Raw genomic sequence first — 69,047 nt, 5'->3', positions numbered from 1 at the left:
ACTGTGCAAACTACCAAACCTAAAGGCGTTTCTACACTATTTTTACCAGTTCAAAAATCTAACCCTGTTCTAGAACCTGGTCCACATCAGAAGAAAATCCGAGCACTCACCCACACATGCGATCGATGTTCCGAGCTGCTCTCTTGTTGGCCGATTGTTCCTCCTGCTTGTTGCTTGAGATGCCACCTGCGATCACCAGATGTTGTGGCTTGTAGATTCTGATCCCACCGCTGCCACCAGTTGTCGTGACGCTGGGGCTAAGTCGACCCGGCCTTCACTTGGTAGCGTGCAGAGACTCCGGGTTCATGAGGGATTGAATCTTCGAAGTTGGTAAAATATATACAAGCAGGTTTAATGGCACTTTGAGAAAACTTATTTACATGAAAAAGAAGGGTACATCAGCAAAATGGCAAGCATTAAGAGTTCATAGCGAGAAGCGTCTGGATGAGCCGTTTGCCCAGGGCTCAGAGCGTCTTTTCGTGCTCTGCAATGTCCTTAAAACCCCCTATGTCCAGAACCTCTCTAAGGATGCTGACCAACCAGTTCCAGGGCACGCCCCTCAGATATCGGCATCCAATCGAACACATCGCTGCACTGATGGTCTGATGCACTGACTGGTCCGGCATTGTTTCGTTGGGCGTGGTCACTTGTTGGCGGGAAGAGCTTGGGAACGGCGAGGAGGTACATTTCTATTCTTCAGCAAAGATTCGATACGTTGGTTCCGGTAAGTGGATTTCCTTCTCAGAAACCCAAGTGCACGTGCGCGCCGCATACTGCTCCCAGCATTGTCCCTTTCCAGCAATTGTAAATCTTTCCTGCATTCCCGCGAAATCCTCTAATGGCCGTAATCACCTTGCTCCTTTCTTGTCCTGTACGTCAGCGGACCTGTCACTCTGTCGTTTCCTTTGGACAGTAGGCATTCCTCACTGGACGATAGCGCTTCTCGACGGGAAGGGTGAACAATTGAACGAAAGCACTTCCGGCTATTTCCCGCAGGGGGACATTTCTTTGTATTTTTCTAGACGTTCCCTTGACAGGGCCAATTTGGCATTTGCAGGGTCTCCACAAAGCAAAACAGGCTTACACAAAAGGATTCATGGAAACAGGCTCACTTAGCGCCCTTGCACCAGCAGCACATATCCATGCCCACAGGCGAACAATAGAGCGCGCCAGTGCGAACGATGCAAGGTCATAACAGCCTCCTCCCCCGCCAGAAGAGTCACGGAGGGCAGCAGTCGCAGCTGCTGCATGAAGAGACAAATTAATGGCTTGCACATGAATGCTTGAAGCTCGATGTTGCTTGTCGCGTTGTCTTGATTGTCGTAGGCCAAATTGCTTGAGCTGTCTCTGAAACTCAACCACATGTCTAAGCAAGCACTCGGCTCCCGTCTGAAGAGACCAGGTGAAAAGAAAACTGCCATCGTTGTCCGAGAAAAGCCCACACTCAAGACGTTCAGGACCTACGTATGCCTAGAAAACCAAACGTGCTGCTTTACATAGTCACACATGTACAAGCGCACAAAAAAAAGAACCTGAGTATCAATTTGGATACATGGTGAGGAACACCTCGGACCGCTTAAAAACAGCGGCTAAGCGCGTCCGCATTCCCATTTAACTTCCCCTTTTTGTATCTTATTTCAAAATTGTACTGCTGTAAAATCAAGCTCCACCTCAGAAGGCGACTGTTCTTCGATGTCGCAGTTTGCAGCCAAGCCAGGGGACAATGGTCCGTCTCTACGGTGAATTTGGCCCCTCCAAGATAGCACTGCAATTTTTGAATGGCCCATACAATGCAAGCGCACTCTTTCTCAGACGCGCAATAGGCTCTCTCTCTAGAACTCAGTTTTCTGCTGAGGTAGAGCACGGGGTGCTCATTACCGTCGTCATCTCTCTGGCAGAGAACAGCACCTAGCCCTCGATCACTTGCATCACACTGGACCGTGAATTCTCGGTCATAGTTTCGAGCTCGCAATACCGGACGGCTAATCAGCACAGCCTTCAGGTTTACGAAGGAGGCTTCCTTTTGTTCGTCCCAGACTACATTTGTCGGTTCTGTCTTGCGGAGAGCGTCGGTCAGAGGGCTGGCCAAAGCTGAATAGTTAGGGATGTAGTGATTGTAGTATCCAGTCAGACCCAGGAATGCTCGAATTTCCGTCTTCGTGCTCGGCCGCGGGTAGTCTGCTACCGCAGAAATCTTAATCTCGCTGGGTTTCCTGAAACCTTGACCTACATTGTGACCCAAGTAGTCCACGGTCGCCCTTGCCAGGCAACATTTCTCGGCCTTTACGGTTAGTCCAGCTTGACGCAAAAGGCTCAGTACAGCTCTTAGATGTACCATATGGTCCGCCCATGAGTCGGGAAAAACCGCAATGTCATCTAAATAAGGCACCGCGAATGTTTCACAGCCCTATCCATGAGTCGGGAAAAACAAAATGGAGCATTTTTGAGCCCGAAACTCATCATTGTTGGCTGGTAGCTGCCCGTCGGAGTGACGAAAGCCGCGTATCTGCTGGCGCGTTCAGTGAGCGGTACTTGCCAGTATCCTCGAGTAAGGACCAGCGTAGTCACATATGCCGCTCTACTGACCTGATCTACTCTCTCCTCAATATTCGGAATAGAATACACTTGATCCCTGGTGAGAGAATTTAGCTTTCGGTAGTCTACCACACGCCTAGGGTCTTTACCGGGAGATTCTACTAAGATCACAGGCGAAGCATAATCGCTTTCCGAGGGTTTTATTACTCCCAATTCCAGCATGCGAGTTACTTCCCTATCCAGAATTTCTCTTTGCCTTGGAGAAAATCGGTAGCACCTTGATCGCACTGGCACGTCTGAAGTCAGCTCAATATCATGCCCAGCCAAATCAGTCCTGCCTGGCCTGTCCACGAAGCAGGCCTCAAACTCTGTTATTATCTCGCCCAGATCAGACAGCTGGGATTTCTTTAGTTCTCCTCTCTGCTCCGTCTTTTTGAGAAGCTCCTGAGCGTTGCTTCCTTTTCCGCTGAGGCAAATCAAGTTGTCCCCCATCTCCTCGGGAAGGTTTACCGTTAGATTTACCACGGCTTCCCTCTGCACATAAGGCTTCACAAGATTGCAATGATAAATGCGCACTTCTTTACGCCTACCGGGAATTGTCACTGCGTAGTTAGTGTTAGAAAGCTTTGCAACGACTTCAGCAGGTCCTTCCCACTGTACTTCGAGCTTATTCTGCCTTGAACCTCTCAGCAACATCACCTGGTCCCCGATACTAAACGTCCTTTGACGGGCTGACTTATCATAGTACACTTTGGAACGAGCCTGGGCTGACTTCATGCTGGCCTCAACGAGTTTCTTAGTGTTATGTAAGTGATTCAAGAGGTTCAGAATGAATTCTACTACTGTTGGGTCTTCTCCGCGCCCCTCCCAGGCTTCGCGCACCATTCGCAAAGGTGAGCGCAGTGACCTTCCATACACCAACTCGGCTGGGCTAAATCCAGTGGATTCGTGCGGCACTGACCGCAAAGCGAAAAGTGCTGCAGGCAGGCAGGTATCCCATTCGCGCTTGTTTTCATAGCACAGTCCCCTCAGGACTCGTTTGAGAACAGAATGCCATCTTTCTACGCTGTTGCTCTGCGGATGGTGGATCGAGCTATGCACTACCTTAATGCCGCATCGCTCGAGAAATGAGGTGGTGAGGACACTTGTGAAAACGCTACCCTGATCACTTTGGACCTCGGAAGGGAATCCAACTCGTGCAAACACTGACAGCAGCGAATCCACTACACTCTCGGACGTCACCTCGCGCAGCGGAACAGCTTCTGGAAACTTTGTGGCTGGGCATAACATAGTGAGGATATAACGGTACCCTGACTCTGTCACAGGAAGTGGCCCAACTACATCTATTACTAACCGGTGAAACGGCTCGGTAATGATTGGTACTAACACCATCGGAGCTTTGCACTTATCTTGCGCCTTTCCAACCCGCTGGCACGTGTCGCATGACCGTACAAAATTTTCCGTGTCCTTAAAACATCCAGGCCAATATTCTTGCAACAGTCTCTGCTTTGTTTTCCTTATTCCAAGGTGACATGACCACGAGCTCCTATGGGAAAGTCGCAGTAAGTCTTCGCGGTACTTTTGGGGAACGACTAATTTGTCCTGCTCTACTCCGCGCTTATCCTTGAATAAGCGATACAGCACTCCCTTTGTCAATCTCGAAAGAAATATTGTTTGCTGTCTTAGTGGCGCGGTGGCGCTCCCTTATCTCCTGTATATTGGGATCATTGGCTTGCTCCATAGCTAAGTCCTCTCGGGTTCCACTTAAAAGTCTCGTGAGATTACTAGACACTGGCGGCAAGATATTACTCTCAAGAACGTCCTCATTCCGCGTCTCATCAAGCTCACTTTCAAGTTGACTTACCTGAGATGCCTCGCTCTCAAAGTTTTCTGACCTGCTATCTTCCGCATCGACCACTGTTTTAACTGCCGTTTCCTCCGTTGTGGATTTTTCTGGAATGAGCAGTGTAGCTAGTTCTCGCGCCTTTGAACGTGTTAAGGCTTGCGCAACTCTGTCTCCGAAAAGGATGCCCCTCTTTCGCAGTAGCATGTCCGATTTGTTGGAGAACAAATACGGATAGCACTTAGGAAGCTTTCCTGAAACGGCAGCCTCGGTTGTTAACTTGCCGAAAGGGCCCTCGATGACCACGTTCGCGATTGGCAAGCACACACTCTGTTCCTCCACTACCTGGCGGATCCATGCACACTGTCCTGTATAGTCGGAAGGCGACACATACGCCGGATGGACAACATCCATCGTTGCGGCCGAATCGCGCAGTACCTTGCAAGGCTTCCCGTTGACTACTAGGTCATGCAGGTAGGGTTCCAAAAGCTGCATATTTTCATCGCAGTCACTGACATACGAGAAAGCAATCTTTTCTTTCCGGCAGTTGACGGCAATGTGACCCTGCTCATTACACCTAAAGCATGTGAGCGGCTTCCTAGCCTCAAACTTATTCTTTGTGTTCTGCGCGTTGGTCACTTCCCCACTTTTCTCACTGCCGTCCTTTCTAGTGAGTTTGCCTGAAGAAACCTTCCTTTCTTTGTTTCCAACTCTAGCAAAGTGCCTTTCCTGACGGTTATTCCCACTCAACTTGGGATTGCGGGGCCTGTCCACTGCTGGGTTGCTGAATTGTCGGCGCGAAGCATACTCTTCAATGAGTTCGGCAGCTTCAGTTGCCGACTTAATGTCGCCTCGGTCCTGTAACCAATTTCTTTCTTTTTCTGGGAGGCAGTTATAAAACTGCTCCAAAAGAATTCGCTCGACTACAGCGTCCCTATCACTGTAGGAATCTGTGCTCTTTAGCCACTCGCCCAAATTGACTCTTAAATTGTACAGGAATTCAGGGTAACTCTCGTCCCTGGACTTAGTAGCGTTCCGAAAACGTTGTCTGAACGCCTCGGCGCTAAGCCTATACTTTCTCAGAAGGCAAGCTTTGACCTGCTCGTAGTTGTCCGCGTCCTCCTTGCTTAGCCGCGCGACAACCTCCGCTGCCTCGCAGGGCAGAACCGTCAATAATCTCCGAGACCAAGTGTCTCGCTGGAAGGACAGTTTTTCGCAGGTTCGCTCAAAGTTAGCCGGATACAGACCGATATCCCCTGATATCACATATGGCTGCATGCACTTTGACATCTTGAAATCTGCCTCCTTGTTGAGAAGAGGTACCGCTAGCTGGGGACAATTGCCCGACCTCTTGCTCAACTCTAGTTCTAATTTCCGGAGCTCAATTTCTAGCTCCAGCCTTTTTGCTTCTATTTCAATTTCACGCTTCTTTTCCTCTTTTTCCCTCTCAAGTTCACGCTCCTTTTCCTTCTTTTCCCTCTCAGGTTCACGCTCACGCCTCTTTTCCTCTTTTTCCCGCTCTTTCTGCTGTCTGAGCTGCTCCTCCTTTTTTTGTCCGATGAGGTTCCATGCTTCACTGAGCTCCTCATCATCGGTTCCCAAATTCCCAAGTCAGTTATTGCCTTTATAATCTGGGGTTTTCGTGCCAAACCACTTGTATCAATTCCCAATTCCTCACACAATTGCAACAGTTCCGGTTTCTGCAGCTTTTGTAGGTCCATGATCGCTCCGAGTGTCGGCTACTTCCAAAACAACTGTGCAAACTACCAAACCTAAAGGCGTTTCTACACTCTTTTTACCAGTTCTAAAATCTAACCCTGTTCTAGAACCTGGTTCACATCAGAAGAAAATCCGAGCACTCACCCACACATGCGATCGATGTTCCGAGCTGCTCTCTTGTTGGCCGATTGTTCCTCCTGCTTGTTGCTTGAGATGCCACCTCCGATCACCAGATGTTGTGGCTTGTAGATTCTGATCCACCTCCAATCACCAGATGTTTTGGCTGTAGATTCAGATACCACCGCTGCCACCAGTTGTCGTGACGCTGGGGCTAAGTCGACCCGGCCTTCACTTGGTAGCGTGCAGAGACTCCGGGTTCATGAAGGATTGAATCTTCGAAGTTGGTAAAATATATACAAGCAGGTTTAATGGCAATTTGAGAAAACTTATTTACATGATTATTTACATGGAAAAGAAGGGTACATCAGCAAAATGGCAAGCGTTAAGAGTTCATAGCGAGAAGCGTCTGGATGAGCCGTTTGCCCAGGGCTCAGAGCGTCTTTTCGTGCTCTGCTATGTCCTTAAAACCCCCTATGTCCAGCCCCTCTCTGAAGATGCTGACCAACCAGTTCCAGGGCACGCCCCTCAAATATCGGCATCCAATCGAACACATCACTGCACTGATGGTCTGATGCACTGACTGGTCCGGCATTGTTTCGTTGGGCGTGGTCACTTGTTGGCGGGAAGAGCTTGGGAACGGCGAGGAGGTACATTTCTATTATTCAGCAAAGATTCGATATGCTGGTTCCGGTAAGTGGATTTCCTTCCCAGAAACCCAAGTGCACGTGCGCGCCGCATACTGCTCCCAGCATTGTCCCTTTCCAGCAATTGCAAATCTTTCCAGCATTCCCGGGAAATCCTCTAATGGCCGTAATCACCTTGCTCCTTTCTTGTCCTGTACGTCAGCGGACGTGTCACTCTGTCGTCTCCTTTGGACAGTAGGCATTCCTCACTGGACGATAGCGCTTCTCGACGGGAAGGGTGAACAATTGAACGAAAGCACTTCCGGCTATTTCCCGCAGGGGGACATTTCTTTGTATTTTTCTAGACGTTCCCTTGACATGGCCAATTTGGCATTTGCAGGGTCTCCACAAAGCAAAACAGGCTTACACAAAAGGATTCATGGAAACAGGCTCACTTAGCGCCCTTGCACCAGCAGCACATATTCATGCCCACAGGCGAAGAATAGAGCGCGCCAGTGCGAACGATGCAAGGTCATAACAGTCGTTAGTGTGACTGCGGTCTTCTCTTTCGCAAATCAACTCCGGAAATTGCACAAAATAGGGAAGAAGGGATGAAACTAACATGTGGCATAGCTTGCTGCTTCTTATGACCTGCGGGCACTTCATCACCTTGCTAACAAAGGTGATGCAGCCTCAACTGCAGCCCTTGCGTCAACTTAGTCGCTTCCGCCTTTGAATTGCCTTAGGCTGCTAAAAAGCGATACTATAGACCCGCTTTCAGAGCCTGCTTTAGGGCGTATCGGAAGCTGAAAATAAGATTCGGGTGAATGCAATGCACTAGTAAGGCACACACAAGACATTGTTGTAACATACTTGATGTGATCAAGAAGGTCCTTAATTTGCGCCACTGTGGATCTGGTTGTCATGTCACTTCGTACGTTTGTTTGGTTAGCCTTTGCTTCGACGTGCCTCCTTGGACCTGAATGTCTTCGATATGGCAAAGTCCAACTCAAACCAAGAGAGTCGCTCGTCATCTGAGAAATAGAGCGGCTCCTCTTGGTGTCTCCATGGCTTCACTTATGCGATGTTGGGCAAGGCATACCATTTTGATATCATCGTCATAAAAGTGATCGTGGCGCAGCTATCTTGAAACACGCATGCTTCAGGATGACACGGGGGGTTGTCCAGGAGGAAATGAAGTGTAGCTATAACAAGTGGGGAAAATAAAGCTATTGACCTGCGCACATTAATTTTTTCAAGGTTGTTTGGCTCAACATGAGCCCGCGTGAGTAACTTAACTTGTAAAGGGGGCAGTTCGGGAACACGAAGGGGACAGCTGAAGGAAGCAGGATCTTCAGTTGTGTGTTCTTCCTGTAATCATCATCTGTGAAGTGCAGTGAGTATACCAGTGACTTGTCACTCGGATCCCACCGGCTTCCTTTTCCATCCTAGCCCTCCCGAGATATGTTCTTCAGCCATGCTGCTCGATGTTGTGAATAGCACGGGAACTAATGGTAACCGATCTTTTCTTGCTTTCGTGGTGCACAGCGGCGCACAGCAGTTGCCTGGCATGGTGCTGCATACGCTTAGGACGCTGTTCCCACAGGCACCGATGACACGCATGCAGAACTATCAGAACCATGCGGTTATGCTGAGTAGTCAAAACGATAACACGCGCCAACCCAGCCAGCGCGCTCCTTCCGCGTCGTCTGCTCGTCCGTGCGCGGCGTGCCGGCGGCGCCTTGTCCTGGAGTGGTGGCGCCCTCGCGGAGAATGACGGCGGAAACTGTAACTTCTCCCAATACGCGCTTCCCAAGCCATTGAGGCGCGACGCGACGGGCCGCATCAAGTGCGCCTCCATTGAGCGGCCGTGGCCGTGCGGAGGGGTCTCCCAATACAAGCGTTTAAGGGTAGCTCGGCTGGAAACGCTGATTGGCCCAAAACTTGTGACGTCATATATGACGTCACAAACAACGTTATGGGTTACGTGATATTTTATGATGTCATGTCCGAATGTAGGCGCACGTGTTTTTCCTAGACCGTCCCTGGATTCCCCATGCTTTTCAGAGCGCCCGGGCGCGACCCGGCGGCATGGCCGGCGGTGTCGGCGGCGCGCCGCAAGCAAACGGCAGCTGCCCAGCCGATGGCCGTCGGCGGAGAGGCACGAGGCCTAGCTTGCATGCAGTGCGGACACCGCGGAAACGGCAACGATGTCAAATAACATATGCACGCTTCCAGCCGCGAAGAGGTTTCCGAACCAGCTTGTCACACCACACGAATTGCCGGGCAAATCACAGTTTAATTGCTTTTCCTTTATCTAGATCTGTGTGAGACCTTTCGGCGACAAAAACAATCGAGGTTCGCCAACGCAGTGTGACCTGTTCGTAGGCCGGCCGGGCGAATTTTCCAGTGACAACTGCACACCATGTTTGCGGTGATTCCGCTCTTCTGCACATTTCGTATATTTGCAAAACGTTTCCTTGCAAAATAGCTTTCTCGGTGCGACGTCTTTCAGGCGCGCAGGCTGCCGGCAACGGTCGTCCGTCCCGTTGTCCCGATATAATTCGGTCTTTTTCTAAGCAATAGTTCATTATGAATTGTTTTAACCAGAAATGGGCTTGGTGACCGCTTTTATAAGGGCCTAATTTCCTCACTCCAAACTAATGCGCCGGCGAATGCATATGATGCCGGCCGGCAACACCGCGGCGCCGGCGCTATTATAAGCACATCCTAGCTGCAATAGCTAGCTAGTCCATGACTGTAGGGGGCAAAATAAAAAAAAAAGCTTTGAGGACAAAGGGAATAGAGATACATACTAGGTCATTCGACTCTACAATTTTTTAGGTCAGAATTGTGATGCTGGGAGTGACATGTTGATTAGGAAAAATAAAAAAGCTAAATAAGCTGTAGTATTAAAGGATGACCTCTCACTGTTTTTGTTAGGGGCCTAACGAATTAGGTGCCTAATGAATATCCTATCTCATTTGGGCTATGATTATTATAAATCTATGTAAGTCATTTCACATTGATCAGGGCTTGTTTTAGATTACGTTTAATAAAGCAAATCCCCGTCTTGCACTTGGAGCATAATGCCTTCATACCTCAAATAAAGTTGATGGAGCATATCATAAAGTTGCAATTAATACAACCGAATTTCAGAACATTCAGCCTCAGGATTTCAGGCTAACAAGAAGAAATGTTGTACATTGTTACTAAGGTCATGTTATATATGGGTAACTATAGGAGCATTATAAGATGTGTACTTTTTAAGTAGTACAGAACTGTGCGTAGCCTTTAGAAAACATGAAAATATTGCAGCGTATATCACATGAAGAGTAATGGCATTTTATGTTTTGTAAGTGTCCTCATATGTTTGCTGTCAAATTGAGATCCATGTGATGCATGCATCTTTTAATGACTTAGTGCTTGTTCTAATGCAACGCATGGACCATTTCAGCTTGTCATGCCTTCGCATGTCTAATATGTAATAAACAGCATCTTACGTCTTCTGCATTTCTTTCACGGCAACAAGTTTTGCATCCGTCATATGTGTCAATTGCGATTTTTAACTGGACCTGTAGCCTGAAACCGACTGCTGACTGCCATCACAAATTTGTTTGTTATATATTCAAACACTGCATTTATTTTCGTTCATAAAAATATTGAAATGCTTTAATAACTTTCATTGCCTTGAGTAAATGTTTGTCATTCGTTACATTGATTGCTTGCAGTCCAGAAATTCTTCACATTCTTATTTAGCTATACCTTACACTTACAAACACATATAAAGTTATATATGTGCTACACTATTTTTCCTTCCATTTAGTATGTCTTTCACACAACCTCAAAGTTTAAAGACAATTATTTATCAAACAGCGCTTGTGAATATATCTAAGTAGACACTTTTTTAATTGCACAATGATGGCATAATACAATGAAGAATAAGTTAGTGTGGTCCACCACTTCAGTTTGCAAAAGACTTATGAAAGAGAAAGGTAGCATGCACTATAGCCATTTTTAACAAAATTGTCTGGGCATATGCCACCTTTTATGCAACTAATATGTCAACAGCAAAAAAAAAAATTCCTATACATTATTAAGGTGCAAAGATGAGTAAAACGAGTATTTGCTGAATTTCGGGCTGTCCAGATATTGTGGGATTGCTTTTCAGGATATAAAAAGGCATTTCTTTAGCATAAAGGAGGGGTTAGAAACCTTGCTGTCCCTATAGGGGTGTGAGGACTGCACTGGGTGCAGTGCTCAGGGAAGTGTGGCTGGGAATTGTGGGGGGGGGGGGGAGAGGGTGAGAATACAAAGAGAAATGAGTAGGCACGGATGCTTTTTTAGGAAGTGCAGTTAGAGAAATATATGCAAGACAATTCACATGCTGCAATACTGTGGGCCTTAAGTTCTTTTCCTCAAGAGAATGCTTCCTCTCTTTTGTTGCTGTAAGAGAAGGTTATTGTTAAAATGAGAGATACAAGTCAGTCCATCATGAAATCAAACCTGACAACCCCCACTATCACTCCGCTGCTGAAGACCACTTTGAGACTAAATGTATTCTGTTAGCAAGGCATCACTGCTCATTGGTACCTTTTTTATTTGCAAGGAGGCAACAGTAGTCTGTGCCATTGCTTTTCTATGTTGCTTGCACCTATAGCATGCAGTACCTGAAGTAGTAAATGCTGCACAATTTCATTTGCAGACAAAGCACCTATACCTTTACAAAGTGGCGGCAAAGATGGATGATTTAAAGCTCTTACTCAAAAATGATGTGTGGCCACAGTGTGTAAGACTATTGAGCAGAAAGTCATAAAATCAAATGAGCTCAGAATATCAGTAGACAGGCCCCAGAAGTTCAAAAAGAGTATGGTAGGGGAATGTGTCTGAGGTTCAGGGTTTTCATTGCAGGAAGAAAATAAAAGGGGTGATGCTTGACTGCACTGGCAGATTTTATGCCGAGCTCTGCATTAAATCAAAAGCGATTTTAGAAGCCGCAGAACATATCTGGTCCTCTTGAAGTGAAGAGATTTCTTTATTCTACTGAGGGACCTCTCAAGCCTTAAAGTATGTATTCCGAAGCTTACATCCTTCTACGACAAGCTGTCTGATAGAACACGTTTCATCGAAATGCCTTGGCTGAGGAGACACCTCAAATTAAAGTGGCAAGCATTGGACTCGAAGAGGCCAACAGTTGGGCAGCATTGGAGTTCCCCAGATTGAGATTTTCTAGAGCCTCTCCCCAGCCTGCAACTATTCCTAATATATGAGTGTCTGTTGTATCCTGTGAGAGGAGGAGCTTGTGTCCTGTGAGGAAGAGGACCTATGATGGGTCAGTGCATGCTTTCAGATCTTGCATTATCATCTCTCGCAGGTGAGCTGGCAAAAAACATTGATTTTGACAAACCGAGTAGCAGCTTTGAAGCCTTAAAGACCAGAAAATGAAAATGTTGGCATGTCGGATTTTTTTTTTGCTTTATGTTCTTTAGATCAATACCAGCTTTCAAAGCAAGATTTATAATAGTAGTATCTGAAATTAGTTGCTCAAAGCAAGATGACTTCAGTGTTTCCCACTTTTTGTACACAAGCGATTTCTATAATTGATCGAGGGGTATGCTTATTTCATTTGTGCGGCAGGATTAATTATGCGCTTGTCCCTCTGCAAAATTTGATTTTACAGCGTAGTTGTTGAAGGCCTCAATTATGACTGCTTGTTTGTTTTTGTAACTTCAGTTCTCTTCTGTGTGTTCGAGTTGTCCTTTCACTATTAGCATGCTTACTTCTCAAATGGCATTTCTACGCCCATATTTGCATGTGAACGCTCAGTCAAACATTCTAGCTGGTTCGTATTTACTTTATTCTTTGTCACTGTGGCCGATGTAATTGCAGTTGTCTTGTGCATGTTCAAAGCTTTCAACAGTCCTTATGAAGAGTTTGTGGAAGCATAAAAAATATGAACTGCAATACAGCACTTTGGCCAGTTCTCAAGGCTTTTGCTGGCACTGCGCTATGCCTGATGTAAACGAAATTGTTCACAATGGCACCGTGTTATAATCCTGGTCGCATCTGCCAGTTTGCCACTTTTTAGTTACTGTGCGTCTTACCAAGTATTTCTACATGCTCAAAGTTTGCAATTCTTGTGGTTTTTATATGCCCTTTTATTTGAGTGGTCCCAATCTAGAAATTCATCTGTCAAAAACCTCTACTTAGTTCTTCACAAATGCACCTTTCTTAAGAAAAGAAAAAATATGACATATGCCCCTCGTAATATAGCTTATTATCAGTTGTGGGGTATGCTTGTTACGTTAAGAAATGAATGAAGGAAAATGCCTCGGCTTGCACCATGTTGTGCGATACGAAAAACGAACTTTCCCAATCGAAGAAAGCCTTGACGACAAAGTAGTTGATGGTATTGCGCTCAGGTGTGTTCATGAAGAAGGGGGGGGGGGGGGGGGTTGCCCCACGTTATTGCACCGGATGTCGCAGACCTACGCCATTGGGGGTTAGAAATGGAGTGCTTTCATGGGATACAGAGGAACGAATACAACCGGTCATGGAGACTGCAAACATGTGCCTTATCTGCACTTGTGCCCTAGTTTTTGTGTTCTTTCCGAGTTGTAAACCATCAACAGGTAGCAAGGCTCGCATGCAACGGGTACCTTATACGCATGGACGTTGATCCCAGTTGAATTCCAGTCGCCGGGGTGGCGCAGTAGTTACGGCGCTCAACTACTGTTCCCAAGGACGTGGGATCGAATCCCGGCCTCGGCGGCCGCTTTTCGATGGAGGCGAAAAGCAAGGCGCCCGTGTGCTGTGCGATGTCAGTGCACGTTAAAGAACCCCAGGTGGTCAAAATTTCCGGAGTCCTCCACTACGGCGTCTCTCATAGCCTGAGTTGCTTTGGGACGTTAAACCCCACAAACCAAACCAAACCAACCAGTTGGGGATCCATTGTTATCCAACTGGTATGAACTGGAAGTTTGTTCCTTAAACCATTTACATCAGTTGGGATTTTTGTCTGGGTTGTTTCAAAGTAATGTAGAAATGTTGTCAGTGTTGTTCAAGTTACTGCCTATGAAGCAACACAGTTTTACAAAAAAACAATGGTTGTGAGCTGCCTCATGCATTTATTTTTTCGTTCTGAAAATGTTTCAAGCTACAATAATTGCCATGTCACTTTGCATAAAAGAAGCTATAGCTTTTTACAGGAATGGTTTTAGAGTGTGCTAAAGAAAGAAAGTGTAAAGAAAGATGGAATAGTGACATATGTGGCCTCTTTTATGCATGATGTTTGTGTGCCGCACATGAAGTGAAAAGATATCTCTGTTGGTTAACGGTTTTGCACTCAGTGGATTAGTCATGCAGTGTTGCATGACAGACCACCGAAGGCCCAATACATCCTACAAAAAATTAAAAATGAGAAAACATGACGATGAAGTTGAAGGCCCATGATCTGCCAGGAAACAATGGGGTGGCTCTGAGAAGGACTTTTATATTGGCAGTAGTAAGGATAGCAGTCCTCTGCTTTGTGGCTCTTCACTTCGCAGTGACAACACTGGTGTATATATTGCACTAACACCTACTGTAGTTTTGACCATGCTGTCAGTTATTCTGAGAGCTGCGGCGGTGAGCATCAGCCAGTGCTCTAAGTTTCAAGTGTTCATTTGTAAAAGATGTGTTCTAGATCCTGCTAAAGAGTCTTGTATTATCCAATTGAGTTTCCAGAATTTACACTTTCTCTAGAAGCTCTCATTCCATTTAGGCATCTTTCCATTCTTTCCGATTAGGATTTTCAGTTCTAATTGAATTTCCATAATCACATGTCTTCCAGTTTCCAGATGACCTCCCAGCTGGAATAAGTACTTAGTCCGAACTGCTTAGTTTTAACTCTCTGTAAAGAAGCAATTTATTTTTATTATGGGCTGCTAAGTTATGGTTATCTTACGGGTTAGAATTGATATTTCTAATGAACATCCAAACTGAATGGACAATTGTTATGCATGGTGAAACTGGAATTCAAACTATATTTCAATGATGCATTGTGTGTGTGCTGGCTAAGATGTTAAAGGAAGCTGGTGCATTTCGCTCCCTAGTAAAAATACACCCAAACATATTAGATTTCAATAGGCTTTGCAGTTAAAAATTTTGCAACTAATTTCAAAGTCCAATCTGGAGTCAATGATTTCAATTCGAGCATATTAGATAGTCTCGAGAGCTAAATTAAATGCTTCAGAGAGCAACTCATGCACTTAGGTCCTGGACCCAATTACAAAGGAGCAGCAGACGTTAGCTGCAGAGTAGGATAAAAAAAAATTATACATTATTTTAAAAAAAGTGCAAGAATTAGAGACCCTATGTCTAGAAGATATATTAATGCGAAAGTATTACTTCGCTATGTTTATTTATTTATTTATTGTAAGTACCTACAGCGCCCATGAGGCATTATTGTAGGGGGGATACAACTACATACAATAACACATGCAAAGAAGATATAAGGAAACTTGTTAGCAAGGTAACACAACACACTGATAGAACACTAAATGAATTCTCAAGTAGTATAAGTGATAACATAAAATACATTAACACAGCGCTGGCAAACGCACAGATTTCTGTCCGCAAACCGCGTCTGCACACCGCATCCGCAGAACGTGTCTGCAAAATCATGTCCGCAGCAGTTGTGAGTAATTGAGAAGTGGTGGAGGTTAATGAGTGGTATCAATCGATGGAGGGTGATGTAATGTTGCAGCAGCATCCGTTCTTTTGCATTGCTCCAATGCAGATTCTGCAGTGCTCTTTAACTTTGCAACATTTCTGATTTTACAACCCTAAAAAGTGTATTCATAGCTGTTTTCACAATTTCAGGAATACCTGTTTAAGTTCATTCAGTGAGACCATTAGATTGTGTTTTATTGATTACAGGTTGCACCAAGTGTGAAAGTGCGGGAGAAACCAGAGGTTGGAGTTAAAACGGAGTGGCTCTAAATTGCAGCAGTTCCATCGAGTAAAGAAAGCTTTTACTGTGCTGCCAAGAAAAATAGGAAACATGCAACAAGTGGCATTCATAGTTAAAGATAATTATACTGTATTCCGCACGGAGGTGTCATGTCGTAAACTGGCAGTCAATATCGGTTATGTAAGAAACACACATTTAATTTACTGAGAATTATCATTTTATTGATATTTGCTCTTGTGGTGCTTGCCCTGCCCACATAAAACTGCAATACCTTATCTGTGGGGACTTGCATAATTAAAGGCAAGGACAGTACCACATCAAGGTAAAGCTCACTCATTGAAGAAATCTTTTTTTTTTTATTTGCAGTGTTGTTTATATGAATTTCCTATCTCAAATGAAAAAAATTCACACTAAGACTTATGCGAGTTTCTAAAAGGTCAATATTTTTATTATAGATCGGTATCCATCTCTTACATCATTTTCTTATTTCAGACTTAAAATAAAATAGTTTTTATGTGTTTATTTCTTCATGAAATTGGACCAGGCAAACGATTTTTCAAGTAAATAATTTCAATGTAAAACAGTCTCATTGAGATCAAAGCCAGTAATAAACACACTATTATCAGCATATATGATGAGCTGAACACTGTTGTCAATATGAATTATGTCATTTATGTACAAATTCAGCAAAAGTGTGCCTAATACTCTTCATTGAGGTACTAAACAAAATATATAAAGTATCATTTGTTTTTGTTACTGTTCATCTGATTCCTTGAATGGGACTTGATTCAATTATTTCCAATACCTTTGCGAGTGCTGCTCCATGCTCTAGCAGATTTCATAGAGTTCCCGATAGAATATTGAGCTTTTATATTAGCATTGCATGACATGTTAATTGGATGTGAAGCATGTTTGATGTTCACAACTGCATGCCATTTCCATAATTTCGACTCCCTTAATTGTACGAAATGTTGGCACAGAGCTGAAGTGTTGCCATTGAATTGGACTCCAAATTGTTGACTGGGGGCCGATATCCAAGTTGGAAATGATCATTTCCGATTTTGATTTGGCCTCAACTGTTTTGTTAAACTTGGAACAAAGCCATACTGCCGCGGTGCAATCCATCGCTACGTACGTGGTTCGGCTAGAGCAGCTCTTTAGACACAGTGACAGACACAGAGACCAATGACAATTTTTATTTAAGAAACAGCCAAAAAAAGTGAACTGAAAACATGGCAACCGCTCACCCCATACATGGTTACTATACAAAGGCACACTGCACTTGAACCTTGTCTAGGAGGCCTAGCGCGTAGGATGCTCTCGTTAAAAAAAAAAGAAAAAAAAAAGAAAACACGGCGTTGTACACAGCATCGAATCCAGGTGCGTACACTTCTGCCTTTTCCCGTGCTCTCGAGTTAAGTGATCCTTGGATGGCGACTATAACCTTCGAAATGTGATGCATTTATATAAAAAAATTCACAGCAGCACAAAGCCGCGGTGTATATTGTAGCCTATCGCGAGGCCTATAGTTTGTCGTCAATGCAGCACTGGAGAGAACGACGCTGGCCACGTGCTAGCTGCAGCAGCTGTGGAATGCATGAGGTAAGTGAGAATTAAGCAGTACAGTACTTTATGAAGCAATATTCAAGACGATTATGAAGTTGTTATATAAAATGTCGATACTTCCATTTACATCGCTGAACAAAGCCGCACCACACTGAGAATACTCTAGCTGTTAACCCTGTTGTATGGGCTTAGTTAGCGTTCGTCGCGGCAGCAGAGTGACGCTTGCCACGTGTTCTGCAGCTGCTGCACGAAGACTCGGAAGAATGCGTGCGGGAAGCAGGTAATAAGCACTGTAGCACTTTATTAAATCAAATTTGACACGATTATGCATGCGTGTATTTACGTATAGCCTGATAAAGAGGCCTAGCGCGCAAGTTATTTTGGTGGCCGCGGCGATTGATACGAAGCCACGTGCAACGTAGAGAGGGAAGAGGAGTACGGGATGTGCAGGTCTGCGGTCTGCCAGGAAACATTGGGGCGGCCCTGAAAAGGGACGTTTGGATGCGCAGCGACGTGACGGCGTGGCGAACACAACGCCCTGCACTCGTCCGTGGCCCTTTGCCGTGCACCGTCAACAGTGGTGCACTACGTCGTACACAGTGCCTGGTTATATGCTGCCCTGGATGCTGTAGCGATGCTTCCACTGTAGACATTTACGAGGGTTGCCGCGATGATCTTGGAGAGCTGATCGATGCCGCGATCCCTGACATGGGCTGCTGCGTACAAAGAAAATCATTGGCTTCAATTCGCAGCATACAGGAAACGGTGCTGTAAAAGAGTAGAAAAAAGTTGCATCGTGAAGATAGCGATTTGATGAATGCGCAACATATTACAAAATTTTCGACAAAGAAATATTCGTTCTTGTACCTCAATCAGGGTTGAGAATGCGCACGGCAGACGTGCGCCTCAGCATAGCAGTCAGGCAGCGGTTAGTTGCCGACGGCGGATGTTTTCGTGGAGGTCTCCATAGCCGTGGCCGATTTTGTTTTCGTCTTTGTTTTTTGAACACGAGGAGCGTCCATGCCACGAGCTGCTGCTGCACGAGGTCCCGGAAGCACGTGGGGAGAGACAAGCGACACAGCACTTATAAATAAGCAAAATGCGAGACAATTTTGCGCAATTTATACTTACCTTGACGGTGCTTGCGATCTCCCGCAGGTCGTCGCCATTATCAAAGTCAATCCGCCCAACATACAGCACGGATCGGTGTGCTGAAAGCGCATTCACGTAAACGCGCAGGCCCGCCATCGTCGAGCACCTCGATGACCGAACGCGCCGCAGCGATGCAGCAGCGAGATCCACGAACCGAATGCCGGAATCGCGCGCGTTGCCAAAGCGGGGGGCACCTAGCGATTCCCTAGAGCGTCTAGGGACGAAAAAAAACAAGCAAACCCAGTTTTTGACTACGTCACGTCCGGTTAAGCATCGAGCCCGACGCAAAAAACGTCACGCCAGGCCGCGGCGTGTCTACCAATCAGCGTTTCCAGCCGAGCTACCCCTAAACGCATCTCGGGCGCGACCCGGCGGCATGGCCGGCGGTGTCGGCGGCGCGCCGCAAGCAAACGGCAGCTGCCCAGCCGATGGCCGTCGGCGGAGAGGCACGAGGCCTAGCTTGCATGCAGTGCAGACACCGTGGAAACGGCAACGATGTCAAATAACATATGCACGCTTCGAGCCGCGAAGAGGTTTCCGAACCAGCTTGTCACACCACACGAATTGCCGGGCAAATCACAGTTTAATTGCTTTTCCTTTATCTAGATCTGTGTGAACCCTTTCGGCGACAAAAACAATCGAGGTTCGCCAACGCAGTGTGACCTGTTCGTAGGCCGGCTGGGCGAATTTTCCAGTGACAACTGCACACCATGTTTGCGGTGATTCCGCTCTTCTGCACATTTCGTATATTTGCAAAACGTTTCCTTGCAAAATAGCTTTCTCGGTGCGACGTCTTTCAGGCGCGCAGGCTGCCGGCAACGGTCGTCCGTCCCATTGTCCCGATATAATTCGGTCTTTTTCTAAGCGAAATAGTTCATTATGAATTGTTTTAACCAGAAATGCGCTCGGTGACCGCTTTTATAAGGGCCTAATTTCCTCACTCCAAACTAATGCGCCGGCGAATGCATATGATGCCGGCTGGCAACACCGCGGCGCCGGCGCTATTATAAGCACATCCTAGCTGCAATAGCTAGCTAGTCCATGACTGTTGGGAGGAGGTGGCCGCGCCGGCGATGCCTTCGAACTTTGGCCGCCAGGGGCGCTGCTCATCGTAAAGGTGCCGTCGACGCCGTCGGCCGCCGGCGCGCCCTTGATTTGCCGCAGTTGCGCTGGCCGTGCCTTGAGCGGTTCGAAGCGCTTTTGACGCGTCTACTCTTTTCTTTCGTTTTATTCATTCTGTTCCTTGCATTCATCAGTGGGAATTAAATTTGCAACGACTAAAAATGCTAAAAATAAAGCATCAGGGCAAGGAAAAGACATGTTTCGTGCCGCTCGAATCAGAACTAGGTTTCTATGTTCGGTGTGCCATCGGACCCTGCGCAGCTTGCGGAGGGGAAGCGGCTGATTAAAAGAAAGGACCGCAAGTTGACTCCAACGTGTGTTGTCTGCGAAAAACCTTCTGAGGAGAGCTACATCGAGATAACGTTCAAAGTGACGTCAACGAAAAGGTATTCGACCATTATCCGAACTATCTTCTGCCTAAGAAGACATCGAAAAGGAAGGTGAGGAACCTCTGTGACCAACCGGCCGCTAAACGACAAAAGCGCAGTGCCGGTAATCCCGGCTGGTGCAGACGATAGCCATGGACCGTCAAGGATGTTTGACAATGCTTCCGAGGAGCCGGCAGCAGTTGAAGCGCCGAGCAAGAACTCATGCCCGCCGCAGCAGACGTGCAGAGCATCCGTTTGACTCAATTTCATCACTGCAACTTGGACCAAATTAACCAAATTCGCACCCGCTGGCTCTGTATCATACGCGCGTTATCGTGCCGAAAAAAAAATACTTTGCCACTATTTGCACATAGAAAAAATGGTAACTTTGGAAGCTTGATTCCTGAATGCAGTTCTGCGGACGCTACAGTGTCTATTCTAAAAAAGAAAAAAAAAAACAAGAGCGTAGATTACAACAACAGCTAAAGCTTATAGAGCTAATAGGCAGAGTGCACTGGGGGGTCTTTCTTCCAGATGTGGTGTGAAACCTGATTCAGGAAAACACACATCATTCATGGGAATGTCTTTTGCAGAAAAGTGTCGCTTGACCGTCGACTCTGAAGGGGATAGCTTAATGCAAATACCAGCGGAGGCTTACACAGAACAAGATGCGCAGGAAAAGGAAGCAATCATGCAACCAGAATGCAGCAACATTTCTCGCGCTCTAAGAAGAGCAAAGAGAAAACTGGCTGGAGCGCAGAAGCAAGTGGCTCAAATGAAGGCGCAAAATGAGGCGCTAAATGAGTCTGCGGTTGAAGCTTTTCTTTTTCTTTTTTTTTTTAATCCCGCGCGTGACCTAGACATGATTGTGACCGTACAATAACCGCTCGGCTGCTGAAACCGAAGCCGAAACTGATGAAGAAAGTAAAATCAATTATAAATTACTTAGCGGTGCTAGGCGAAAAACCACGTGGAGATAGGAATATCTTGCGCATTATTAGCAAGAAAAAAAAATACCTCCAAAAATTGGTCTGTATGATATTTTAAAATTGCGGTGTCATGTGCGGCCTTCGTTAAAAACCTTTACGGTGCATTTCTACATTTTTACTTGTTGATTGTTGCTGCGCCTTTTTGCTGAAATTTAACTGTATTGTAGACTTTGTAAAAAAAAAAAAAGAATCAATGGTACAATCACCACTTTTGTTTCTTGCCTTTCCTTCTCTTACAAGAGGAAGCACAGAGCATAATAATCATTTATGTATGAAGCAACAAGTGACTTTCTAATAAAACACATGAGTAAAGAGAACGAACAAAAACTGAAGAGTCCGATTCAGACTGCTTGTGTTTATTTTCGCATGCGATTTTTGAAAACATGCGCATGCCATGTTACGAAAAAGCAATATTGCCCTGCTTTTCTGTAGCATATATGTGAAGCTATGAAACGTCAGCACCCTGATATATATCACCTTAGCAATAAGCATGACTGAATTGTAAAAACGCGATGTAACATATCCGAAAGCATGAGACCCGTATTGACTTGACTGCGGCATCGATATATACCATATGGGCCATAAGAAAAGACCGAAGAGTAAATAAAATTCATAGTTGGATTAATGAACAGTGTAAATACATTAAGGGTATTTTTTGATACCAGCTGTGTCACACGGGCAATAATTTGTTGTCGGTCCGTTTCGGGTTAGATCGCGATTGATAATAGTAATTGTAATAACGATCGGGCCAACCACCTGGGATATGCTTGAACTGACTGGATCAGAAGGAAGATGCACACGATACCCTACATTCGCGATCGCGGTGCGTGGATCGCAATCGACTGGCTCCAGATCAAATGAAATCGCCATTGGAACATTTCATACCAGCAATATATTGAACCCGGCTCGGACTCGATCGTTTAATCAAAACAAAATATTGCAACCAACGTGGCAACTTTAGGTGGTTGCTTCAAATTTCTGGTCTCGCTGGATATCAGGCAATCAATATGCGTTCTGCTTAAGACCTTCTTCGGTTAAGCAGAATAAATGAAACAGTAAAATATACTGGACCCGACAGTATTTGTTAAACGCTTCCTCGAGCGCTATTTCAGCGTATGATTTTCTCCGCACAGTACTAGGACGGTATACGATTGTCTTCCGCCAAGACTGTTTTTAAACAAAAAGTGCGCTCAAACCGTCAAGAGACAGGTTTCGCAGTGAAAAGCGCCGCGCCTGACTATCCGGCCCTATGCCGCCTATGCTGCCAAGGCCGCGAACGCGCAGCGCTAGCACCTTAGCTATTGGTAGCGCCGCCCCGCGGTTACGGCGGGAAGGCATCACCGCGGCGGCCACGCGAGCGCGTGCCCTCGGCACACTAACCAGTATATTCTAGGCACTATACTGCCATCCTCGATTTGACATCGTGCATGCCTTTTGGGGCACGAGTTCATGCGAGTTCTTTGCACGCTTGCACATGGGCTTGCACGCCCGGAGTTGTCAGTTCACATCGTGCATGAGGTGTGCAGCAACGTTACTAGAACAAACTAGTAACGTTGGTGTGCAGCAGAATGGCAGCAGACGACAGCAGTCGAGATGGCGTGGAGCGGGAAGTGGTCCCTGTTTTCGATGGCTGCGGCTTTCGACTGCTGTATGAAACGGATGGTGAGTGGCAGCAATGTTGTTTTTGATGGGTTGGTAGCACTTTTTTTTTGTCTAGGAAGGCATGGGTAGCAAGAAAGGCATGCTGCCCATGCTACAGTGGCTTGCTGACCCTCTTCACTTTCTTTGTTTCGTAGATGGCGTCCGCGTAAGCATCATCTTCAGAGATGAATTCGACGGCGGCGCGGGTGTGAGGCAGCTGCGGTAGCGGCGTCGGCAGCGTCAGCAAGTGACAGCCAGCCGACGCTGTCGGACCTGGGACGACCGGGTGCAAGCAATGATGGCCAGCTGCCGGAGGCCGAAAGAGAAGTCTGGGCCAAGGCCAAGACTGTACCTGATATCGAAATACAAAGAGCTCAACTAGCGTCAAAATAAAAAAGGCGGCTTAAGGTGAGTCGTGCTCAGCGACTACTAAGTTGATAAACGAGCAACACGGTGTTTTGCGAGGAGTTCAAGCGGTGCATTTGGCACTAGTTTTGCTGTGTACTAAGCCACTACCGGGCAGCCACACAACCTACACTGAGCGTCGTTATGGTGGCTAGAAGTCGTCGCCGTTTCGCTCGGTTCGCGCTGTCGCGTGCATGCATCTTCCCAGTAGGCGACGGAGCGAACCATGATCGCTCTCGCCGCGCCCGCGTCGCTCACTTTTTCGCTCACATGTGATTCCTGATTTGTTTTTGGCTCTTACATATGTATTGCTCCAACCCATACAGAAGGAATAAAATGTGGACCAAGCTGGCCGAAATTAACGATTATTTTGGTGGCACATTGACGGCGCTCTAGGTGGAAAACAAATGGAAATCATTGGAGTGCCGATACAAAAAAAAAAAAAAACAAAAATAAAAAACAATTATTCGGGGCATTCGCGAGTGCCTTGCGATTACGAGAAGTAAGTAGAGTGTAGTATTTTCCTGGCGTTTTTTTTTTCAGAAAACTTGTAATAGCTGCTTGAATTTTTCAGCGAGCTTTAAGTGCTGGGAGAAGCAGCACCATATAGCCCCGACCGTGCTGCTCACGCAGGGCAGAGTGCTCGTTGCAGAGCAAGCTGAAGACGACGCTCGCTCAGGGTGAGTTGTTTTATTTATTATGGTATGAGTAGAAGCTCATTCCCATGCAATTTACAAGGAAGACGACATGCAGGAGGCGCCTGTGCCAAGCTTTGACGGGCCGCAACCGCCACCAGCAGCCCTAAATGTTGTCAGAAGGCGGCGCATGGGACACGCCTGTTGAATCCCTTCTGCAGATTATGAGAGACGCGGAGGCGGCACGTGAAAGACGGCATCAAGAAAGGATGGCCGTGCTACGGGAGTTGATAGCTGCTGTCCGCCAGAATAAAGAGGCGTAACGACACAACACCAGGCTACTGTTTCATTGCGCAACTAGGCTGTGTTTCAGCAGTGGTGACGAGCAATCATTTGCCTTCGGCTTTCACAGCATGCTGGCGAAATGATTCCGACATCTTCATCGTCATTGCCCACGTCGTCAAGGTGAAGGAGTTCTGCTAATTCAGCCATGAAATCTCTTTCGGCATTGCACAAATTATGCAGCACACAGGCGCCCATCACAATCTTGCAGCACTGGAGAATTGTTTTTGCATCGACTAAATAGAGCCGCCTGAAGCGCAGTTTCACAAGCCCGAACGTGTTCTCTATGGCTGCTCTCTGCTGGCAATGAAACTTTAGTTAAACTTCTTCCACTGTTGAGAGCTCGTTCCATTATCTTTGTAAGGCGTCAGCCGCCACGGCAGATGTGGGTATGCGGAGTCGCCTAGTATGTATAGTCTCCACATTTAGCGGCGGCCTCTGAGAAGAAGGGGTTTTCCTTAAGCACGCGGGCGTCATGCGCAGAGCCAGGAAATCCTACGAACACATCAAGGAGTTTATATTCATTGCTGATTCCCTGCAGAATGATCGAATCGATGGCCACTTTTTCCTATTGATATAAGAAGCAGTGGATTCTTCAGGCTTGCAGATTTCTGCGTGACTCCCATCAATACAGCCAGCAGTGTTACGAGGGTCTTTCTCACCACTCTTGGCCAGAAAACGTGCCTTGCTACAGGTCATCTCAGCATCGTCTGGCCAAGCGATCACATCGTCGCTGATTTCGAAAAGGAAGTCCAGCACTCTCCGGAGACAGCACAACAGACGACTCGGTAACGTCAAATCGACCTGCCACGGAGATCATGCTAGTCTGGCTTCCGAGATAGCTGAGGGCGATCAAGATGGTCTCTTCGGCAGAAATTTGTCGACGCCCGCTCACAGCCTTCGGATACAAGGAGGAGCGCCTGAAGCGTTTGCACACATTGTCAAAAGTCTCTCAGGACAACCTAAACAGTTTCTTGAACTCGAAGTCAAAGTACCTTGAGGTCACATTTTGGAAATAACCTCTGATGCGGTTGCGGTTCACACGCAGAAGCTTGCACGCCGCAAGGGAAAATGCAGCTTCGAACTCTTCGTCCTCCACAAGTTCCATGGCTAACTGAACAATGTCACCCATGTTCATCCACGAATCACAAAAGTCTCGTAATAAACGAAATATCACTAATCCAAAAGATCCGCGGCAGACAAAGGCGAACGGCACGGCGCCGGCAAAAGTATAGAGAAAGCGCTGCTCGAACCCAGCAGACGACAAGGCTTGCACTGCTGCACTTGTGCACTCGATTTGGCCGCGCCACGAAGAGCGCTAGTGTCGCGCTGCACTAGCACTCCTGACACCTGCACGACACTTGTGAACGGCTAGTGAGCTACGTGCAGAAAGTGTAGCCAAATCGAGGAGACCCAGTGCTGCACCGCCGTCTTCATTTTGCCGATGCCGCGCGCGTCGTCTGCACTTCTTCGTTTTGTGAAGGTGCAGAGCTAGTTTTGAACGAGTTCTCGTTCATCCTGCACTCGCTCCAGAGGAGGTGCATAAAAAAGTGCAGCATGGCGTACGCGCCGCTCGGCCAAGAGCAGACGACACTGCGCATCGTTCTGCAGAGCTTAGTGAAGTCCGTCTCCTTCAGAACCCGGACGGTTCAATGCTAACAGATCCGCGAATAATTGCGGGCTGCATGCTGGTGATTAGCATTTTGTTGATTGAGGAGCGGTATTATATGTAGTTCTGGCCACATATGTAGTGGTACGTGGCCGCGACACGGCACCTTCGCGCGCGTTATCCTATGCAGCATTTTTTATCGTGTTGTAACCTAAGAAGACGGGTAGCTGCCAAGAGAAATCAGTTGCGATCGATCGAGTTTCTGTAGGGCGAAGTGTGTGTGCCACACGATAGCGTGCACAGCGACTCTGCGACAGTAGCTTGTATTCACTGTCGGCTGCCGAGCGGGGGACGACGGGAAAAATGAAGCGTTTCCGCTTCCGGTCCGCCATAGCCTTGTTCATCGTCGTCGTCTGCTAAGGCTTCGTTTGGGTAGTTCGGAAGACCCAAGGTGCTGTGAACTCTGTAATTTGCTACAATAATGGTCAATTGCGCTGTCTACGGATGCGGCAATAGTTCCTGCAGGTGTAAAAACTTCGAGAACAGCACAGCTGTCAACTTTTTGGGGTAGACGCATGCTGTGGCGGGTCTTGCAGTGTTGCTTCTGCTGCGTCGTTTTGCTAAATCATTGCCGTGCTGACTCTCCCGCTCGATGTGATATAAACGCGGTTGTGTATGTGCATGTTGTGGGCGCCACTGACGACAGCGCCCCAAGCGGCAAGCTAACCACGCGGACCGCCGGGAGACCCCGGCATGGGCAACCGTGCCAAGGAGAGCGAAAACGGACGCCATTACCGGGTACACAAATAAACAGTTTTGCTCGTTATACCGGCCACGTCTACTACATGGTGGCAGCGGCGGGATAACCAACGCAGCGTGACACCCAGAAGGACAGCGAGCCCAACGTAAGCGGCCGCAGCGTCATGCCAGACACTCGCGGCGCGAACGAAGAGCGCACGAGCGGCACTCCGAGAATGACGTTCAACCCGCTCGCCGTGGAACTGCCGACAAAGCTCGATTTGCGCAAGCCCGAAGATTGGACACGATGGCACCGCAGGTGGGAACGCTACCGACTCATCTCCGGTCTGACAGGACAGGACGAGACGACGCAAATCAACACATTACTCTACGCCATGGGCGAAGAAGCGGAGGACGTGCTCGCTGCTTTGAAACTGACAGACGAACAGATGGCATCATGCTCCACCGTGGTGAGTGCTTTTGAAAAGCATTTCCTACCTCGAAAGAATGTCATCTATGAGAGAGCGCGATTTAACTCTCGGAAACAAGAGCAGCATGAAAACGTCGACGCATTTGCGACTGAACTGTTCAAGATGGCCGAAAGATGCGATTACGGAATTCTCAAAGACGAACTGATTCGGGACAGGCTCGTGGTCGACTTGCGAGACGTAAAACTCAGCGAGAGCCTGCAGCTTGACGCAGAGCTCACTCTCGAAAAAGCAATCACAGCTGTCCGCAATTCAGAGAGCGTGAAACTGCAACACTAGGAAATTAGCTCCATCGAACAGCCAGCTCTCGACATGAGAGAAGTTCGCGGCCAGACAAACGTCAAAACTCGCCGGAACGAAGCGAAGGTGCCTTTCAAGTCGCGCCCTCAACGTACACACAAGACGGGGGACGAACGCTGCAAGGGGTGTGGTGATGTGCGTGGCCACACGAAGACACAGCGTCCCGCGATAGACAAGACGTGCAACCAGTGTGAAAAAAAAAGGCCACTACGCCCGCGTCTGCATGTCTAAGCCGAAGGACGAGACCTCGATTATCCGACAACGACCAAAAGATCTCGGAGAGCTATATCTAGGCGAAATCAAAGAGGGAGTGAACACGCCGTGGAGGATTACTGCTACCGTGAACAGCTTGCCTTTTACCTTCAAGGTCGACACCGGCGCGGATGTGACTGCAATCGCACACGACCAGTACGACAGAACCGTCATGGGACCCATCAAGTCAACGCAACAGCTGTTGATATGCCCAGGCCAGACAGCGATAGCCACTGTTGGCTACATTGATGCAACTGTCACCGGACGCAACACTGAAGTCCAAGAAGCAGTCTTCATCATCAAAGGATTAAGAGAACCGCTGCTCAGTCGACCAGCTATAGAATCACTTGGGATTCTACAGCGCCCTCTTGAGCTAGACGAAACCCTCGCACAATCAACTGATGTCCCCAACTTCTTGGTGTCGTACCCAAAGCTAACGTCTGGGCTTGGAGTCATGAAGACTGAGTACCGAATCAAAGTCAAAAAGGATGCTGAGCCATACGCAGTCAGTTATCATAGGCGCGTGCCTCTTCCACTGCTTCCACTTGCGAAGAAAGAACTAGAAAGGATGGAAGACTTGGGAGTCATCCAGAAGATCGAGCGAGCAACCGAGTGGTGTTTTCCAATAATTGTCGCACGAAAAAAGAACAATGAGCTGCGCATCTGCGTGGACTATGGTCAACTCAACCAACAAATATGCGAACGTGTGCACATGCCTACGGTGGACGAGTATCTTTCAAAATTAGCAGGTGCAACAGTTTTCATCCGCCTAGATGCACGAGCAGGGTACTGGCAGGTGCCACTGTCCAAGGACTCTCGCGAATACACAACCTTCATCACACCTGTTGGCAGGTTCTAGTTCCTGAGGCTTCCCTTCGGAATCTCCACAGCGCCAGAGTTCTACCAACAAGAAATGCTCCGTGTGCTCGAAAGACTAGATGGTGCGAGTTGTCTACAAGATGACATCATTGTCTCAGGGAAGACAACTCAGACAGACAGCTTTCTACAGCGTGTTGCACAATTAGAGGCGCGGTGTAGAATGCTTCTCCCAGCTAAACTGTAGATTCCTCGCAGTTCAAATTTTGCACAGAAATGGCATTTTGTCGCTAGTATTTTTTAATACCAACTTTGTTTTGGGTACTTGCCTGATTCGATCAAAAGAAGTCAGATGTCCTCATCTTATGCGGCGGCGATGACGCCAGACGAGTCGCTGCCCCAGCGGTGGTACTTGTGGCGCCACCTCATGCTGCTTACAACAACACAAACCTCCTGCCAAAACGTTCGCCCGCTCTTTTCCTGCTACAGAGTTGTTAGAGACGCAAACCTCCTGCCAAAACGTTCGCCCGCTCTTTTCCTGCTACAGAGTTGTTGTAAGCAGCATGAGGTGGCGCCACCAGTACCATCGCTAGGGCAGCGGCTTGTTTGGCGTCGTCGCCGCCGCATAAGATGGGAACATCGGACTTCTTTTGATCGAATCAGACAAGTACCCCAAACAAATTTGGTATTAAAAAATACTAGCAATAAAATACCATTTCTGTGCAAAATTTGAACTGCGAGGATTCCGCGGTTTAGCTGGGAGAAGCATTCTACATCGCGCCTCTAATTGTGCAACACGCTATAGTAGAACACTGGTTCTGGCGAGCAAGTCGACAACGTTGTCATACTTCTTTCACGGCATTAAATTTCTCAGCATACAAACGCGTTCTCTGAGGTTATACATGCCTTCGAAGCCAAAACTGTCATAATGTAGTCATAACTGCATTGTAGCCGTGTAGAGTGCAGTGGCAACACGTAACAGCTGCGTGTATGCCGGCCGCTCCATACTTCCGTGCCGCGTGCAGCAGACGACGCACCCGGCAAGGAGCAAGGGTCGACTGCAGCGCCGTTAGTTCACGCGACCGCCACCGGGGACACCTTTCCGGGCGGAGCTGTGAAACTGGGTTTGTGCAAGCGGCCGTGGTTCAAGTAACGTTGGGCTGTATCGTGTGTCTTTAACCGAGCCCAAGTTAATCCAGGAAAACGTTTTCTTACATGCTCGCCCGCAACATCATATGTCCTTGTCAAGTTCCTGATCATCGCCCGTTATGTTGGTGAAAAAAAAAAAAAGGACGGTTCTGTTCGAATTTGTGTAGATTATTTTGAGCTCAGTAGAGGCATTCACACGAGCGAGGGCGACTGTGTAGACATCACGCCAGTCACGCCTTCGAAAGGCTGCTGGGGGTTGCAGCTTCCGGTTTTCCGCCGCCGGCCCCCGTCTGCGGGGGCATCTCAGCCCAGCCGGCCGGTACAAACGCTCCCCGAGTCCCAGAGAGATCCGGACAGGGAAAAAGAAGCGCGCCACGGACCGGGCCGTTTGTATTCGACTCTTCCGCGGGCCCCTTCCATTTCGGACGAGTTTGTTTATTCGAAGTGTCTAAAGGTACGTCCGACGTATCCGTTCGATTCTCGTAAAGATACGGCGGACGTCAATATACAGGCTCATGGCTATATGCACGTCGAACGCGGCCACATTCCGCTTGCTACGCGTGAATGAATCTTATCCTCTATGATATCAGCTAGCCGCGACTCTCGATGAGGTGCTACGAAGAGTGCATCCGTTATAACATAGATCACGGTCTTCACTTAGGGTTGTGTACGGCAAGCATCGCTGTCACGCAAATAGCTGCAGGCGATCATCATCTTCTTCTTCTTCCTTGATATTTGGCACATACCAACGAAGGGGGATTGGCCAGGGTTCAGTGCGATGCTACGTACTGCACCAGCTCCACCAACTGGCATCGAGATACGCACATTCACGAGCTGCTTTCGCTTCGCACTAATCACCTCGATCTGCCCGTAATGCGAGCGAGCTATTCCTAGCATTTACGCTGTCTTAGGTCCTGCATCGACCTCCGAAGATCTAGCGCCGGCACAAGACACACACACCTCGCCGTTCAGAACATTCGGCAGTCCAAAGTATGTATGTGAAATGGCATTATGCTCGTTCCTCACATGCAGACCGAGGAAACAGGATGTTTCTAGCTAAATTCTTCGTTTAAATTCTACCTCAGAGCCATGGCAAAAGACATGCCGAGTCTACTAGACGCCTGCGCTGCTACTGTGGCGAGTTGCACATCGACTCGTCGAGGCGAGTACCTACTGCAACGCACCGCAAGAGTGCACAACCGGAAAGCCGGAAGCGCGAATGATCCGAATTCCCTGTGAACAGCAATGTTCTTTGGTATTTAGGGGAAGACTAGACTAAAGTGCTTGGCCTGCATCTTTTTCTTGTCGTTGAATTTTGCGTACATGTAGTTTAAACCCCCGCATGCTCGAGGTTAGCATGACCCGACTGAACGGCCGCGCAGCTTTGAAACGATCGGGATCGATATGCATGCATCGCCTGACTTAGGTACACGGTAGAAAATGTACGCTGCACATTTCGTTGCAGAAGCTGACTCTTGGAATTTTACAGAGTGCGCCATGCAAGTGATCGTTGCTACAACCACGCATCCATGTTCCAACGGCTGGCCCACCCCGAGGCGCATAAATGTTCAACCGTGGACGTATCAATGATCGAAGAGAGGACAGATTTTCACAATATTGGGCGCGAAATCGATAGCTACCAGTGCTCAGTGTTAGAGAAATTCTGCCTTGATCATGCGCAATTCAGTGTTTCAGGTGTGGTCAGTAGCTATAAGTTTGAACAGTTCGCCTGTCAAGTCAGCGGCGCTAGCGATGGACCGGCGGAGCGATTTTCCACGCTACGCCGCTGTCTTGCTAGAAAGCCTACCTAGGCGGCGTTTGAAATTCAGCTGCTTTTTGTGGGCCCCGTAATTGAAAGCAACGCCTTCAGAAATGCGTTAAATGTTGAAAAATGTATTCTCTTCAACAGTTTCACTCCAGGCTGTCAAAGCAAGCGGACGTTGATAAAACAGTTGAGCATTCCAGTCTTAGAAATCTGTAGAATCGCCTTCAGTTTGTAAAATTATTGGAATAGGTCACTTTCCGATCGCTGGGGCATAGACCCTCATGACAGCGCTTTCACGTGAATAAGGACCACACCAGACCGAAAGCTTGTCTCATATAACATAGCTAACCAAGGTATACCTTACAGCATTGTGTTGATTTTTATGGTGCATAAGCGACTAATGCTGCCATGCACCAAGAACAAGGTTTAATGTATTTATTTTGTGTGTAATGACTAAAATGTTCTTTAGGATGTAGCTTGTTTAGGAAAATTTTAGGAAACCAAAAATGCAGGAAATTTGCACGTCTCTCCTAGGATCATGCTGGGATGGAAAGGGATCTGTTGTACAAAATGTTTCCTCTTATTTTCTAGACTCTGGCGCACGTGTAAGATATGGTTGATTGTTAGTTCATCTCCACACTCCTTGCATATTGGTTTGTCCTCTTTCATAAGTATGAAGCTGTGTGTGAGGTGTGGGTATGTGTTTTGTGAAGATGACCTAAAATGGCCTCCATGTTGTGTTTTTGATTACTGCATGATTTCCATTCCTTAATGACAGGTTTGACAAGTATAGTTTGTAGTTTATTTCAATGTTTCAAAAATCCTGCCATTTCACTCTCACTTTTCTTTGTACAAGCTTCTTGGTATCTTCATGCAGCATGTTCACCCTCTGTAATTTAGCATTGCGTCAAGGTAACCTGGTTATTTCTTTTCATCACCTTTCAAGACAACTGTCCCGATTTCATAAAGTGTAGGGTTTCTGACGACAGGAACTCCTTGGAAGTCATAGAAATAAATGAGATCCACAATCATGAGCTATCTAGGGTATGCATATACATGTCCATCGCTCAGTGGAAGGGTGTCAGTACACTGTTAGAACAGGCCTTGTGGTAACAACAACCATTGTCTGAGGTGGTCCTTTAATGGGCATTGAAATGCTATGTAACTACAGGTATTGATAGAACTCTTGATCATGTTATGTGATAAAGCGATCCTTGCATGCATATAGGTATACATTTCAGAATCTGCAGTGCACCACTGGACCATTTGCCACCAGTTTGTGTGAAAATGTATTTTTCATGCATGTTAACCAGTATTTAACAGATGACCCCTGTGCACAAGCCAAAAGTGCCACGAGCCAAATGTCACGAGGCCACACGATATGGCAGGAGCTGTTAAGTCAAGCTTACAAAGTTATATTTGAAATATGCTCTGGGACGTTTCAGCTCCAATTAAGAAAGGTTGAGGCTTATAGAGGTCTATGCCAGGTTGTCTATCACCTAACAGGGCAGCCTACGACCGTATGCTAATGAGTATATCTGAGATAACAGATACATGAATTAAGGAATTAGTAATTATGTTTGTAGCAAAGGGCATGTAAATTAACGGGAATCTACAGTGGGATCTGCAGACAAGAACCATTGACGCTGGCACACCATACCCTTACAGGTGGAGATTAGGAGTCTCCCTAATTTTTTTTTCTGCTCAAAGCTTGTCATTTCCTTCGTTCTTCCTGATGAGGAATATTTGAAAATAATTGCATCGAAAATTCCAGAGACCATCGTTAACAAGGATGCTGATCCCAACAGCGTAAAAAGGAATTTCAGAAAAGATGGGTGACTAGTAATGCTGGCAACAGTTGAAGCTAAGGGAAAGGCATGAAATTGAAATGCAACATATGCAGAGATATGTTGCGAGACGACCAGTCTGTGGTGTGCGACATCTGTCTCCGTTAGTTTCATCAAGTGATTGGCCAAAGCAGATGGGGCTTGTGGTTTTGTGATAAGTGCAGTGTAGTAGCGTAGATGCAACCTTGCGCATTAATAATTGGAGTGGAGTAAGTGCATTGTTTTGTTTTTGTAAGATGTTCATGGTTTCCATGCAAACATTATGAGAATTTTTTTCTTAGAGAATGTTTGCTGAAATGTGAATATAATGTCCAATAAAACTAGTGTTTTCTTGCTATTTACTTTTCCTTGTATACATCAGTTCTGTGAAGAAAACCACAGGCTAGAAGGAAATGTAATGGCATGCATTTTGATACTTGGCCCCGTTGTGCTGGCTCAGTAGTTAGAGTGCTTGGCTGCTGAACCCAAAGATGCAGATTTGTTTCCAGCCAGAGCAGGAGCATTTCAATAGAGGCGAAACAATAGGCCGTCATGCACCGTGCGGTGTCAGTGCATGTAAAAGAACCCCAGGTGGTCGAAATTATACCGGAGCCCTCAACTATCGTGTTCCTCATAGCCGTAGTTATTTTGGGATGCTAAACCAGATATATATCACATCATACTCTGAGTAAGATGCTATTCATGGTCAGTTAATCATACACTAAATGATCAATTGTTTTCTGCATGGTACAGCAGCTGTTGTACAATTTTACTTTAGCCTTCATGAAGAATATCACACTGGCTCCACATGGCCTTCTGTTGACCCTTGATATGCGTCACAGTCACACACCCGAGTATGTACTTGTCTAAGGGCACCTATGCATGCAAGGAGGGGACCGTTACTTTCCATTTGTCAGAAATGAAATTCGCGATCCATATCATTTCTGTAATTCAACTGCCTGCTATTTGAACTGTCCAGCATTGATGCAAGTTTGAAAGAACTGCAATTAGCAAATTAATCCAAGCAGGAAACCATGCCAAGAACTTCTTCAGTTTCATTTTTAACAACTGTTTGAGAACTAAAATTAGCCAAATGTTGCAAAACATAGATGAGAGGTTACAAAATCTAAAAAGCAATGCAGCCTACCTGTGGCATGTAGGGTTTCACATCCTAAAGTGACATATGTAGCTATGAAAAATACCGTAGTGGAGAGCTCCAGACTAATTTGACTGCCCGGGCTTTGTACTTTGCGTTGACATCTTGCAGGAAACAGAAGCATTTGCATTTCACCTGCACCAAAGTGCGACTGCATCACTGGCATTAAACATCACGACCTTGGGGCAAGTAGCCGAACGTGCCACTAAGATGTCGCAGCGTCTACGTACATGCTATACACGTCAACCTTTCTAGCATTAAAGCTGTCACATGCATGGCAGATATGCATGTTCAGCTTTGGACTGACAAGTTTAAAAGTGTACTATTTGTATTTGTCTAGCATGAAAAACAAAGGAAACTAAGGAAAAACGAAAAAAAATGAACATATGTTGAAAAAGCACTAGTCATTAACACATAAAGCATATTCGTTCCTTTATTAATGATAAAGTGGCCTTCAACAATAGTACAAAGCCTGAACATTTAGGAAGGTGCTGTGCCAGGCAGCTATTTTACTGAAACCTGAACCATTTCACCTGTAGTAATGCGCATCCCGGCGGTGTGGGCTGGGCACTTATTTTTCGGTCCACTCCAACATGCGAAAACTGCATCATGTGCATTCCCATTTTCCGAGTTTTGAGCTCTGTAGTGCAGGCTAACAAATTGTCGATGACTTATTTTCGTGTCACTGTTGCACAGCGCGTGTAAATAAATTACTACTGCTGCACCAAATAAACACTGACATGCACGTGCAACTTCGCCGATCATAAACGGACACACTGATGTCCGTCCGGACATCGGCGCACTCTTCGTAGTCTCACACAGCACTCTCGCAGGACGTATCCGTACATCACAGCATCTCACGGTAAGCACAAACCACACCTCCAACAAACACGAATGACTCGATGCTTGGGTTAGAGACACGCCGGCGGCACCCAGCTTTTTCAGCGCCGCTTGTATATGTACTACGTAGAACTTGCAGCACCAAACCTCAATGCGAACAGAAAGCGATGCGTTACGCGACGCATCTCATCACAGATGGAAGTGAGGAAACTTTGAAGAATCAAAACTACATAACTACATAACGACCGTCGTAGACGTTAATCCACATGATAACGAGGACCAAATACGCGGGCGTGCGGGCCGCGGGCTGGCCGTCAACACCGCGATTACATGCGCTTGCGCTCTGGTCGTGCTTGTCACCCTGCCGCGGTTCAACTCACGTAAACCTATCATCATGCCATCACGTAGTATATCACCCATTCTAGGCACTAATCTTGCCACTGTACTATTCTTTGTAATTTCACATTTCACGCATGCAGTATGTAGTACATACTTCTTGCACCTCGCACGTACACCTCATACCAACTTCGATTTGGCTACATATGGCTACCATGTTGTTGCTACAACCACATCTGGGGATCTCGGATCCGTCTGGCCGTCTGGCTTTCCCGACGGATGCCAAGGCCCATATCGGAGAAAAATGCGTTGGTTCCGTCGGAAGAACCCTACCAATCCGTCCGCCGTACCTCTGAAAAATATTTCCCGGATCCGTCCGTCGTATCCCGAAGAAAAACGCACCGTGTCCGTCGGACGTACCTTTAAGACCATTGATCGGGTCCGTCCGACGTACCTTTAGCCACAGCCTTGTTTATTTTATTTTGCATGCTTTTTTTTACTGAACTTGTTTCCCTGACTGGTGAAGCGTTAGTAGGTCAGAAACGGCTGTCTTGTGTACTTCTCCGTTCCTTTCCTGATGCGTGCGGCTTAATTGAAGCAGTCGACATCTCTCTTCGAAGACTCTTCATCACCCGTGTGAATGTACGATTTCGGGAGCGGGGGCGAGTTTGCCCAGCCCACGAGGTCGTGCACCTCCTTTCCACATCCATCTCCGCGGGTCTCCCCCGTATGAAGGCTGGTTCACACTGGCGACTCGCGGAGGTCGCGTGGCTTGATTCGTCACGGAGGGGGAGACCCGCGACAAGCGACGATCGACAAGGAGTGTTCACACCGGCGTGCGACTCGCTTCGCGACAACTGCCTCTTCGAACGAGATTTGAACGAAGAGCCGACTTTCGCGCCTTTACGCCCTCTGCTACCGCGCTCGGGGTAGATCAATTTCGACGCATTTCGGTTATGAATATGTGAGATTATCAGCGAGGAACAGTATCACACTATAGGCCGACGCGATGCTGATGCGACGCTGACGTCGGTGGTCGGCGAGTAGGTCGGCCGATCTTGTCGTTGATGCACCGTCAGTCCCACTAGGCCGACAACGACGCCAGCACGACCAACGACTACCTGTCGTCGTAGTGTGACAAGTTCCCAGACCAGCGACGCCGACGAAACGCATCGGCCTACGGTCGCCCGATCAGTCCTCGGCAGATCGTCGAGCAAGCGAAAATAAAATGGCGACGAACGATGTACTGTGCATGGCTGCGCTTCCCTGTGTCATATACATGCTAAATATAGACAAGGAAGGATGGCGGTTCATATTATCACACTTGGACTCTCGCGGGTGTGCTTTTTTTGTTGAACATGAGTCGACGCCGGCCCTGTCGAAGGCGAGTAGGCCTAGTGAGCCCGCAGGAATCGTGTGTGGGATTTCGACTATCGTGGGGACCAAATTATCATGTTTTAACGAGTACAAACGGTCATCGAGGGTAGGCTTGGTTATAGTGACCTAAGACCGACGTTTGCTTTTATCACGGGACGCCGGTACAGAAAGCGGTAAGCGCCGAAGGCCGCTGTACGGTTGCTTTTTAGACCCGTTCCGCACGCATGCGGCCGCACCGAGACGACCGGTTCGGAGGGGCATACAATGATCCGACTTGAGGGGAAATCACAGTCGATAGGAACACTAGTAAGCAACGCGCGCAAAGTATACTGGTTTTTGCGGCAGAGCAGCAACTACCATCTACGCTTCGCTCGTCGCTTCGCTATCACCGCTGGCGGCCATATTGCCTGGCAAGATCGGGGAGGGAGAGCCAGAGACGTCGCCTACAGCGCAACCAATAGCAAGGCGACCAGATTGCAGCTATTGGTTGCGCTGTAGGCGACGTCTCTGGCTCTCCCTCCCCGATCTTGCCAGGCAATATGGCCGCCAGCGGTGATAGCGAAGCGACGAGCGAAGCGTAGATGGTAGTTGCTGCTCTGCCGCAAAAACCAATATACTTTGCGCGCGTTGCTTACTAGTGTTCCTATCGACTGTGATTTCCCCTCAAGTCGGATCATATGCGCCACTGTTATCTGCGCTGAGCTGAAGACAGTGATCTTCCAACCAGCGAAGTGTACTAGGTCGCACCGGTGTCACGATGTGTTTGTGATTATCGCTAGCCGCGAGGATCTTCACGGCCGACAGCCAGCAACAGTTTCGCGGTGATTTTCATGCGCATGAATCGGCTCCTCAGCGCATCGAAAAGTGCCCGTGCATGTGTTGCGAAAGTGTTTACGACTTGAGCGACTGCCACCTAGAAGAGGACTGTCCATGTTTTGCAAAGTTCGTCACACACTGTGTTTTCCTAATGCTGAAATTAACTTGGTGACACCGGGGTGGTGCAGTGGTAAGACGCCCGACTACTGTGCCGGAGTTCCCGGGTTCGAACCCGACCGCGGCGGCTGCGTTTCGATGGAGGCGAAACGAAGAGGCGTCGTGTGCTGTGCGATGTCAGCGCACGTTAAAGATCCCCAGGTGGTCGAAATTACTCCGTAGCCCTCCACTACGGCTCCTCTTTCTCTCTTTCCACTTTCATTCCCACCCTCCTCCCTTCCCTTACGGCGCGGTTCGGGTGTCCACAGAGCAAGTGTGACAGTTACTGCGCCTTTCCCTTCCTGTGAACCAATTTAACTTAATTTAATTTAACTTGGTGACAGCTAGTCTGGCACCCGTTCCACTGGTCGCAGTGACCGCAACAGAAACGAGCACACGACTTTCTTTCCGCGATGTGTCGATCGCCTGTGTTGATCGCGGTCCGTGTATGTGCTGTGCTTGCCGAGCCCTTCCCGTGCGAGCGCCGAGCCCTTCGACGACGTTAGCCGCACGGCTTTCGGGCTACTAATATGCCACTATTCCGCGGTTTGCGCTTTGTGCTGATATGGGTGCTCGACGGCACTGTGCAAACTGTGAAAATATCGTGTACTTTCACGGCAGCTGTCACTTCGACAGTACCTCCTTGTTTATTTTTATTTCCTGCTAGCTATGGTGTACCTATGTCTGCAATAAGTATCTGTGCGATGAATCGGTCGACTGAACACTTCTGTATGTGATGGGCTAAACACTTTATTACCACATCAGGTCTTAAAAAAAAACATTTAGACGCGATGCCAAATAAAAGTACAGTATGGCGGGAGGTTATGCTTATGAAAAAAAAGCACACCATATGCAACTGTGCCTCATGATATGGACACTTTGGTGTACCTAAGGCATGTTGAGCATGAAAACATATTTGGTTAAAAAGAAAGAAAACAATTGAAAAAATTATTGTGGTTACAATCTGCTTTCTTCCTGCATAACTTGGATGAGTTAAGTTCATTGGACAACTGCTTAGACAAATGATGTATGTAGGCTTTATACTGACATGATGCTGTTATGGAGTTGCACACATTACATCCCATACTTGTTGCTTTGACAGCTCTACTCTCGCCAGACTGCATGCCAACTCAGTTTCAATGGTATTGAGTAGCTGTTCAGCTGCATTTCTTTGCTAAGGGGTACCAACTGAGATATTTTCGATGCCATCAAAATCAGATGTCGATGCTCATGTCCGTGCCTATTTGCGGCTTCCATTTTGCTGTGACGCCCATGATTACTTGCCTACTGAGTGATATCGATGATGTATGTGTGCAAATCTTACAACAATGTAGAATACAATACTGAATTTTTAGTCTTTGTTGCATTTGCTGCTCGCCTAAATTTTTTGCACCTTGCAAAGTGATCAACTGGGTTTTCTCACACATCAGTTTACATTTGCTGTATGGCCACCACTGTGCATGGTCTCATACCACATTTGCAAAGATTCATTACCTTATCTTTTCATCGTGTGTTGAGCATTATCACATAGGTATTGGTTCTATAATGGTGATGTTGATCCACTATGAAAGCTCTGGGGCATGGATGTAACACCTGACTTGTTGACACTAAGGTCACATGTAACTTAATCTGAATTCATTCCTTTTCTGCTTAGATTGGATTTGCTGTTCGCATTCACAGATTCACTACTCTGCCTTGCAGCTATGCAGAGTGTTACCTTAGCTTTGCAGGATACGGTTATAACAGAATGGTTACAATCTAAGCGGGCAGCCTAATTCATTTTGTGCAATGACTAGCAAATGAGCTGCCAAGCCTTGCAGTGGTGACTTTACTGCTAACTATTTTAGCATAAGAAAAAGTGATTTGGGAAGCGAAGTGTGTGAGCTGAAGGTCTCAGTGTGCCTCACAATTCATGAATTCACAAAAACATTGCACACAGTGCAATGAACGGTATTATGATGGCAGTTTTTCACAGAGTAACAGCCATGCAATTCAGTCTGTTTTACTTTCCTACGCAAATACAAAGAGCCTTAAAAGCCCTCACACACTATAATAGAAACCTCGGTACCACAGTGGTAGTTTTGTTTGCAAGTATTGCTGTTCTTATTAATGAAAATTACATGGGTCACAAAAATACATTTTAACGAGCTGTATATGTGAACTTATTTCTTTTCTAGTTATGGTAATGACACAAACAGCCAGGCTGTGGGACTCAAGAAGGACATTTCTCTTTGGAAAGTGTGCAAGATAATTACAACACTGTGTTTCATGGAACAAAAATTTGTTCAGTGGAAAATATGTCGGCTTAACTTGTTTTTAAAACTTTTACACAACGCATTAATATGGGTCTTGTGGAGCTGGCAAAAACACTGCTAAAGGACAAGGACAGTAGGAAAGAATAAATGCAATTGTACTATGTAGCAATTCTTGTTCTCCTTGTTTCTTCATGCAGTTTCCTCTTTTCTTTTCCCACGAGCTATCCCCACAGTGCACTGGGATCAAGCCTTTTAGAATTTACTTAGTCACGACAGGAGAAAGTACAGGAAGAGTGTGTATGTGTACTTGTAATGCACATTATAGTTAGCCATCTCATCTCATTGGCCTCAAAGTCCCTGCTGGGGTGGCGCGCTCGACTGCTGTTCCCAAGGATATGGGATCAAATCCCGGCCTTGGCGGTCACTTTTGTATGGAGGCGAAAAACAAGGCACCCGTGTGCTGTGCGATATCAGTGCACGTTAAAGAACCCCAGGTGGTCGAAATTTCCGGAGTCCTTCTTTACGGTGTCTCTCATAGCCCGAGTTGCTTTGGGACGTTAAACCCCACAAACCAAACCAAACCATTGACCTCAAAATTCTGCTTATTCTCATCATGATCCCAGAAGCATGCACCCTCTTACAATACAAAGCATCTGATAAGAGACTACAGGACAGCTTCCACCATATCAGTTAAGACCACAGCTGCGTCATCACCGTTTCACTTGAAGCTGACCCCAAGAGATGCCAGCAAACCATGCATACCAAGTATCCCGGCTAAATTTAATCAAACCTTAAATTAGGTAGACTGGTCTAGGCTAGTGAAACCAATCGAGAACTATTCAGAGTTGATTGCCCTAGTCTCCAGTGGCTTTCCATTTGCCATGGTTTTTCTGCAGGTAGTAAAAACTAATTAGTGACTTATTTATTGGCCCCAGGAGCAAAGCATCAGCTCTAAAGTTGCAGATAGTGCTGAAAAGCAGCTGCCCGCAATGTTTGCTTCATGGCATGATTTCCATAGCTGGCTTCCAAATCGAGCTTTCATATGACTAGCTGCTCACACATATCTCTCACCCACATCATGCAAAGCCACACCATGGAGAGCACTTCTGACAAAAGCCAATTTTGTTGTCCAAGCCACGTTTCGGGACATTGAAGAGGAATTGCTGTCATGCAGACACTTTATTGGGTTTGTTGCCGTTCAAGACAGAGAAAAAAAAAGTTATGCAAAATAGAAGGCACCTTGGTGCAAACATTTCTGTCAGCTGTTTTGGAAAACAGTTTTCTACTTGCTTATTGATACTAATTGTTCTTGAAACCAATAATTTAAATGTTAACTATATAGCCTTAATCATTTTAAGGTTAAATAATGAAACATCAGCCTAGGCCAGGCAACTTTCAACAGCCCACAGCTGGATTATTCCACTAAGCTAGGGCACATCGATTTTCTGAAAGCTAGGACACCTGGTATATAACACACTGCATAGTCTTGTTTTTTTTTTTCTCGCTTAGTTGTTTTAATGTCACAGCCACCTTCTGTTTTAAGTACATCACACAATATGCTAAGTATTGATTTCAGGAACTCTAGGATTAAAATAATGTGTTTTATTGCACAAACATTTCTCAGATTAAAATAAACTGCATTTAACCAACATCAATGCTTTCATAAAGCAGCAGCACAAAGAGAGCCCTGTGCAACAAACATGTAGTAACAACATGGCAAACTGCAGCTAATGTAAATACTTTAATTGCCGTCATGGGAACTAATTACCCTGGCTCTATTCCCACATAGAAATTGCCAATAGCTATACATGTTTCATGCCGAAATCCTCATGCTTTAGTTTGCATGTTACAGCACTGAACTGCATCCAAGAAATCAATCGGTTGTGAGTGAGCTGTTTTTCTCTTCAGGTAACACCTTGAGTCTCCATTTCCTTTTCACACACCTGTCACATATTTCATTTTAATTTTCCTTTAGGGGAATGTAGTGGAAGGCAAAATAGAGCTTGCATTGGTTTGAGGCTAATTATTGGTAGATCTTCTCCCATAATTGTTATCACTAGATTTTTTTTGTAGCTCTTTTCTGTATTGTATACATGCCCGAACCGTCATATCATTCCTTTTTGAATGTTTCTTTCAGCATTCATGATTTTAACGCCTGGTGAATGTCGCCAATGCAGATTCTTGTCTTTTATCCTCACTGCACTCATATACCTTGCCATCAATGGGACCGGTGCGTGCTACTTTTGCAACTAATAGCTCTTTATTGGGCTGACTTGCACCCACAAAACAGTAAAGCAAAACGGCTTCGTCTATAGTAGCAATCGTGCTCATCGGTTGTCGAACTATGAATGCGCGTTCATTTGACAGTGCTTAACTTAAATTCGGCGTAGAAACATCTAGATAAATCAGCGAAGGCATACTAGAAAAGTCAGAAAAGTGGACAGACAATGTGGGGGCAGCTACGAACCGTGCGAGCAAAGGCCAATTCAAACTTACGGTGGTGGCCATGTAAGCACTCAATAACTCTACTTAAGCGCTACTAATTTGTAGCTGACGAGACCCCATGAGCACAACAAAAACACGCCATGGTGATCCCAAGGCAAGCGAACTGTGCCTAGGTGAAAAGTGATTTGGGAGCAGGCAGTGGTGATCGGAAGGATTCAATGTGCCTCACAGTTCATGGGTTCACAAAATATTGTCCACAGTGGAACGGTATGATGAAAGTTTCACAGAGTAACAGCCGATGTGATTCATTCTGTTTTACTTTCCTACTGAAACGAAAGAGCCTTGAAAGACCTCACACTCTACAATATAAACCTTGCTACCACAGTGCCGATTTTGTTTGCAAGCATTGCCGTGCATATTAATGAAGAATACATGGGTCACAAGGCTCCAATAGGCTCTTGTTTATTGTCCAAGTACCAAACTTCCATGTCAATGAAGTGTAAATGCATTGAAAGTTTCATCTGCAGGAAAACTGCTCGTATTAAGAGTTATTCACGTCCATATTAACAGGGTCTGTGTTAACGAGGCATAGCTGTATATGTGAACTTTTTCTTTAGTTATGGAAATGAGACAAACAGTGAAGCTGTGTGTTTTGAAACTGTGGGACTCAAGAAGGGCATTTCTCTCTGGAAAGTCTGCAAGACGATTACAACACTGCGTTGCATGGAACAGAAATTGTTGATTGCAAAATAAGTCGACATAACCTGCCATGAATACTTTTACACAACACATTAACATATGTCCTGTGGTGCTGGCAAAAAAATACTGCTAAAGGACAAGGTCAGTAGGAAATAATAGATGCCACTGTACAGGGAAGCAATTCTTGTTATTTTCCTTTCTCCTCACACAGTTTCCTCTTTTGTTTAGCCACCAGGTATCCCTACAGTGCACTTGCATCAAGATCTTTGAAATTTACCCAAGGTGATGACAGGACAAAGTACAGGAAGCAGTTTGTATGTGTACTTGTAATGCACACTATAATCACCCACATCATCATACATTGGCCTCAAAGTGTGTCTTGCTAATAGTCCCCCAGTTACTTGGCGAATTGCACACAGGCAAGAATGCATACAGAGTTAAATAAAATGAAAAGAGGCAAACTTCAATACACAGCAAAGGATGCCAGTGAAAGATGCAAGCCGCAGCTGCCCTTCTTTTTCCTCGATGTTCTTTCGCCCAACTTCAGCATGGCCTTTTCCAAGTTTCTGATGCTTGTTGATACATTGCATTGTGTTCTTCGAAGAGCAAACTAACAACAAAAGAAGCTATATTAGGTTGAAAATGTTACTAGTCAGCAACCAAAATCCCTTCTGAAACTTTTAGTTATAAAAGGTAATGACACCACTTAGTAATTAGCAATGTTATCTATTACCTTGTGGTTTTGAAAAGAGAATCACCATTACATTCACCCTTACTATTTTTACTTGTCAAGAAAAGGCCAGAAATATCACTGTAAAGCTATGTGCAAACATACGCATGCATGCTACGCACACACTTAAACGGCTTACCATTTCATCTTATTCTGTAGCATTGCTTGAGATTACAGGTTTGCTTGCAGTAACCACAAAGCACGGCTACTGTATATTCTATACGCTTGTCACCAGTGATGTTATGTTCGTTGTTCGGCAGGTACAGAAGCAGACGACGAGAACAGTAGACGATGATCTGATGATGGTCAGGAGGAGATATATATTTACAGATGAAAATATTATTTACATTGGCAAACAGTTACAGTAACAAGTCACACAGACAGCTGCAACTTAAGACAAAATAGACTCTCACACAGAGAAGTCCCTCTACAAGCCCTTACTTTTCTACCGAGCATTTCGGTTAAAGCCTAGGGACTGTAAATACGTGCTAAGCACGGAGCCTCAAACTTGACTGACAAACATGGTCCGAGGACCGCTTTTTGATGACAAACATCAACAAAGGGCCGAGGGCGGTCACCTTCGGTGATCCGCCCCGAAAATAAAGCAGCCAATCAAATTATTGAAAAACATGCCACAACCCCCGTGGGTTGGGAATAATCTCGGACCCAGGTCCTTAATTACTTCAAATAAAAATACAACATTCAAAACACACACTCTTTCCACTCGCCGGACCCCAAACCCTCTTACACGGCGCCTGTCTTTGCCTTCCCTCCTCAGCGTGTTTGCGACGCGACCTTGCAGCTGGCGCCTTTGTGAAAGACACGCCGCGGCTGATCTCGAGACGAGGTCACTCAGCCGTCCCGTTCGAGGAAAAGGGTGCGAGGGGCACTGTCCCAGAGCAGTGTACAGTCGCCGTTGCGTGGAATGTCTCGCGGCACAGCGGGAGAACGCTGGGCTGATTGCCTACTTGGAGGGAGGGCAGGGGTCGCGCCTATTGTCGCCCTCTGCTGGCCGTAAGGTGGTTCGCAGAAGCGTGCCATTGTTGTTCCCGGCTGCGTTCGCGTCTTGGCGACGCCTCGGGGCGAAAGGACGAAACAAACCAGGCCTCCCGTGCGCCCCACGAGCCCGCGCCCAAGAAAAGGGGAGAAAAAGAAAAAAACAACAGCGCTCGCTCCTTGGCCTCGGCGCGTGGGGGGGATCGACCGCCAGCGCGACTCCACGTGCGAGTCGCTTTTCACTGCGGCCTTACACGCCCCTCCCAAGAGGGTAAACGAGCGTGGAATCCAGTCATTTCAGCCTAATACCGCAACAACCCGCGAAGGAAACAAAACATGTAAGACACTTCGCACGTGAATGGAACACCAAATGAAACTCGCGACACAAGATGGGTATAACACAAAACAGATCACACATTTGCATTGGCGGACCGGACAGTGTTCGCGAAAGTTCCGCGCGCGAGCAGTTGGATGTCCTCACGTCAAGTTCACGCGCACTCCACCGGTCACATCACACATTGCACTGAGTACGCGGGAACATTCACGGTCGTCGAAATGCCATGGCTCAAGCGTGTGCTTGCTCTACGCCCCAAGCCACATTGGGGACACGGGTTAACGCGTCGGCGTTACCATTGCTTGACCCTTTCCTGTGGGTCACCGTCACATCGTAGCGCTGTAAGGCCAGCGCCCATCGCGCGAGTTTTGCCCCATGAGGCGTACTAGTAGTGAGATAGGAGAGGGGGTTGTGGTCAGACACCACGTTAATTTCTGCCCCGTACACCCAATGATCAAATTTCTTTAGTGCCCAGATAATGGCGAATGCTTCTCGCTCGATCGTAGACCAGCGGGTCTGCGTTGGCGTGAATCGGTGGCTGGCAAACGCTGTCGGCCTTTCCCGTCCCTCGTCTCCCATCTGCGCCAAACAAGCCCCCGCTGCAACGTCGGACGCGTCGGTGAACAGCCAATATGGCATTTTAATGTCGGGGGTGCTCAGCGATGCAGTTTCGCACAGAGCTGACTTGAGCCTGTCGAGCGCGTTTTGCGCTTCCTGGCTCCACGGAATCGTGTTAGGTACACCTCGCCTCGTCAAAGACGTGAGTGGTGCGGCCACCTCGGCGTATCCTTCAACGTAATCGCGGTAGTAACCACATAAGCCTAGCAGACTCCGTAGCTGTCTTTTTGTTGCGGGGGGCACGAGCCAACGAATGGCCGGTATCTTTTCTGGGTCGGGCCCATGGGTTCCGCCTCCCACATGTGTCCTAGGTACTTAATGTGGGCGTGTGCGACCTGACACTTTTCCCGGCTCACTTTAAGTTTGGCGTCGCGCAACAAATTAAAAATTATTTCTAAGTGCCGCAAGTGTTCAGTCCACGAGGAAGAGAAAATGGCGATGTCATCGAGGTATGCGGCCGCATAAGCCTGATGTTTCGAGAGGAGGGTGTCCATTATCCGCTGAAAGGTGGCCGCGGCGTTCTTTAGCCCGAACGGCATGACGCGCCAAGCATATTGTCCCCCGTGAGTTACGAAAGCGGTCAGATGTTGGCTCTCCGGAGCTACCGGCACCTGCCAGTATCCGCGTCGCAAGTCGATAAGAGGGATATACCTAGCGCGGCCCACCCTCATGATGAGCTCTTTAGGGGGTGACATTTGAAAGGCGTCCGTGCGCGTCGCTGCGTTTAAAGCGCGATAGTCAACACACATGCGCACCGATCCATCCTTCTTACCCACGCATACAACGGGATGGGCGCACTCGCTTTCCACCGGATACACCAGCCCGAGGTCTAGCAACTCGTTTACCTGGCGGCTCACCTCACTCCTTAAAAACTCCGGCACGCGATATGGGAAAGCGCGTTTGAGCTGGTGGCCTTCGTGCAGCTCTATCTTATGTGCCCCAACTCGTGCGACTCCCGGCGTTTCGCTGAACAAATCAGCGTAAGCGGCAAACACCTCCGAGATCTCTAGGCGGTCCTGAGTAGGTAGGTGTGCGAGTTTCTCCGCATCTATCAGACAACCACCACATCTCTCAAGCACAGACCGAGGGGTGTACTCGATTTCACCAAACTCCTCGTCTTCCTCGAAAACTACTCCGACATGGCTGACACGTGCGTAGTAGGGTCGCAGCCTGTTCGCATGCACTATCGCTGTAGCCTTTTTTCCCTTGTCGATTCTGTACGAGTTCTACCTCTCTTGTGCGGTTACGACGAATGGACCGAGCCATTTGGGGGCCATTTTACTGCCAGGGTCTGTGTCAAAGAGCAATACCTGGTCTCCGACGACAAACGTCTTGCTCCGTGCGCGCCTGTTATACGCCTGCGCGTAACTTTCCTGACGTGCGCTCGCCGTCAAACCCGCTACTTCTGCTGCTACTTTTAGCTGCTCGCGTAGCTGTCGCAAATACTTCGGGGGTTCTTCCCTGAGTGTGTTCGGGAGGGGTTGCTGGCCTGTCCATGTTCGCTGCAGAATTGCTAGCGGTCCGATAGGGTTTCTACCGAATAAGAGCCGGAACGGCGCCACGCCTGTAGTGTCATGGGGGACTTCCCTGTACGCCCAGAGAACGAACGGGACCAGTCTATCCCAGTTCTTGGGATCTTTCTCAATAACATGGAACAACATGTTCTTCAAAACGCGGTTCCACCTTTCCACTGTCCCGTTGCTCTCCGGATGTTCAGGAGTCGAAAAACGTGGCGCGCATCCCAGTCTTGCTAACATCTCACGCGTCAGCTGCGCCGTGAAGTTCGTTCCCTGATCTGAACAGACTACCTCAGGTATGCCTGTGCGGCTTAATATCGTAAGCAAGGCGTCGCATGTTGCCCTAGCGGTTAGGGATCGCAAACAGACTACCTCCGGCCACCGCGTGCACAAGTCAACGAGGCAGAGAGCGTACCTATGACCCCTGCTCGACGGAACATCGAGCGGCCCGATTATATCGACATTTACGACCTGAAACGGATGGTCGGGTCTGGTGAGAGGTGTGATGGGAACCCTATCTTTAATTCGCCTGTCTGAGCGGACTTGACAGCCGTGACATGTCCTGCAGTGTCGCGTTACGTCCCCTTCTAAGCCTGGCCAGAAAAAGCTGTACTTAATTCTGGTCTTTGTCTTCCGTGGCCCCAAATGGCCTCCCCAAAGGGACTCATGCGCAAGGCAGAGTACCTCTTCACGCCTGCTAAGGGGGAGAACAAGCTGCTTCACTTTGCTACCGGAGATCGAGTCCCAGTGATACAACAAGCCGTCTGAAACAAACATACCTGCCTTCCCTGCCTTTGCGTCAGCCCACGCTTTCTTTAAGGTTTCGTCTGATACTTGGTCGGATCTGAATACCTGGCGCTGTTTTAGGGCTGCGTCCGCGTCATCCTGGATCGAGATTACATCTTCCTTCTCGCTTTCTTCCAGATCTACTTCAGAGGGCTGTTCCGTCGCCACCCTCTGCTCACCACTCATTAGTTTGTCTGCCTCAGGCCCCGCCGCTTGCTCCTCGTGTGATGTAGAGCTCAGCTTTGCGCTCTGCTCCGTTATGGTGACAGACGCGTTAACTGCTTCAGACAGAGGGCAGGCCTTATTCATAACAAGTGCCTCGTAACGACTGTCTATCTCCGAAAGCAGTTCCCAATCCTCCCTGGAGAGCAAACAATCCACTCCCTCCGCCAGCTTATCCGAAAGCGCGCATACAATGTCTACTGCCTCGGGCCCTGCTATGTGTGCGGTGGGTCGCCTGATGCTTACCGCAAGAGTGACCAGTTTCGCGTTAACCGTCTCCCCAAAAGCCGAAACTAGCTTTATCGAGCCGGATGGCTCCCGACATATACTTGGCACGAGGCCTTCCCTAACCACGGTTATCTCGCTACCGGTATCAATTATAGCTGTCGCCGGTATCCCTGCGCACTCAATCTCCACCTGCTGTAGCTTCGATTTACGTACCTCGTCGAATGACTGGGGCGTTTTCATTTCTGCTACTAGGGTTGTCTGGGAGGTTACTGACGCCGGTGTTTCGCATGTCTCTACGTTGGCTACAGCTACCTTTTTGAGCTCGAGCGTGTTTCTCCTTCTTTTGCACGTTTTGTGAAGCGCGAGGGCATTACTTGGCTCGGTGGCCAGGTGCGCGGCACTCATAACACTGAATTGGCCGTTTGCTATCATTGTTCGCCGCTTGAGGGGGCCCCTTCGGTTTTTCCGCATACACAACAATTTGTTTCGCTGCGCGCCCCTTGCCTTTAGCCTGTTCGAACGTTTGGAGAACGTCGGATATTTCATCCGGTTTTAGCCACCTCTCCTCCTCACGAAGACGCACATACTCTAAGCCCTCAGGGCTCAAGCTACCCTTTATGCGATCTGCGATGATCAATGATACCAGGTCGTCTTTGGTTTCTACGTCCCGTGACCGAAGGTAGTACTGAAAGTACGTCTTAGTGCGCGAGGTGAACTGCGCCCAAGTTTCATCGCGGCGTTTCGTCGCGCGCTCAAAGCGTTCGAGGTATTCTGAGGGGTTAAGCTTCAGCTCCTTTAAAACGGCTGTTTTTACCGACTCGTAGCTGCCACACTCACCGTCCCGAGGTTACGGAGAAGGTACCTGACACGCTCAGCTAGTGCTGGCATGATTAAGTGAACGCGGCTTTCGTTTGGCACCTTGAACGTCGTGAAAATTCTCTCGACTTCCTCGAACCATAACGGCACGTCCGCGTCACACGGCAGCTTCAGTCCCTTAAGGACTTTAGCGCATTGGGAGACTGGATCGGGCCCCATTCGACGCTGATCGTCAATGTCTGACCTTACAGACGTCTGCCCGCTTCCCGCTATCGCCATTGCAACCGCTGGATCTAGCCCAAGTTTATGTAACTCTAGGCGTTCCTGTGAAAGAATTTTTAATTTTTCCAGCTCAAAATCTAGTTCCATGCGGCGAATTGCAACCGCATCGGACACCGACATCTCCGCTACTTCACGTAGCACTCCTGCTACAGGCTGAGTTGTCGCATGCTCCGACTGCTCGCTGTCATCTGTTATATTTCCCCCTGTCTCTCTCTCGCCTACGCTCGTCATCATGCTCCGTGTTAAAACCATATGCCACTTTACACTTGAGCCATAGCCACTTCAACAAAGCGCAAGAAATCTCGCTTACCCGTGCTGGTGTCGCCAGTTGGGGCCTCCGTCCCTTGGTGCCGCAGCCTCGTCGGAGTCCTTCCCCAGAACGCTGCCTCTGGTTCGGGGCCTGGATCACCTTGCTGCTTCTGGCTGGACGTGCGGACGCTTGTTGCCTAGTGGGTTCCCAGGGCCTGGGTGCTCTGGGTGATGCTCGTGGTCGCTGGTTGCCGAACCCTGTCGTGCTGCGCCAGTGATGTTATGTTCGTTGTTCGGCAGGTACAGAAGCAGGCGACGAGAACAGTAGACGATGATCTGATGATGGTCAGGAGGAGATATATATTTACAGATGAAAATATTATTTACATTGGCAAACAGTTACAGTAACAAGTCACACAGACAACTGCAACTTAAGACAAAATAGACTCTCATACAGAGAAGTCCCTCTACAAGCCCTTACTTTTCTACCGAGCATTTCGGTTAAAGCCTAGGGACTGTAAATACGTGCTAAGCACGGAGCCTCAAACTTGACTGACAAACATGGTCCGAGGACCGCTTTTTGATGACAAACATCAACAAAGGGCCGAGGGCGGTCACCTTCGATGATCCGCCCCGAAAATAAAGCAGCCAATCAAATTATTGAAAAACATGCCACAACCCCCGTGGGTTGGGAATAATCTCGGACCCAGGTCCTTAATTACTTTAAATAAAAATACAAAATTCAAAACACACACTCTTTCCACTCGCCGGCCCCAAACCCTCTCACACGGCGCCTGTCTTTGCCTCCACTCCTCAGCGTGTTTGCGACGCGACCTTGCAGCTGGCGCCTTTGTGAAAGACACGCCGCGGCTGATCTCGAGACGAGGTCACTCAGCCGTCCCGTTCGAGGAAAAGGGTGCGAGGGTCACTGTCCCAGAGCAGTGTACAGTCGCCGTCGCGTGGAATGTCTCGCGGCACAGCGGGAGAACGCTGGGCTGATTGCCTACTTGGGGGGAGGGCAGGGGTCGCGCCTATTGTCGCCCTCTGCTGGCCGTAAGGTGGTTCGCAGAAGCGTGCCATTGTTGTTCCCGGCTGCGTTCGCGTCTTGGCGACGCCTCGGGGCGAAAGGAAGAAACAAACCAGGCCTCCCGTGCGCCCCGCGAGCCCGCGCCCAAGAAAAGGGGAGAAAAAGAAAAAAAAAAAAAACAACAGCGCTCGCTCCTTGGCCTCGGCGCGTGGGGGGGATCGACCGCTAGCGCGACTCCACGTGCGAGTCGCTTTTCACTGCGGCCTTACATCACCATTATGCCATATTTTCTTAGTGCTAAAATGAACTTGCGCTAGTCGTGCCTCGTTCCCATGGCTGCAGTGATTGCTGCCGATGTTAGCGCTGAACACTATGTGTAAGCAAAGGTTGCTGACCTCCTCAAGTTTCTTTTCATTATACATTACTCACTTCCTCCTGTGCAGTGTAAAAAATTAGACAACAAATATTGCCACATAATCTGTGCTTTTATACCTATTTTATTTATACCGTTTATAATGGCAGCGGGGCTTTTAGTTACAGTCGCAGGTATGCAGTATACAGTTTTGTTTTATGCTGTACTGTCTACATGCACTTTCTTAAGGATGCGTCTGCATTTTGCCTCTTTTTATTGCAGTTTGCATACATTGCTTACTATTCTGTAGAGTTAGTCTTTCTTTATGCCAGCTTTTCATTTTGTGGCTTATTAGAACGACTTAAAAAATTAACTGCAAATTCGGTGCACAGTCCTATTCAAGTAGTAGTTTTCACCCGCGTCACCATTTCAAGATTGTGTGCACATCTAGAAGAAATAAACTGAATTCAATTTACCACAATAGAATAACTTGTACCAACAGTACCTGGAAAATGAATTTCAATGGCAGCCTTATTTCTGTGCTTACAGGCACCAATGGAAAGAGTGTTTTTAGGCCATTGAGCACAGAGTGGAAGGAAGGTTTTTTTGCATTTGTTAAAATCTGTGCTCAAAGTGGAACTGGAAAGCGGAACTTGTTATCCACTTGAAGAAGTGGATAGATAACCTGCAGTAGCAACTAGATATATGACTGAAAAATTTAATATTAAGGGCTTTGTAAACACTTTTCATCAAATCTCATGCCTCAACCAGTCAACACCTGAAGGCTTTGTAGAATCATAGCGTCCAATCTTATGTTTCAGCCAATGAGCACCTGAAAATAGAGCCAATTGGAAAGCCAGTCTATATGTGGGTTAATTTAGACTACAGAAATGACTGAACACATATCAAGATGTTAGTAAAGTCACAATCAGGAAGCACCAGTTTTACTTTCGTATGGGTGCTTCACAGTGTTCTCTGACATTTCCAACTGATTTCGGTCCAAAATATTGAGTATGCCTCTCCAACGGTTCCACCTTATACTGTGGCCTTCCAGAGCAAAGGCACATAACCACTTGGTTTCTCGCACGCCTCATAAGCAAACAGTAAACAGCCATGGCGCATATAGCATTCCATGCAGCCTGTCCTCATCATGATCCCAAAGGCATACAAACCCCAATATCATGCATCTGATTTGAGCACTGCATATATGCCACCGACATTATTTATACTGGCTCAGTCTATGTACTAGGTCTGAATACAGCCTGACCTGTAAAGAATGTATTGGTAATCAAGAATGATACTTCACTTCATATTGAAGACAATGTATTTTGTCCAGGTGATTTCTAGAGATAAAATTACAACTGGCACAGCTCGTGAATCTGTCTGACAGCACTAACAAATGTAATACACATTCTTCAACATTTTAATGAAAAGGTATATTGACTAGTGGAACACTAAATAGTAATCATGGGGCCAGTTCTTTAGGCACATCTCTAGAGTGCAAGCAGATGCTGGAAGCAAAGGCTCTGTCTTTGTAGATAAAAAGGTTGCAGAATTTCTGCCTTTTTGTTCAGCAGAGCACTGTTACATGCTATTGTATGCATTTCCAATGTGCAGTGTGACTAAAGTTGATGTCTCTTTGCTTTGCACAGTAACCTTCAAGCTATAGTCACTATGACCTGGCTAAGCATGACATAGTCCATGTCATGCATACATCTTAAATGTGTGAGTAATCAATCTCTTACATGTCACGGCAGCGGCAGCCACAGGGTTTGGTTCTAGGGGGAGCGAAAAGACTGCCTTTGTCTGTGAAATGCTCGTGCTCTGTTTTTAAACAATAAATGGTGAACAAAAATCTTTTACGTTAACTTATTCTTTTCATGCAACTTTTATACATACATGAGCGATATTCATATATGTAATCATTTTTATATTTATCTTAAAATATTACAGCTTGAATAATGCTGTGCTGCTTCCAAGGTCATTGCCTCGATTTCGAAACTAACCAGTAGGAAATTTTACTTGTTACGAAATGCTTCTTAGAAGAGAAAAGGGGGGGGGGGGGGGGGACATCGGCCTCATAGGACCACCACTGTGTCATGACCGTTTCACTTGAAGGTGACCCCGAGAGGAAAGCTTAAATGCAATCAAGCCTTTAATTACGACAGAGTGGCCTAGGCTAGTGAAAGCAACTGAAAACTGTTTAGTTGTCTCTCCTAATTAAGGTAGAGGGGTTTTAGTCTGCCATACCTGCAGTGGCTTTTCATTTGCCGTATTTATCCTATTAGCAAAAACACATAGTATGCAATTTTTACTTATCGCCTCAGGAACAAAGCATCAATTCTAAAGTTGTAAGTAGTCTAGAAATAGAGTTACGTGCAATGTTTGCATCAAGGTACGATTTACATAATTTTACTAACCTCCAACCAGAGCTATCATTTGACTAGCTGCTCATGCATATCTTTCACGCAGGGCACATGAAAAACATCATGGAGAGCATTTCAGTCTCGGGACATTGAAGTGAAATTGCTGTTATGCAGAAGTTTTCGTTTTGTGCTTGTTCCCATTCAAGATCATGAAAAAAAAGTGCAAAATAAATAGCGCCTGGGTGCACACATTTCTGTCAGCTTTTTTTTTTTTTTAAGATAGTTTACTGCTTTTCTATTGATGCTAGTTTTTCTTGAAGCCAATGGTTGAGATGGTAATTGTATAGTCTTAATCATTAAAGGGTTCATAATGAATGCTGCATAATGAAACTCGAGCCAGGTAACCCTCAACAGCCACAGCTGGTGCGCCTAGCTAGTGGGCTAGCTATAGGCACACAAGCTTTTTTTGAAAGCTAGGACAACTGGTGTATAAAACACTCCAAGGCTCTCCTTTAGTTCTGTTAATGTCATGCCAGCTTCTGTTTTAAAAACATTACACAATATGCTTTGATTTTGTTTCTGCAATTCTTGAATTAAAATAATGTGTTTAGTTGCACAGTAATAAACACATTACACAATATGCTTTGATTTTGTTTCTGCAATTCTTGAATTAAAATAATGTGTTTAGTTGCACAGTAATTTCTCAGCAGAAAATAAAGCATTTGCCCAACAACTAGTGCTTTCATAAAGCAGCACAAATGCCCTGTGGAACAAATATGCAGCAACAACAGGGGCAAACTGCAGGTGATGTAAATATACCTTAATTGCCAGCCTTGGCAACTATCCAGCCTCTATTCCCACATAGGAATTGCTATACATATTGCTGAGATTCTGATGCTTTAGCTTGCACGTATCATAAATGAACTGCACCCAAGTAATTAGTCAGTTGGGAATAAGCTGTTTGCCCATGCGTGCTAGCTCTTCAGGTAGTGTCCTTGGGTCTGCCAATTTCCTTTTCACACCTCTGTTCCATATTGTACTTTTTGTCCTCATGAAAAGGGGGCGGGGGAGGGGGGTGGACAAAGAGAGTTTGCACTTGTTCACACTTGAGGCTATCCACCTGTAGATCCCTCTCCATATCTTGCTGCCTTTCCCGGCTGTATCTGGGCCAGTTCGGGCTAGACTACATTGTTTTTGTTGCCCTTTCGTTTACATCTTGAACTTTCACAGCATCCTTCTTCAGCTGTCAATTCAAGAATACCTTTCTGTTGCTTTGTTTTTATTTCCTGCTGGATATACGCATCTATATGCCTAAAAAATATTTCTTTGATAGACGACTGAGCACAACTTCTGTATGTGATAGGCTGAACATGTCACCACATAAGGTTTTTTCGTCCCCTGCCCTTTCCACGCCGAGGTGAAAACGCGCTTCCGCTGGACAACTCTCCCGCTGTTCTGCGCGACTTTGTATTGAAGCTATCTGGGGTAAGAAGGGGGCTATCTGGAGAAAAATAAAAATTAATAGGCTGGATGGTGAGAGAGAGAGAGAGGGGGGGGTACATGACAGTATTTTTAAGACCTTCTTTTTGAAGTACATTAGTTAACATTAAAGGGCCATTGTCCAGGGAAGGCCCTTTTAAGCAAAGGAGCCCAGTGTTTCGATCAGGTACCGGAGATAGTCTGTGCAAAATGCTACAGTGACACGCGCGCCGCAAAGCATCGAAAATACAATTCAAAGCTATCTCATGCTCTCCTCCGGGAAGCCAGATTCCCCGTTTCCTGCGCTGGCTCGATGGGCCACGATAATGACGTACGTACCGGGAACGACGTCAATTGGTCCGTCTCGCTGACTGACGGGAGAAGGATGGGTGTCTACCGCTCGCAGCGCGCTTTTCCCTCGCCACGGCCAGGCTGAATCCAGCGGCGCGCGCTCCCTCGACCGTTTCTTTTTTTTTTTTTTTCGCGCTCGCGGAGAGCCACGCCCCACCTCCCGCCAAACGCGGAGGAGGAAGGGGAATTTGTATTGCGGAGGCTAGACGACCTCGGGCAGGAGAGTGAAAAACCTTTGCGAGGGAATGGAAGGAGAGAGGCATGACAGAATCTGGTGATTGCGGTGGCTGTAACTGCGTTATTAGTTACTCTTTTCAAAAACATTTTGCGGCCTTGCGTTCTAGGGGCGAAGTCTCACAGTCACCGGGGAAGAAAATATTTTCGACCGGAGGGTGGACAGTGGGCCTTTAAGAGAACATTCTAGCTTCTGTTAGACACATTACACGAGATGCTTTATTTAGTATTGTTATCTGTGGGAAGTGATAAAAGATATATGCTTCTCGACTGACAGTGAATCGCACCAGCATTTTCATATAGCAGCACAATGAGCCCCGTGGAGCAAATTTGGGTCAGCAGCTAGAACATACTGCAGGAAGCACGCAGTGTGTAGTGAACTGCACATAATTTCCTTATTTGCCAGTAACTATATATACCGCCACATAACAATCGGCCTATGCGTGTACATATGCTGTATGAATGCTTATGGTCTAGCTTGCATGCAATATCATATATATATAGATATACCTATATCAGTCCTCGATTTGCTTGACAACTTCCTTCATCACCATATATATATATATATATATATATATATATATAGTATTTAAAGGAGCAAACAGTCTCAGTGTGCAAGGCAAACTTTTTTTTTTATTATTCATACTGTTGACATTTACGGGAATGTTGTCGTGTGTTGATTACTGGAATAAAGAGCATTAAAAGCAAAGCGGAAGGAAAAACAACGCGCCGATGGTGGGAGTCGAACCCACGACCTCCGAATGTCGCGTTCAGTGCTCTTCCAACTAAGCCACATCGACGGCTGTCCTCCCCTCCGCTTGCTTGGGTATATATGTTCACTAACCGGATATATATATATATATATATATATATATATATATATATATATATATATATATATATATATATATATATATCCGGTTAGGATATGCACATGACTGCACTGCAGGGTGCAACGCCCCTGTAAACTTCACAGCTGCCTTTTGGACAAGTCTGAAGTCACCTGAAAAGAAACAGAACAAAAACAGAAAACCACAAGCACAAACAGGCAAAGGAATGAAAGAAAAATAAATGAAGAAGCTACTATAAATGGCAAAGGCCACACATTTACACGAGCGCAGCACAGTGAGAGCTCTGAAGCGAAGCCAGTACATAAAACGTCACTGGCTGGTCTGGGCCTGGATCAAACAGACCGCTATGAGAGGGCCCGCTGAACCAGATGCAGACCAGAACCTGGCAGCGGCAGCAGAACAGCAGCACTGTTAGGCATTCAAGAGATTTTCACCCAGCATACAAATGGTCAACACATGTCGCGTCCTAGCGCTGTGCTGCCACTGCAAGCCAGAAATTGCTTGAATTCCTAAATGCAGCACACGGACCAGTTGCAGGAAGCCACTCACAATGCAGTGCGAGCTGTGGTGCCATGCCAGTACATGAAAAGTCACCAGCTGGCCTGGGCCTGGATCAAACGGACCGCTATGAGAGGGCCCGCTGAACCAGATGCAGACCAGAACCTGGCAGCAGCAGCAGAACAGCAGCACTGTTAGGCATTCAAGAGATTTTCACCCAGCATACAAATGGTCAAGTTCAACACATGTCGCGTCCTAGCGCTGTGCTGCCACTGCAAACCGGAAATTGCTTGAATTCTAAATGCAGCACATGAACCAGTTTCAGGAAACCACTCACTGCAGTGCAAGCTGTGGGCCAGGTCTCAATTCTTTTGTCTAGCTTTAACGTGAGCTAACCGAGCAAACCTGAAAATGCCTATTGAATAAAATGTAGGCCGGAATTCGACAATGGCTACACCATGTTCACGTTCAAGGTAAATGTAACTTGCTATTTTGGAAGTACAATGCCAGCATCAAGTACTTTGTCCTGCCATGACACATGTCCAGCTTGAGAGAGAAAGTACTGCACGAACTTTTCTCGCACTGCCTTTGCCTGAGCTCCATAGTTGTTGCTGCTGCACCTGCGAACAGGTGTAAAGCCAGGACTTGTGCGCTCATCAGCTCTCAATTCACCATCAATTACTCGCCCATCCTCCCCCACCCTGTCAACATCTGCTGGGGAACAATACTGAAAAATGGTGTTCTCTTCGTCATCAAGTGTCCTCAGGTAGTTATGCAAAAGCACAGTGGCCCATACTATTGCATCCACCGTTTTTGTAGAGGCCCTGATTTCCTGACGAAGGATCCTCCACCGGTTAGCCAAAATACCAAAGGCATTCTCTACGATACGCCTTGCTCGACATAGCCTATAGTTAAAAATCCTCCTTTCTGAGTTCAGGCTTTCTCCTGGGAAGGGTCTCATGAGATTTGAAGACAGTGGGAAGGCCTCATCCCCAACTATGACATAAGGAAGTTCTACAGAGGTGCCTGGGAGCAGCCTTGGTTCTGGTATGGACCAAGAGCCCGCTCTGAATTCCTTCCCCAGTTCACAGCTGTTGAAGAGGCCAGCATCCCCACGAGAACCGCATTCCCCAATGTCTACTTTAATGAATCGATATCTGGCATCACACACAGCAAGTAGAACTGTGCTGAAGCCACCCATGTAGTTGTGGAACACTGTTCCAGAGTTAGCAGGTGCCTCTATCTTAATGTGCTTCCCATCAATTGCCCCAATACAATTTGGAAAATTACAAAGGTCTTCAAATTCAAAAGCTATTCGTCTCCAGTCAGCTGTGGTTGGCTCTGGGAGATACAAGGGCTGAAGAACTTGCCGCAAGGCAATGCATCTTTGCCTCACAATACGGCCTGCTGTAGAGTCGGAGATCCTGTACGACTTTGCTATAATCCTCAACGTGGAACCGTGTGCCAGGTACCTGCAAAAATAGGAAACCCAGTGAGTAGGACCAATGCAAAGCACTCTTTTTACACGGAACAAACTTTTAGGCACAGATGTCATTCAGTGAAGCAGTTTTTAATTTGGTTTACGGGTTTAACGTTGCAAAGTGAACCAAGGTTATGAGGGATGCTGTTAGGTTAGGAGGGTCCGAAAATTTTGACTACCTGGGGCTCGTTAAAGTGCGCTAACATTGCAATGTACACAGGCGCCTTGCTTTTTGCCTCAATTGAAAAGTAGGCACCACAGCCTGGATCAAATACAAATCCTTGAGTTCAGGAGTAAGTGTTCATCACCGAGCTGATATGGTGGTGAGATACTAGTTCATATTGTTGAAAAGCATGAAATGCAAGCACAATCTCAAACAAGCAATACATAGGCATGGAACCACTCTTTCATTAAGAATGAAGTACTTAGTACAAGCACGAAGAATTTTGGAATTATTATTCTATTAGTCAGCAGATCACTACATCAGCAACCAATCATTAGCTGTAATAAAAGAATCGGCGTAGTCGGCGTCTTACTACACCTGCCCCCTTTGCTTCATATCTCAGAGCTGATCTGATGTCATAAAAGTCCTTGAGGGCAAGGAGCAGTAGTCGAAGAACGAGACTATGCAAGGCTTGGCAGTGGTATTTTTCTTTCGTATAGGTTGTGCCTACTTTGAACACAAAGTGCAGTGCCACCGGCATTCACACCACTAATGTTTCTGTTAACTAAACAAGGGAACATGCAAACAAATCTCGGAACACACTTGCTGTAATGCCTGAAGTCAGAGGCACTTTGGCAATGAGTTTCCTCAGTACCGAGCCAGGCCACTGAGCTCTTGTTCACTTGTACTGTTTGGTTTCGGTTTGTAGGGTTTAAGCGTCCCAAAACGACTCAGATTATAGAAGTCACAAGATTATGACATGTATTCTAGCTTTCAGTTCTTCACTGAATGCTTGGTTGATGCAAATACTAACATTATCTCACCCATCCATAAGCTTGAGAATGTGAGCTAGGCCCAGTATATGTGATATGCTCTGCCAATATTAATACACGAGATGTGGAATCATGTGCCCTGTAAAAAGCCAGCAAAATGTACACAGCTTTACACTTGGTAAATATAAAAGTACAGATTCTCACTATATGGTTGGGCATCTAAATATCTGATCAACGAGGATCCAAAGGAAATTAATGTATGGACATTTGAGTGCGAAACCTTATAAAAGGAAGTAACGTAAATGTGCTGGATGCATGTGAGTCCCCAACAGAGGACTCAAAATCCATAAATATTAGTTTTCCACCACCTTAAATTGAAATAACAGTATCAAGACCTGTTGCTCCCTTACGACAACGCAAATTTGCAATGCACTGTCATGAGATATTTTATTATCGGACTGTTTTTAGACTTACACAGTCCCTTTACATGCTATGTACATATATGGCCTTTTGTTTTCCTTGTATTCAGTATCTACATATTCAATGTTGGACGAGCCATGCATAAAAAATTGCAGTATGTTTGCAAAAAGAGTCGGTAGACCCTGACATTCAAGGCATGCAATAAAAGCTATGGAGATGTAATTTACTTAGGGTCATCACACCTAAATCAAAATTCAAGCAAGTCTACATGTTTTCATTTCAGCTGGGAGCCCTTTGTGTCAATAGGCCATGGTCAACATTCCGCTAGAAGTATGCTTAAATAATAGTTCAGCATGATATGGTGGCCTAAAATTTTTATACCTTTTTTTAGCTTAAGATAATAAGATAAATCAGGGGAGCTGACTACTTTTCTGTGTTTGCTGATTACTATAATTGCTGCAGAATTATTCTGCTGTGAAATTTTGTCGGCGTTCAGCATTTCCTCTTCAGCAGCTTTGGAACCGCTTGACTACAAAATACTGACAGCAAGCTAAACATGAAGCAAATATTCACAATATGCTAACATATTTTCACATTTCTACTTAGCACTGGTCGATGGATGTCTTGCATTGTTTGTAAAATAAGGTATGTGCAATCAAGAAACAAACTGGGAGATCTCACGAAAAGCACATGGTGTACTAGACATGGCAATACTTGACAATATAGAATTGACCACAAATGTAAAGGAATGTTTACAGCCACAATAAAAAGTTAGTATAATCCAAAATGACATTATTGCCTTCTTGACTGAGCAGATGTTGAAATGCTGAAAGGATGATTACATGCAGGAGCTAACCATAAGCACTTAAAAAGCTTACTAGTACAGCTGTGACTATGCACACAAGTAGAACAAGAAAGCCCATGAGGCACTGTGCACTGTGAATTACAAGTAAACAATACATTTTTTTTCATACATGCGGTACAATAACTACCTTAAACAGATGACAGCATCGCATACACCTGCACATGGTATATGCTACTTACACGTCACTTGATTGTAAAAAAAAAAACACGCTTACCTTAATTTGAATGCCAGCTTCTCCCCAGCTGACAAACTCACCACTGAGGCTTTGAGTGGCTCAATCAGAGGTCTAACTAACTCTAGGAGACTGTCAAACCTGCACAATAACAGCAGCATAATGAAACACTTGTCTATTGAATAAAATGAGTTAGACAACCCCACGTTTCCTTTACGCAAAAAAGCACGGCAGATGCATGTATGCTGAGTAACAAGGGCGATATGCTACAGCGGCCACGGGTAAAATTAAAATTAGTTCATGCTTTTTACTGACTGAGAAATTCATGAACGTGATGTTGGCCGTACTCCTCCGTATCGGGTGAGCCTAGGTAATTACCGCGAAGCTGAGGCAAAAAAAAACACACAAAAAAACAATAATAATAGAACCAACTAGGCAAGAAATTGATGTCCATACTTTATTTTTTTCATTGACGAGCACTTCCGCGCCTTTGGCTCGCTTCGTTGAGGTTAATAATGCACAAATGTAACCGCGTTTGCATTCCCAGTCTCTTTCATAGTTATGAGTAAAACATACTTAGTAATAAAGTTTTCACACGCTCTATGCTCTGACGGATGAAAACACACTTCCCATCTCATGCATCCCTGACGCGAGCACACTACCTGCTCCGGCGTACTGCGCTAAGAAATTCACGAAATACAGGCAAGGATGATATGAACATGTACTACTTGCCTTTCCACAGACATGCGCAAGTACTGGAAGAAGTCTGTCCCGCACCAACGTAAAATACTCGCCGAGTTGACGCCGATCTCTCAAAAGACGTTTTGTAGGCTTACGCCTTTTACGTTGCTGCTGGTGGATTACGTCGGCGGCGATGAACTGACCAACTAAAGACCAATTGACATCGCTACTGGCGGCCATGTAGGTAGTCAGGCGCTCTGCTGAACTGCTACTCATGTGGTAGCTGACGAGAGCCATCGACCACACCAAAAGCCTCGACAAAACCCACGCCATGGCGATTCCGACACAGCCGAGATGCAGCACGCTAGAAAGGAAGACGCGAAAGAGCTCCGCGGTGGTCACGCAGCAGTTGGAGTGGTTGGAGTATGATGGTATTGGATAGAAGGCGACGCCCGAACGCGCCAATCGGGACGCAAGAACCGTCCGGCTGACCGGCAGTCAGCAAAACGATCGTACAACACCCTTTCCGCACCACGTCCGCTTGAGGCAGAAAACGTGCGGGCCGCATGCGTGCGGAGCGGGTCAAAAAAGCAACCGGCGCTGCGCTCGTCCGCCTTCCGCCAGCTGGCGGACGCGTTCGGCACGGGAGGCGCATAGGGTGCTATACGGTCACTTTTGGGCATCTTTTGGGTGGCGGATTTCTCCAGCGCTCTGATTGGCGCGCCCGGCGCGCGCTGCTTCGAACGTCGAAACGCTGCATATGACGGCTGCGGCGCTGGTTTGGGGAAACTTTTCCTCTTCACGGTGGCTCTTGATCGTCGGCTATAAAATTAATTTGCACCCAAGCTGTAGAGTTATTGAGCCCCCGCATATACAGCACGAACAGTATGAACTGATCATTAGTAGAGCGATTAAGTCGCCGGCGATGCAATCATCCAGCAATAGCGTAGTACTCCCGAACGTATACATTTAAAGGTAAAATGTATATATTCATATCTCCGCTGCCTGTGTTCGCGCGTTCACTTCGGTATAGCACTCGCGGCAAAGATGCAGGAGCTGGACATTTAATGCTTTCATCCGAAATTACAGCCTAAACACATTTTACAACACGCCTGTTTTACTGTGAGAAAATAGATTGCAAAGCATAAACAAACATGCACATCATTTGTAACATGTACAGAAGCGCTGTTTTCCGTGCGGTTCTCCCCGGTGGTAGCAATCTCTTAGTGGCGTACATTTCGCCACGTAATCCTCATTTCTGGCTGCAACGTACAGCTGTGGTGTTGCATATGAGATGCATTTGCACGCAGAAAATGTGTCGAGGTTCATGACAGTAACAAATTTTTAAAAGTGCATGGAATCATTTGTTATGGTATCCATGCCATAGCAAATGATTCAAACAGTGCATGTTCAAATTATCTCTAAAATTCTATGTGTTTACTTCTTCAAAGACATTTAAAATAGCTGCTCAACTAGTTTATTTGTATTCAGTTTGGTTTTCAGCACTATTCATATTTGATTCAGCAGCAAGACTATGCTATTCATAATCGGTTTGGTTGGCAAAACTACAATTCGCATGCCCCCCAGTACGTAATACTAGTTTCTCCATCTCTGTGCTCAATGCTGCCTATATTAATAAGTGCCTTCATGTCAAGTGCAGCATACACTTCCTTTTCTTGACCTATGCCATTTGGTCTTCCTAGGTTTCATGTGTGTGCACTGCTTTTGTCATTTCAGACACAGGAAGTAGCAAATGAAATCTGGCGATTGAGTGTTAACATGCAACACAGCTCAAGCTACTCAGCTGCGGCATGTACTGAAAAGAATTGTTACCAATTGAGACAGCCTCTACTAGTCAAATTTCAAGTGAAATACTTGTACAGTTAGTGCTGAGCACAAATAAACAAGAATTATGGCACAATTGTGCTGCTGCTGAGGAAGAGTCCATAAAGTTTTCGAAACATTGCATGATATGAAATGACTATTCTAAGTACAAATATGTATATATTGGATGTTTTCTGTGGAGTGAGTGTTTTATTCTTCTGTTGTAGTTTTATTTCACTGTTTCTCATACTTAAAAACAATACAGCTAAGAGTAAGCACTGAAAAGTCACGTCACTGCACGACAGAGTAATAGTGCATGGCCGGAGCGGTCAGTTGGGATCAAGAAATGCTTAGCGGCCACTGCCTTGCATTAGCTAAGGATCCCCACTTGTAGAGAAAAACTGTCTAGGGGCTAATTGTAAAACAGTGACCAAGTGTAATGGCATGTCACTTAGTTGCCAGGACAGCATGCAGACTTGATGGAATTTTGACTTGTCTGTGAACATGAAATACTATACTTCTATGACTAGTGTACTTACCTACCCGAGTCCTTTGCTTTGTTTACATAACTATCCTGCAAGTCCATACATCAAGTTCATCGTGGAGTGAATACACAGATCCTCAATTCAATTCAAAGAACAGAAACCAATTGTAGTGGCATGTAAACACAGTGCAGTTTTCCAAAAGAGTCGCGACAAAACTGCACCTTGTGATATCAAATAAAGTATCCCCTCTGAGAATTCAATACTCTTCTGAGAAAGAAAACTGTGCTTGGAACTCTGAACTATCAAATAAAAGAAAAATGGAAGAAAGCGAGTGTGTGTGGATGTTAGGAGTCCTTGCCACGGAAGGCTAAATGGCTTGCAAACCCAGATGTTTTATACTCGGTGGCTCGTGTAACAAGTAACGAATGCTAAGACAGAGAGGCAAGGAAAGCAGCACTGAACTGCAAGATGTTTACTAGGTCAATATTATAATTGCATATAGTGAGAAAGCTGCTGGATAATCTTGTCAATCTAAGAAAAATGCTTTTATTGACTGTTTACAATCACCTGGCCTGTTTGAAACTGATTAAAAAAATTCTGGCTATGCCCACCATCGAACCGTTTGAAATTATGGTTGCATTTTGTATACTTACTTATTTCCTTAATCAACTGAAACTGGCAGTGTTTTTTTTCCTCAATGCTACCTATGCTTAAAAACCCATCTAATGTAGCTTTGTGTTTTGGATTGCTCATCTCACTGAATTTTGTGTATTTACAGGCACATATGGAGGCTTCTGGGTCATTTTACAATATCACCAAGCAGCAGGTGTACTGTAAAAAAACACATTTCATGCTTTGGTCAACCGCTGCAGCATCCTTCGTTAGGGAGTCTGTCTCTACAAAAGCATTGAATGTAAATGTACGGACCAGTGAGGCTTTACATACTTACCAGAGGATGCATGCATATGCAATAATCATTCGCAACTCATCCATATGTGCCATTTAGTAACTCAAACAGCATCTGCCTTGCAATGGAAACATGCCACTAGGATACTACATGTGCTGACCATTTTATGCTTGTAGTACTTGCTGTAATGCTAGTTGGTTCACACTGACCATTTGAGTGGCGCAAGGACATGATAACAGGAAAAGAAGATGGAAAGAAAGAGCGCCTTTCAATCCCTCTTCTTTCCCTGTGATCGTGTTCTTGTGCCGTTTTATTGATCATGTTATGCTGGGTTACTATTTCTTGAATGCGTAATGGCGCCCTCTCTTCACTGCCACTGGAAGGTTCTAGTCTGTGCCTGGTTCAATAGCCCTTAGTTTAGATCGCCCCGCCAGATTCTGCTCGCCTGAAGAGCTCATGCTGCATGATACGTCATCCTGTCCCGTGTTAGATGATGCGTGTAGGTTTCTATATGCATTCCTGATTTTATTTTTTTTGTCTGTGTTTCATTGTTACTTTTTAGATGTTTCCAGGGTCATGCACAAATTCAAGTGAAGTTTTGCGGATGCGTTCCTACCTGCGCTGTAGTGTGTTCATTTCCTTCTCTGCCATTGTCATTTCCCTTCATTCACTCTCCAGGCCTTTGGGCTGCGTCGAATAACGTTGGCCAGCACTACTGCTTCTTGTGCGCCTTGTTTTTGTGCTTTTCGTTTTCACTTTGTTCCCCTTAAAGCTGGATAGAAACTAGTCCGTGCAGTTTCACACTTGGGAGATCCTGTCTGCTTTAATGCGTAGTCCCCAAGTAGACGAGAGGGGGGGGGGGGGGTACTGTTGTAATGCAGCGGTGATACACAGTGGTATGCACAACATATAATAGTGATGATCGCACCTTGTATCCTAGCAGACAATGCTGTTTTGCCTTTTAGCAGCGTGGATGACTATATTGCTGGGTTCTTTTCTATCACAAATTGGTTGGTTTGTGGGGTTTAACGTCTCAAAGCAACTCAGGCCTTGAGAGACGCCGTAGTGGAGGACTCCGGAAATTTTGACCTCCTGGGGTTCTTTAATGTGCACTGACATCGCACAGCGCACGGGCGCCTTGCTTTTTGCCTGCATCGAAAAGCTGCCGCCGATGCCGGGATTCGATCCCGCGTCTTTGGGAACAGTAGTCGAGCGCCGTAACCACTGCGCCACCCTGACAAATTGAATAAATAGATAAGTTGGCAAAGCACTACTCTTGCTCATTCATTACAATTGTGTTTTCTTCAAGCATGCAGCCTTGTACTGTAGTCTCACTTCTTCACACTTGTGCAGTGTTGCATGTGGAGACAGGCTCTGTGGAATTTTCCATACAAAAGGGTCCTTGCAATGGGTGTATACAGTGACAGCTTCATTTAGGGGGACATTATAAAAATAGCCACTGAGCTGAACAAGGAAAGAAAAGTACATTGCTCTGAGAGGACACATAACATGCTGTAAGGTGCTGTGTTCCAGAGTCGTGAAGCGCACTAAGCTTTCGGTCAGTCCGAGATTGCTAATTAGGTACATGCTGACACAACTGCATGCATTTTTACTTGACAACCATATCTGTGGAGTACTTAGAAGCACTCCAGTGATTTTAGGTGTATGTAACATGGCTTTTTTTGAGATTTCAAGCTGTTTGTGTTGCCTGATAGTAATGCTGCACTGCTCTGGTTGAAGCCAGGAAATTCAACAAACCAAAGGGTATTTTATCCAGATTTCTGCATGCTATACCATGAACAAAAAATAAATGTTGCCTGTCTGTAGCAGCAAACTTAAGCTGTTATATGCATATCCCCAGTTGTAGCATCTCGCATCTGTTACCAGTATAGTGGTCTTTGAAGCCAGCAAATAAATGGTTATTCTCCCCATTCTGGTTCTCCTCAACATTTGGCTCTTGCCAAATAATTTCCATTTTCTTGCTACACTAAGCAGCAGCATTTAACATTCTCAAGAAGCATCACTTTATGCAGCTCAAGGCAATGCAAGGTAATGTGGTTGTGCGACGGGATTCTATCCGAATTATCATGCTGTAGAGGGTTGACACTATCGAACCTTCACGGTTTAGACTCAAGGAAACTTGTTTGAAAATTCATCTAGCTCAGTTGTAACTCGTTATTTGAATTCGTCTTCCCCTCAGTGTGATCAAGGGCCTTGCCTTGGTAAAAGTGTGAAAGTACCTGTATATTGTTGTATCATTGCAACTGGAAGAATGTTTAGACAAGTTGAAAATTCCTTTCAGATTGTACATTTTTTTTCATTCTGCACCATAATATTGCCCAATTCATTACAGTCTTATAATGAGCCTTACCATCTTTCTTAGCCATTCATTTGGTGGCATCTTGCTCTGTTGAGCTAAGGATAGAACGACAGAAGTTGATTACACGGCATGTGCTCTATTGGGACATGAATCTCTCCTCTTGTTTTTGGCTCAGCACCAAACCTTCGGTACCCATCATAGATATGTACCCTTTTCAGAGAGACAAGAAAATTAAGTTTTGTCGGCACACCATCATGATGCCCAGCACCCACAACATAACGATTAATCAGAACAAGACGTGGCACATACAAGACAGGCTTGCTATAATCTAGCTATAACTGCAAGAATTATACTTCATGAAGAATCAAGCCACTGAGTGATGCCGATGCTTCTGTAGTCACATCAGAAAGCAGACAGTGGAGATCATTTCATTAATACAGAATAGTTTCCAGAAAGGTCACATCGCATCCAAGGCTGTTTTCAGGCACAGTACACATGAGCCACAATCAATATTTATGATGGACACGTTGCAGGGAAAAAGCCGTGCATGCATGGTCACTGCAGGGGGAAGAACAAACGCGATTACCTGCACAGGCCGAACTTTATTTCAGCATTCAGAATGCAAGATATGTGTAGTGAGCTTTTCAAACGAATCAAATACTTGTAGGCAATTTCAACCACGAAATAATTAGGAAGTAAAAATTAAAAAAAAGAAATGAATCAATGAGAGCAGGAAATCTGCAGTAAATAATAGGTGCATGTTATTGCCATTATGAAAAGCATTTTTGTTTTTGGCTGTTCATAAGACAATGAGGGAAATGCCGCTGGTCAGCTGTTCACAGGATTTCACGTGACGTCTGAAGTGCTTACATGTGCAAACTGCCTGTCTTGAGAGTACGAAAGCTTATGAGATGCTATTTTCTGCATATACCTTTGGTTTTTCATTGTAATGCACTTGAAAGAACTGTGGTAGCAGCCCATTTCTTAGCAAACTCAGTCTGAAATTACCTGCTCCTTCTTATACCTCTGCGACGCGAACACTTGTGATCCTCATTGAGGTTTTCAGGAAGCATTGAAGCATCCGGTGCTGCACAGCCGTTTTGAATGACCAGTGAGAAGCTTCCTTCGTGTGCGTTAGGTGACATCGAGGGTGGCGACACCCTCTCTCGGATGTGCTTCAAAACTCAAGAGCGCTTAGAAACAGCTTCGATCCAAGCAGGCTCGGGCACGATTGCACGAGTTGAATGCAGATCGAGTTCAATAAGGATCGAAAGTGTTTGTGTGACCGTGTTACATACCTTCTACTCATTAATTTCTGCTATGAATATCCCTAAAATCTTTGCTCCTTGAGTCATACTTGAGAGTACCAGCATTCATCACTCTCATGAAGTGTTACTGCATGCAGCTTAAGGCATGCCAGATGTAAACATTTGTCTTGTGCCATGTATTTGCACCCCAAGTTTCACACTATGCTCTGTGAGCCGCATGATAAAGCTGAATCCATGGAGCCTTATACACTTTCGTGCAGGTGATTTTCTACTGAGATCTTGCTTGCAGGTACTCTTACTCTTTATTATTATGGCTTACAGTGCGAGATTTTTTTTTATGCGAATATCATGAGGACTGTCCTGCACAATGTGCAGAAAACTTCCATCCTTCCAACCCTATACTGCTCAAATGGGGAAACTGAATAACACATAAGATGGCATTTCATTTCAGATTGTGTCTGTACTTTTCTTCCTGTACCATATAACACTGCCCAATCTATTACACTTGTCCTAAAAATTCTTACACACCCTCTTAGCTTTCTCAGCCATTTCTACGGTAATCGTTCCACTCACAGAGCAAGAATGCGTTGTGTTTTTTTTTTCTCGGCACTAAAACTTGGTTACAAGCCCGCCGTGGTTGTGTGCCCACAACTCATACCTGTATATAAAGAGGCCAAGAACACTAACAACAATGCCGTCCGCGCATGGTTGTAATGA

The 69,047-nt window shown here is 46.2% G+C and overlaps 1 long non-coding RNA gene across 2 annotated transcripts; it reads left to right on the top strand.

The window, feature by feature from the left end:
• Nucleotides 1–15,451: 15,451 nt before the first annotated feature.
• LOC146209882 (uncharacterized) lies at nt 15,452–40,057 on the top strand. 2 transcript variants are annotated; one of them, XR_014703484.1, is made up of 3 exons: nt 15,452–15,517; nt 22,787–23,039; nt 39,815–40,057. It is a non-coding gene; the product is annotated as an uncharacterized LOC146209882 (long non-coding RNA). The 2 variants fall into 2 exon arrangements; XR_014703485.1 differs by lacking the exon at nt 15,452–15,517 and adding an exon at nt 17,505–17,639.
• The last annotated feature ends 28,990 nt before the right edge of the window (nt 40,058–69,047 follow it).

The sequence above is a fragment of the Amblyomma maculatum genome, chromosome 1 (assembly GCF_055883805.1).
Source record: "Amblyomma maculatum isolate TAMU_Amacu chromosome 1, ASM5588380v1, whole genome shotgun sequence".
Classification (NCBI taxonomy): Eukaryota; Metazoa; Arthropoda; class Arachnida; order Ixodida; family Ixodidae; genus Amblyomma; species Amblyomma maculatum.
The sequence above is the reverse complement of the archived record's forward strand: the minus strand, read 5'-3'. Positions and strand labels throughout refer to the sequence as shown.